The following is a 70,265-nucleotide window of genomic DNA, read 5'->3' as shown; positions in this document are numbered from 1 at the left end:
GATGTTGATAGACTGAAGAGGGTTCAGACAAGAGGCAGAAGAGTAAGGAAAAGATTAGTAAACCGGCCTTACAGCGATAGACTCAAGGAGCTCAAGGGTGAAAGGGCGCCTTGATCACAGTCTGTAAATACCTATACCGGGGGTAGGCAACCTGTGCCAAAGGCGGCACGTGAGCTGATTTTCAGTGGCACTCACACTGCCCAGGTCCTGGCCACCGGTCCAGGGGGCTCTGCATTTTAATTTAATTTTAAATTAAGCTTCTTAAACATTTTAAAAACCTTATTTACTTTACACACAACAATAGTTTAGTTACATATTATAGACTTATAGAAAGAGACCTACTAAAAATGTTACAATGTAAGACTGGCACGTGAAACCTTAAATCAGAGTGAATAAATGAAGACTTGGCCCAGCACTTCTGAAATGTTGCCGACCCCTGACCTGTACAAACAACTGTTGGATAATTGGCTTTTCAGTTCAGCAGTTCAGCCAGTTGCTGGAATTTGAAGCTAGACAAATTCAGCCTGGAAATTAGGGGTACATTTTTAACAGTGAGAGTAATTAACTTATCAAGGGTCCTGGAGGATTCTCCATCATTCACAATTTTTAAATCAAGACAAGATCTTTTTCTAAAACTTCTGCCCTAGGAATTCTTTTGGGGAAGGTCTCTGGCCTGTGCGATACAGGAGGTCAGACTAGCTAATCACTCTGGTCCCCTCTGACCTTGGAATCAATGAGTGGATAAAATGTGTTCCCCCATCGGTTGGAGGGCTACCCCAAAGCAACACTCTGCATCTGTGGTTGCAGCTAGAAACCCAGCCTTTGATAGACCCAATCCAGAAACTCTGAGAAGGAGAAACTGAGATCCAGATTGTGAGCCTCCAAGGCTTATCTATCTATCTATCCTCATTCACACCCTCAATCTATCCATCTGTCCCCACAGAGACCTCTCAATCCATCCAGACATCCATCTATCCACCCATCCATCCATTACCATACAGATCCCTCAATCCATTCCATCCATCCATCTTTCTCACCCCATACAGACCTCTCAGTCCATCCCTCCCCATATAGACCCCTCAATCTCTCCCTCCCTCCATCCATCACTTAAAGACCCCCTCAATCCATCCCTCCATTTATCTCCATACAGACCCCTTCAATTCATCCATCCATCCATCCACCCATCCCCATACAGAACCCCTCAATCCATACATCCATCCATCCACCCACCTGTCCCCATTCAGACCCCTTCAATCCATCCATCCATCCATCCACCCGTCCCCATACAGACTCCTCAATCCATCTATCCATCCCCATCCTGAGCCCTCTGCCTATCTATCTTTCATGCAGAGATGGGATGCAGATTGGATCCAGTTGGGCTCAAGAGTTGCGGCCCAGGCCCAACTGGGCAGAGACCTTCCCCAAGCTCATGACTACCAGGCAACCATCCAACAGGAAGGCCCTTTGGCTGCTCCTGCCCTGGGCAAAGTCTTCCAAATGTCATTCCTGACCCCACAACTGACTCCTCCCACCCCCTCCGTCACATTCACTCACGTCCTTAAATCTTCCAAAATTCCCAACCCTCGGCCCTTACTCTGAAATGAAGAAACCTCCCTCCACCTGCCCCCCATCCCACTGCCAACCGACGCGACTCCGAGCCCACCTCCGGCTCTTTGCCGCCCGAGCTGAGTCAGCGGACAGCGCCGCCTGGGAGGCACTGGGCTTTGCCATGGGGCTGGCTGGCGCCGGCTGCAGCACACACCGTGCTTCCCGCAGCCATAACTCTTGGAAATATTGTGTGTCTTTTGTGGAGGGGGCTGACAAAGTGTGAAGAAATATTTAATTGATTTGTTTATAAATTTATTTTGTATCTGGTGAGAAATCCCAGGCTGTAAATAAAGGGTCAGAGAAGGAATAAACAAAATTTATAAGGCAATAGAAAAGCACCATCAAACAGTGAATCATGTAATTCAATCTAACAAGGATGACTCTACCAAGCTTGCAATAAAAAGGAGGCAGCGGCAGCCTATAAGACACAAGACAAATGTGCTCAGATTGCAGCCGCTGGCAAGGCACAAAAAGTTCACCCGGCGCTATGGAGAGGGGGCACGCGCTCCACTTTGCAGGAAGGTGATAACGCTGGGGGTGGGGTGTGTGTGTGCCGGACCAGGCTATATGGGGCAGAGAAGAAACTGGGGGGGGGGGGGGGGGGGCGTCTGTGCCAGGGAAGAGGTAGCTCTGCTTCGATCCAGCCCTGCTGAGAAATAAAACCTTTCCTTAAGAAGGAAATAAATAAATAAACTCTGCAGGCATAGAGAACCACTGGTGGCGGGGGGAGAACAACCTGGCCTTATTATCGCTCGGCTCCTCGTAAACGTCAGGTCGGTAACTCTTGGATGCTCCATCTCAGGAGCAAATAAAGTTCCCCTCGTTAACGGGGGGCTCGTTTGTGTCGTTCTTTTGTTGGGCTCTTGCTTGCCATTTTGCTGGCTCTTGGGGTAAAGCCGCAGCACAGCCCCCTCCCACCCCCACTGTCCTCACATCCCTCCAGAATCAACAGGCCAGGATGGGCCCCATGCACCCTCACTGGCCTCTCTGTAAGTGCCAGGAGTGGGTGGCCCCAGGTTTGGAAGTTGTGCATCAGGCCGTTTAGCTCTGTTTCCCTCCCGATTCCTAGCATCTTTGGGTTCAGTCTCTAAAGCAGGTGTGGCCAATCTGAGCCTGAGAAGGAGCCAGAATTTGCCAATGTACATTGCCAAAGAGCCACAGCAATACATCAGCAGCCCCCCATCATCTCCCCCCACCTCGCTCCCAGTGCCTCCTGCTCTCTGGCAGCCCCACTGATCAGCACCACCCCCTCCTCCCTGCACTTCCTAATCAGCTGTTTCGTGGCGTGCAGGAGGCTCTAGGGGGGAGGAGGGAGAAGTGAGGGCACAGAAGGCTCAGGGGAGGGGTGGGGAAGGAGTGGAGAGGGGGCAGGGCCTGTGGCAGAGCCAGGGGTTGAGCAGTGAGCCCCCCACCCCCCAGCACATTGGAAAGTTGGCACCTGTAGCTCCAGCCCCGGAGTCGGTGCCTATACAAGGACCCGCATATTAACTTGTGAAGAGCCACAGGTTGGTCACCCCTGCTCTAAAGGGCTGGATCCAGCCAGGCTGTATGGCCTCAGGAGCAGGGCAGGAGACAGTGACCATCCCGGCTTCCCCCTTCCTCCATGGGGAAAGGTACCTCCACTAGCCCTTTATATCAGCCTGGGTTGAGTCCTCCTCTGCACCAACCCACCCTGCCTGACCATCTGTGTGCATGGGGGGCTGGGCAGGGGGCTATAGCAACCCCATGGTAGTTGATCCCTACAGCTGCAGAGGCTCTAGATGCAAGTACCTCACACAGAGGCCTCCTTTCATCCCTTCACGGGTGTGTGCCCGAGATCACAACTGAGCTCACGGTGCTTCACAACTATTAATGGAGCCTCATGCCCAGCTTGGTGGGCCGATCGCACTACTCCCATTTTACTGATGGTGAAATTGAGGCACAGAGAGGGGAAGTGAATCATTCAAGCAGTAAGTAGCAGAGCCAAGAGTCAAACCCAGGAGTCCTGGCTCCCAGGCCTATTCTGTGGCCACCCGATCATACTCCCTCCTTTTACCAGCAACGGGAGGGGCCTGGGATCTGGCTAAACTGGTTTCATGCAACAAAACACAAGGGCCCAGTGGGATCCTGCAGGCCCCAGGTAACCAGGGTCTGGAGCACCAGGCGACTGGGCTTTATTGGTAGGAGCCCATCGTGTGATCAGGACGACACAGCCACATGACCAGGATTGGTATCAATGAGTCCAGCAGCTCATACAGAACCTTCTCCTGCTGCATTTGAAGAAAGTCCCACTCAGTCACGAGCCTGGTTGCTTGCCATAATCTCAGAAATGTGACCTGAGTGTAACTGACACAGCAGTATCTGCCTGAGCGTGCAGAGTGCCTGAGCCAATTGCTCTGAGAGAGAGGAGCTGTCCCAAGTGTAACCAAATGCAGTGCAAGCTTGAGACATTAGCTTTGACATAGGAGATGCAGTACAGCTCAGAAGCCAGGCCCATAGATGAGAATGAGCAGTGATGAGCTGCCAAAATCTTAACAACCGGTTCCCCATAAAAAGTTCTGATTTAAGGGGGGGGGGGGAAGTGGGGGAGGGGTCGGGGTGGGGAGAGACATACTCATGGGGCCGGGGGCCCCTGCAGGGCCTGGTTCAATTGCCCCACTTGCCCCCTCCCCTCTGGCCAGCCCTGGAGCTTGTAGCAGCCCCACCACCACCACCTTGCCGGGCCACTCAAAAAGCAGCAGCAGGACAACTCCTGAGCTCAGCTGAGCTGCCCAGCTGGTGCTGGCGGCTGGCCACGCTGCAGCAGGGGGGAAGCAGGGGAGGGGCCCCGGGGAGCCGCAGCCTCCCCAGCTGGGAATCCTGGGAGCAACAGGATGATCCGGCCTGCGGACTGGAGTTCTTTGCCCACCTCCTGGCCCTTTAACAACCAGTTCTCCACAGAGGTCTAATTTTAGCAACGGCTCCAGCTCACCACTGAGAATGAGGTCACAAGGTACCTGAATTACAAACTCCATGATGGCTGAGCAAGAGGGAACACCTTGGAGCATCATGGGAGATGTAATCTGGCCAGGGAGCCAGGCCCATAGAGGAGAATGGGAGCATGAGGTGCTTGAACTACAAATCCCATGGGACACTGTGGTGCACTATGGGAGATTTAGTCCACCCAGAGAGCCTACCTATAGAGACGGAAGACACCCAAACTACAAATCCCATGGGACACTGTGGTGCACCATGGGAGATGTAGTCCACCCAGAGAGCCTACCTATAGAGACGGAAGGCACCCAAACTACAACTCCCACGATGCACCACAGCGTCATTTCCAAATCTGACTGTTCAGTTTTCTATTTTTTGCTGACAAATCAACATTTTCCATGGGGCAAAGCTTGGGAGGTCGGTTGGGATAAGGGCAGACACTGATAGGACTGGGGGAGGGGTCAGAGGTTGCGGTAAAATGGAAGGGGTGGTAAATCAGATGCCCAGAACCAGTGGGAGACAGGAGCTGTAGGCCCTCAGATGGGGGAGTGTGTGTGTGTCATTCTAGGGGAGCCTAGAACTTTAACAAAGGGGGTGTGGGGAGAGGGCTGGCCATAGGCACAGCAGCAAGGGGACCCACAGATTCTTGGGTTGTTCCCATCTCCACCTGACACTGGGGCTGATGGGGAAGGCAGCTCTCGGACGGCCCCCCCCTCTTGCTCCCCCCCCAGCACCAGGAGGCAGTTTCCAGTCTGACCGCCCCCTGCCCCCCAGCCGCAGGACCAGAGGGTGTCTAGGGCCCAGATACCAGGGTGATGGGCGTATCAGAAATGCAGGCAGACAGCTCCTGGCCTTATTCCCATGCCGCAGCAGTTGGGGGCACTGTGCTCCCAAAATCAGCCCCAGGGCAGGGGTGGGGGGGGCCAGGGTTCCCTACACGTGGCAATCCGATCTCTTGCCCTGGCCCAGTGCCCAGCCCCGTGGACAGCCCTAATTGCGAGTTATGTCCCGCTGAGTTATGAGTGACATTTGCGAGCTGGGAGCCCTCCCAGCAGGTTGTGGCCAGAACACGCTCAGCTGCAACTCACCAGCCTGGTCAATGGACTGTCAGTCCCGGGTGTGTAAACCCCCCACCCCTGGCAGGGAGTGGCCCAGAGTGGGGCGGAGGGGGGAAGGGAGGTGGTCTCAGCACCCAGGTCCCCTGCACCTGGCTCCAGCCTCCCCTGCCAGGATTCACCCCCTACACCCCAGGGTCAGTGTCTGAGCTCATGGAGATCCATGTAGCCAGCTGCCCTGGCCAGGAGGGCCTGCCACATAATGCCCTGCCAGACTGACTCATATACCCCATGATGGTCTATTGATTTAAGGCTGTACTGGGGGGCTTGAACTCAGAACCTGTGTGTGTGGAAGGAGCCTTCGAAATCCAGGGGAGTCTCTGTCTCTCAGCTCAGAATCCCTGGAAATTGTCCTTCCCCCACACCAGGACCTGATGCTGAACGACCTCTGTGTGTGCGTGTGTGTGTGTGAGTGTGTGCGCGTGTGCGTGCGTGCGCGTGCGCACGCACGCTCCGCTGCCTGCTTCTCTGCCCTATGTGTGCCAAACTCCAGCCCTGCTGGAGCACTGGGGTGCCACCTTGGAGGACCAGTGGAACTGCCCGCTCAAAGACATTCTGATGGTCAATGGCTCGTTCAGGCGAGGGAGCGTGGTGTCTGCCATGCCCCTGATCCGCCGGGCTCAGGGCACCATTTCCCTTTAAGGTGCAGATGATGGGAAGAGAATTTGGCTCCGTCTGATCTTTGCCCGCGCAAGGAGCAGGCAGCCAGCAGCATTGTGATTCTTATTTCTAGTCCAGGGGCAGCAAAAGGCCCGGTTAACCTTTGACCCATGACCTGAGTGCAGGGTACAGGGTATAGAATCATTTGTATCTTAGATAGCGTCACAATGTTTGTTAAATGGGTGCAAATGAAACTAAAGCTACAATGCAAACAGGAATAAACAAAGAAACCTTCAAGTTTACTTTAAAATGGGCTTTGCAGGGAGTCTAAGTATTTAGCCTGAGGTTTAGCTGTAATAGTCATTAGCATAAAGCAACATTAGGCTCAATATAAATTAGTAACCTTGGGTCGGAAGATGTGGCAATATGTATCTTGCAATAGACGGTGAGCAACTAGCTTAGGCTTAATTTAATTAGCCCGATTTTGGGACTTCTCTACTCACAGTGCACGGTAACATGCAATCTGTTGCGAATGCAGCCAACAGCTGGATTTCACGGAACGGGCAGCAGGAATGAGAGAGATGGACAAGAGGCCAGGATGTTATCAAAGAGGGTCTCCGAGATAGGCAGGCCTAAGGAATAGGTACATGAAAGGGAATCAAACCTGACCCTTAGCGGGATCCTGGGATGGCAGGACGGGGGCAACCCTAATGCTTCTCTCACCTAACGGGGAACCCACAGCCCTGCTGTGCCCCCGCTGATCCATATCCGTGATGCGGATGCTGCTGTCGTCCCGAGCCTGTTTTTTCAGTGCTGTGATTTTTGCTATATATTGAGTGTGGGTGTGAATAAAACTCACCGGTCGTCTTCTCCAGAATCGGTCTCCAAGCAGCTGCCCAAGAACGAACCTCTTCTTAGCAGCAAGTGCAGAGTGCACCCCAAATTAGTCATAAAGCAACCGTCCCAGCCGAGCTCAGGACCCTGTTGTGTTTGGGGCTGCACAGACCCGGGGAGGTGGTCTTTGACCCAAAGATAGCATTGACTAAATAGACAGGGAGTGGGGAGAGAAACAGAGATACAGCGAGAGGGAGGGTTGCCCCGAGCTGGGAGCCAGGTGTTCTGAGTCCCAGCCCAATGGCTGGGGCTCTGCATGTTACTAGGAGTGGAGCTGCAGGCTGTGGGGGTGCTGTATTGGAGGGTCTTGGCATTTGTGATCAAAGCCAGGGCGGTTCCCAGCTGCTCCCATGCTGTGGGGAGCTGTTCTGCCACCCCGCATCCCCTATACCTCTTGTAGTTTTCACAGGGCGCAAAGAGGCCTGCTTCCTCAAACCAGTGCAAAGTGGGGTGACAGCCATTTCCTCCCTGTCTAGGGCACGGCAGAGTGGCAGGAGATGGGGGAGCCAGTCCTCCCAGCTCTCCCTGAGACTTGAGCTGGGCCTGGTGGCCAGGAGTCCCAGCATGTCTCCCATGTCATTAATTAAACCCTGGGACATCAAGTGATCACCCTGGAGCCATTGGCCAGGCCCCTCTAGCAGAGTCACCCAGGGAGAAGCTGCGTCTCCCCAACTCAGCACTGATCAAACAGCTGGAGGAAGATCCTAGGCCTGGTTCCACTCTCCAGGTTTCCTGGGGAAGGGGAGTGTCATACCCGCCCCCCATGATCCAAGGAGGGGACTCAGATTGGGGAGCGATTCACACCCACCAATATACAAGGCATGGGAGATTCGGACCCATCTGGGCAGCATCTCCTTCACCCCAGCAGGGTGAGGTGGTGTGTGGGAGGGTGGATGACCCTTGTTCCAGCCCATGTTTCCCCATGGCACCCTGATCCTGCCTGTCTGAGCTCCGCCCTCCCCATGGCAACAGTTAATATCAAATGATAATTCACGGGGCTGCTTTTTGTAATGCTTGGGAATCATAGAAATGCAGGACTGGGAGGGAGCTTGAGAAGTTGTCTAGTCCAGTTCCTGGCACTGAGGCAGGGCCAAGTCAACCTAGACCAGCCCTGACAGGTATTTGTCTGACCTGGTTTTAAAAACCCCCAGTGACGGAGATTCTACAACCTCCCCAGGTTGGTTCTGTAAGACAGTGGCCCATTTGACGAACACAAACTCAGTCTATACGGAGCCAGTTGAGGGAAGTTGGCCACCAAGGAGCAGTTCCATAACCTGGGTGCACTTGCCGTTGGTTGGTCTCTGAAATTTGTATGTCCAAGCGGAACTGTTGGTAAAACACGTGGCTAATGCCACTCCTCTGCTGAATGGCAACAGGAGTCAGGGCCTGGCTGCTTGGTTCCCATCAGAGGACCCCTCAGTAACAGTGCCTGGGTATTAGTGGAAGTTGTTTATCCACACTACATACACCAGTCCTGGGACAGAGATGGTCACAAACAGCAGGCCAGCTAACACCTCTTTTTGAACTGTCAGCCCAAAAAACAGTGTTTCCAATTCTTGCTATTTTTAATGTATTTTTAAAGGCCTCCCAAAGTTTCCAGAAACCCTCAGAATTTCAGCATTCATTTTTAAAATAAAAGTAAGTTGCTAGCCTTTCTGGTTGTGTTGCGAGGCTGGGAGAATGGAAGCTCCTGATCTCTCTTTTCTAGGTCAATCATTATTTTATAGATATTTGTCGTGTCCAACTCCCCTCTAAGGTAACAAGCTTCATCTTTTCAATCTCCCTGGCATGGACTCTGCAAATCTGTAAATTGCGCTGATCACCCACCTTCCCTGCTCATTCATAAATCTGCTAAAGAACACGGGACCTAGTACAGGATCTTGAGGACCCTGCTGTTAGCCTTTGGCCATGATGGAAATGGACCGAAACACCTTAGCCCCGTCCCTTCCCTGAGATCCCCCTGCTCACTACATCCCCCCTCCCTCAGTGGCTCACTCTCCCCCACCCTCACTCACTTTCGCTAGGCTGGGGCAGAGGGTTGGGGCTCAGGAGGGAGTGAGGGCTCTAACTGGGAGTGTGGGCTCTGGGGTGGGGCCAGAAATGAGGAGTTCAGGGTGTGGGAGGGGGCTCCAGACTGGGGCAGGGGGTTGTGGTGAAGGCTCTGGCTGGGGGTGTGGGTTCTGGGGAGGTCCTGTGGATGAGAGGTTTGGGGTGCAGGAGGGGGTTCCAAAAGGCCTTCGACCAGGTCCCACACAAGAGGCTGACGATGAGGCTCAGGCATCAATGGGGTGAGAGGCAAAGTGTTGCCCTGGACGGAGGCCCAGCCAGAATTTTACTAAGGAAGGCCCTCGGGTCAAGTGTTTCTCCGGGTTCCCTGACACCGTGGCGGCCATTCCAGCCCCTCTGTGTCCCATTCTCACCTCCTTGCTCCCCTCCCCAGCTTCCAGGGTGACAGAAACATTGATCGACTCCCACGATATTTCCTCAACCCGCCCAAGCCTGGCAGCACGCAGAGCGCAGACCAGGCTGTCGGTGCAGAGCACAGGCCTCCCTCAGGGCCTTGAGCCTGGCTCGGGTTGCCACCCGTCTGGGTTTTACCTGGACCCTCCGGTGTGCTTCCGCCCAGGACAACACTTTGCCTCTCACCCCATTGATGCCTGAGCCTCATCATCAGCCTATTGTGTGGGACCTGGTCGAAGGCCTTTTGGAAGTCTAAATAAATGACATCACGTTAAGTTTGTCCACTTCTTTACTGACACGTACGAAGGCTTTGAAGAGATCGGCAAGACGCCGTTTTCCTTAGCAGAATCCCTGCTGCTCATCTTCCACTTGCTTTGCTGTTTTATTTTTAAGGATCATTCCAAGCTATTGCCAGGCACAGATGTACAGCTCACGGCTCTGTAATCGCCCAGATCCGCTCTAGAAGTTTTCTTGAAGCCAGGCATGACATTCGCAACCCTCGCAGACTCTCGAACGGCGACGGCTTGTAACGAGAGATTCCGTGGATGCAGCTTAGCTACTTTGTACTCGAGCTCCGTCAGGAGCCTTGGCTGGATCCTCTGGGTCTGACGACGTACCGCGTTTTAAATGGCCTCAGCACTTCCTCACCTCTATCTCTGAGGGACCCTCACCTTCACGAGCTCGAAGGAGCAGATCCCGGGAAGGACAGTGGCTCTGGAACAGGGGAGGCCATGCCCCCCCTCCCGTTTTTTACCAGTCATAAGAGCTAGTGACAGGGGAGGGAGCAGAGATTAGCGAGTGGGGGGTGGGGTCATGGGGGGGAGAGGCAGTGAAGGGACAGTATCTGAGGGGAATGGGCAGTGCAGAGGTAGGGTCTTGAGGAAGGGGTGGTGTGAGGGTGGGAGTTGGGGGGAATGGGTAGTGTGAGGGCAGGGCCTCATGGAGAAGGGGCGGAGTGGGGGAGTAGGGCCACGGTTTGGGCGCCCGTGCCCTCCTCCCCATTTTTAGGGTGCTTCCACCACTCCTGAGGGAGGAATCTCCCCAGCATTGTCCATGGTGAAGACTGATGCAATGAAGTCATTGAGGTTCTCACAGTGTCCTCATTTTCCTTAACTGTTCCCTTTAAACCCTGGTGATCCACACACGCATTTGTGTGTGCGGTGGGTGAGTAGGTAGCCTTGCTGTACAGAAAAGCTGCAAGGATCAAGCATGGGTGAGCGGTTAGATTGCTTGTCTGGCTTTTGGCCAAGTGGGGATTCAGTCCCCTACTCTGCCACCAACTCCCTGTGTGACCCTCGGCAACTCACTTAGACCAGATCTGCAATTGTAAATCAATGAGAGTTACGTGCCTACATACCTTGGAGGAGCTGGGCCTTAATCTCGCTTTGCCTCTGTTCCTCACTGATAATACTTGGTGGCATGTATGTGAGGCACTCAGATGCGATGGCCTTGGAGGCCACAGAGAGCTGCATGCGGGGAAACCACTCCGATGCCAAACTCCAGATGTTAAAGGGGAGGACGAAAGCTGGGCCCCAGGAGTGCAGGGCCTAGCAAATGAGACAGGTCTGTGCCCAGAGGGGCAGGGCACGACCCTCAGCCAGCAGTGCAGTGGTGGGACAGCCCTGTGGATAGGGTGGGAGCCTGCCACAGGGGTGGAATCCAGGAAACAAGGGAACATATGCTAATCAGTGCTGGACTTGCTGGGAGACCAGTGGTGCTGCAGGAAGTTGTGCTGGGGACTCACCTTGGGGGTGCCTGACAGTGTCAGAATTTAATCAAAGCCCCCCCAGCTTGATTATCATTTATATTCCAGTAAGGTCTGCAGACGCCAACCGAGGCCAGGGCCCCCTTGGGCCAGGCACTGCACAGACACAGCGCGAGAGACAGTCCCTGCCCCAAGGAGCTCACAGGCTAATCGACAAAGGGTGGGAGGGGAAACTGAGGCACAGAGTGGCGGAGTAACTCACATAAGGGCATTAGCAGATGCCCATTAGGACTCACCCTCCTCCGACTTCCACCCTCCATCACCCACCGAGAAGTGAGCCCTCTGCAGTGAGCTGCCTGACTGTCACCACTGTTGTTTGGAGTGTCTGGGGTTCGGGGTGGAGGGAAGCTTCCCCTGGGCCTAGTGGTTCCCCCACAAGCTCTGGTCCTTGTGAACCGGTGCAATCTTCACTTCCAGCAATGGGACTGTCCCACTAGGAGCCCAATCTCTCCCCTCTGGCAGCAGGACCAGAGGAGCGAGGCACGTTGTCACCACACGGGGAACTGAGTCCCATTCCATGGGTGGTGGGACCCTGACCCCACTCCCTCATCACTGCCTGAGACCAGGCCTGCACGAAGCGAAGGGCTCAAGCTAGCAGCGTGTCTTCCTCAGCCCAATGGTCACCAAACTTTTCATAGTTGTGCCCCCGCTTACCCCTGTTTGTGCCCCCCCGGGAGCTGGGGCTGGGAGCGGGGCCATGGCTGGGGGTGGGGCACGGCCAGGGGTCAGGGGGATGAGGCTGGGGCTGTAACTGGGGGTGGGCCTCTGGCCAGGAATGGAGCTGCGGCCAGTGACCGTGGCTGGGAGGAGGGAACAGAGCCTCGGCTGGGGGCCAAGGTGGGTGTGGGGGGCCAGTGCCAGGAGCAGAGCCGTGGCTGGGGGAGGCTGAGTCTGGGGCTCGGGGATTGAGCCGGGGCCGGGAGTCAGGGCAGTGGTTGGGGCCAGAGCAGAGCTGGTGGTGTAGCGGGGCTGGGCTGCCCTGCATCAAGTGAGGGGTTGTCCCAGGCCCTGCTACACCCCTCTGAATGGTCCTCCCCCTTTCACTCCCAAGGGGGGTGCACCCCACAGTTTGAGGACCTCTGCCCTAGCCTGATTGGTGACAGGAGCAGCCTTGAGCTGGGCATCCCTGACTGGACCCGCAGTCCATCCCTTGCCAATCTCTCACCCACAGCTCCTTGCTGGCGCAGGAGAGACAGGAAGAGGAGAGGGGTCCTCGGAGAAGGGAGCTGTGCCGTCCTCCCGAGGTTAAACGACTGCAGACTCCTGCCATATTTCCCCAGCTCCTTGGAGCACTGATTTACGGGCCTGTTTATTTAAGCCAAGAGCAGAGGCTCTGTCCCTAATGGAACCAGCGCCGGCGTGGGCTCTGGGCACATCAATCTCGTGCCCCTTCTCCTTCGGGTTGATGATCTTATTGGGGTTTTCTCCTGACGCACCCAGGAGGAATTATGCATGAATCCCCCACACCACCTCCCCCGAGCAAGTATTTCTAAGGACGCACTGGCACAAAAAGGCCCCTGATGGATGTCTCGGCGTAAGCGATATCGATCGGCCCTCATTAGAAAAGCTTTTCCGTTGCCTGGGCAAAATATTTCTCGGCTCCCCTGACAAACAGGGGTGTCACGAGGGCTTGACGACATCATATATTTTACTGCTTAGATCCCATTTCCAGCTGGATCCACCTCCCTGCCCCGATGCAATTATTGGGGATGTGACCAAAGAACACACGGGTTGTCTACCAGCTGGAGGGCTAAGGAGCCAGACCTGCTGGGGTGAGGAGAGGGGTTTCCAGGGATGCGCCTGCGGGGTGGGGAGGGACGTTGGGGTGGGGTCTGGGTGAGGGGGTGTTAATGTATGTGCAGGAAGGGGAGAGAGCTAGCAGCGTTGGGCAAAGTTAGAGGAGCGGTAGTGGGGTAGAGGTGGGAGAGGTGGGGTGGAGTCATGGCTGGGGGTGGAATTCGGGGTGGGGTAGGGTTATGGCAGGGGGTGAAGTTGGGGGCTAGGGTTGCCAGGTCTCCAGTTTTCAACCAGAATGCCTAGTTGAAAAGGGACCCTGGCGCTCCTTGTCTGCCCTAGCTCCGCGTGACTCCCGGAAACAGCCGCCAGGTCCCTGCAACCCCTAGATGCATGGGCGGCCAGGGAGGCTCTGCGTGCTGCCCCCACCCCGAGGGCTGGCTCCGCCGCTGCCATTGACTGGGAACCGTGACCAATGGGAACTGTGGGGGTGCCTGCGGGCATGAGGGCAGCGTGCGGAGCCTCCCTGATTGCCCATGTATCTAGGGGTGGGGGCCACGGTAAGCGCCATCGGGACCCTGCCCCCTGAACCCCCTCCAGCACCCCAACCCCCTGTCCCAGCCAGGTAGTACCCTCCCACACCCAAACTCCCTCCTGCAGCTCGCACCCAGCACCACTCCAACATCCTTCCCTAGTTCGGAGCCCTCTCCTGTACCCTGAACCCCTCATTTCTGGCCCCACTTAGAGCCTGCCCCCCCAGCCCAGCACCCATATCCCCCCCACTCCAACCCCTTGCCCCAGCCCGGAGCTCTCTCCCACATCCCAAACCCCTCATCCCTAGCCCCACCCCAGAGCCCATCCCCCTAGCTGGAGCCCTCACCCCCCCCCAACTCCCTGCTTGGTTAAAGTAAGTGTGGGTGGGGGAAAGCGAGCAACGGAGGGAGGGGGATGGAGTGAGCAAGGGCCTGGCCTCTGGGAAGGCACGGGGGGGCGGGGCATGGGTGTTCGGTTTTGTGCAATTAGAAAGTTGGCAACCTGATTGGGGGTTATGGGGGTGGAGTCATGGCAGGGGGTGGGGCTGAGGGAGGTGGGGGTGGAGTCATGGCAGGGGGTGGAGCTGGGGGAGGTGGGGGATGGGGTTATGGCAGTGGGGGCTGGGGGGTGGAATGTCAGAGATCTATAGGTTCCAAGGCCCAAACGGACCAATGTAATAATCTAGTCTGACCTTCTGAACAACATAGGCCAGAGAACTGCCCCCAGATAATTCCTAGGACAGATCTCCTGGAGAAACATCCCCCCTGGATTTAAAAATGGTCAGTGAGGGAGAATCCACCACGACTCTCGGTAGCTGTTCCAAAGCTTATTTACTCTCGTCATTAAAAACGTGTGCCTTATTCCCAGTCTGGATTTGTCTAGCTTCCACCCCCAGGCATTGCATCATGTTAGGCCTTTCTCTGCTAGCAGGGCCGGCTCCAAGCACCAGCAGAGGAAGCAGGTTCTTGGGGCGGCCAATACAAAGGGGTGGCACATCCAGGTCTGCGGGAATTCGGCGGAGGGTCCCTCTCTTCCTCTTTGAGCTGCCGCTGAAGTGCCACCGATCGGCTTTTTTTTTTTTCAACGCTTGGGGCGGAAAAAACCTGGGGCCCGCCCTATCTGCTAGATTGAAGAACCCATTATCAAATATTTGTTCCCCCTTGTAGGTACCTGTAGACAGTAATCAAGTCACCTCTTAAATCTTTTCTTTGTTAAACTAGATTGAGCTCCTTGAGTCTATCGCTATAAAGCATCTAATCCTTTAACCATTCTCATGGCTCTTCCCAGAACTAGAGTGCACGGGACTGTTTTTTTAACCCCACAAAACCCACTCCTATTCTCACCCGCTCCTGCATTGTTTTGTGCATTATTGTACTTCCCCCAGCCGCAAAAACCTTAGATCCTGCAAATCCCGTGAGAGAGACAGATTCCCCCGTGCTATGGAAAAAGAAAAAACCCACCACAAAAAAGGTTGGTTAATATATTATATATATAAATGGAACAGACACAATTTTTATCACTGAAAGAAGAAAACAAATCTCGCTTAAAGCACATAAAATATTTTAACTCCAGTTACAATAGACATCAAATCTCGTTTGATCCCTCGCTTACATTTAAGAATTAAAACCTTTGTTTAAAATAAAAAGATTTAGTGGTTTCCCTCAAATTACTGCAGTCTGGTTTTTTGCCCACCCAATTCCACCTGCAGCTAAGTACATTACACTCATTCCCGCCAGGGCTTAAATTTTCAGAGTATTTCCCGGAGCCCCCCCCATGCCTGCTCCCCCATTCGGGGCTCCGGGCTTGAGCTGTTGGGCAGGAGGGTCTTGGGGCTTTAGCTCCACAGGGTGGGCCACCAGGGCTCAGGACTTTAGCCCTGAGGGATGCACCAGGGTTCAGGGTTTCAGCCCCGTGGGAGGTGCCGGGGTTCCCACAGGTTGGAAAACAGTTACAGGAGCTCTGCTCCTGATGGCTCTGGCTGAATTTAAGCCCTGACACCTGCTTTTATGGCAGCTGGTCCTGCAGGACCCGTGGGATCCCAGTGCTGCTGCCAGGCTCTGCTCTGAACCCTCTCCAATGTATCAACATCCTTCTTGAACTGTGGGCACCAGAACTGGACACAATATTCCAGTAGCCAGCACATCAGTGCCAAATACAGAGGTTAAATAACCTCTCTACTCCCACACCATAGTCCCCTCTTTATGTATCAAAGGATTGCATTAACCCAACCATCCCCAACCTTTTTGTGACCAGTAGCACATTCATGTTTTCAGAAGAGTGTGGCGGGTGCCAACAATTTTACAACGCTTTTTTTGTATTTGTACATTAAATAATAATAAAAAATATTTAATATTACATAATATATGAATCCAGAGAGAAGAGAGAAGCCGGAGAAAAGCCATGAGGACAGAGAACACTGGTGGTTGCAGTACTGGAGTACTCTGTCCCCAGCAGGCACGGGGCCCCCGATTCTCTTCTCTGCTGGGCACTAGGTGGGCCCCGCACCTGCTGGGCACCAAGAACACCAGCGCCTGCAGCCCCAGAGTTCTCTGACCCTGGAAGGCGTGGGGCCACGGCTTCTCTCTGGCTTAAGCTGTGGCCCCGCATCTGCCGGGGACCGAGAACACCGGAGCCCGCAGCGTGCAGCCCCAGAGTTCTCTGTCTCTGGCAGGCGTGGGGCTGCAGCTTCTCTCCCCTGCTGGGAACTAGGCAGGTCCTGCACCTGCCGGGAACAGAGAACAGGCTACGAAAGCCTGAGTTCTCTGTCCCCAGCAGGTCCCCTGCTGGGCACTAGGCGGGTACACATAAATGCCCCAGCTGGCGCCATGGTGCCCGCGGGCACCACGTTGGGGACCATTGCATTAGCCCTTTTAGCCACAATGTTGCACTGGGAGATCATGTTTAGCTGATTATGACCACAATCCCCAAATCTTTTTCACTGCTTCCCAGGATAGAGTCCCCCATTGTGTAAGTGTGTCTAGATAAATACATTTCTATTTAGCCACATTAATACGCATATTGTTTGTATGCACCCAGCTTACCAAGCGAGCCAGGTTGCGCTGTATTGGTGACCCGTCTTCTTCATTATTTACCACTCCCCCAGTTTTTGTGTCATCTCCAAACTTTATCAGAGATGATTTTAAGTTTTCTTCCAGGGCATTAATAAAAATGTTATATACTGTAAGGCCATGAACTCATCTCTGCTGGACTCCACTGGAAGCATATCTGCTCGATGATGATTCCTAGTTACTGTTACATTTGGAGATCTATCAGTTAGCCAATGGATCATTTAATCCATTTAATGTGTGCCATGTTAATTTTATATCTTTTTGTTTTTTTAAACAAAGTGGCATGGGGGTACCTAGTCAAATGCCTTACAGAAGTCTAAATATATTAAATCAACGCTTACCTTTATCAGCCAAACTTGCTATCTCATCCAAAAAAGATATCAAGTTAGTTTGACAGGATCCAGTTCCCACAAAGTTTAACCCATGCTGATTGGCATTAATTACATTACCTTCCTTTAATTTTTAATTAATTGAATCTCGTAACAGTCACTCCATTGTCTTAGGATCAATGTCAGACTGATACACCTATAATTACCTGGGTCATCCCATTTACCCTTTTAAATATTGGCACACCATTAGCTTTTTCCCCAGACTTCTGGAACTTTTCTGGTGTTCCAAGACATTGAAAAGCAACATTAACAGTCCAGCAAGCTCCTCAGAAAACTCTCTTAAATCTCTTGGATGCAAGTTTCCTGGACCTGCTGATTTAAAAATGTCTAACTTTACTAGCTGCTGTTTAACATCCTCCTGAGACACTAGTGGACTGTAAAGCATGTTATATGATATGACGACATCATATGTTTTCCCCCAAATACAGAACAAAAATATTTATTGAACTCTTCAGCTTTTTCTGTGTTGTTATGGATAATGCAACCATTTCAATCTATTAATGCACCAATACCATTGTTAGGATTCTTTTTGTTCCTAATATATTTTTAAAAATCCTTATTGTCCTTAATTCTGCTGGCCACAGATTTCTCCTTGTGTCCCTTTGCTTCTCTTATCAATTTTCTACAATTCCTAACTTCTGATTTATATTCACTACTATCAACTTCCCCTTTCTTCCATTTGTAATATATATAAAATGTAATAGCTGCCTTTACTTCCCCTCTAAACTAGGTCATTTTTTAACCAATATGACCTTCTTCCTTTATTGTGGGATTGTGGCTTTTTGGTCATCTAGTAAAGTGTTCTTAACCAATTCTCAGTTATCATTCACATTTTTTCTGATTACATTCTTCCTCTCAGCTGATTCGACTCATAATTGTTTTTGGCTTTGTGAAACTAGCCCCTTTAAAGCATCAAATTGGTATATCACTGGTCTGGACTTCATTCTGTTTGCACGCTATAAATGTGGTCACATCATGATCATCTGTACCTAAGCTCTCATAATTTTTGATTCTGTGATCAGTTCTTCTTTATCTGTTAGAATAAGGTTTAATATAGAATCCCCCTGTGCTGGCTGTAACCCTTTTTGAGTTAGGAAATTGCCATCTAGAATATTTAGAAATTCCAAGAATGTTTTAGTACTGGCAGCATGAGACGTCCAACATATGTCACTCAGATTGAAGTCCCCCCATAAACAGGAAGCTTTTCCCCCTACATATTACAGATAGGTGCGTAAGGAGGCGGTCAGCCTGTTCCCCAGTGTGATTTGATAGCCTGTAGAAGGCACCAACTATACTCCATTCTGTGCTTTATCACTTAGGACATTGATACATCCACATTCAAGATCATTTTCTTCCAAGTTATCAATGACTCGGAAACAGATAATGCCATTTATGACAGAGAGTGCCACTCCCCCCACTGCTTTTGTCCACTCGAGCCTTCTTAAATAGGTTATAAACCATTGATTTGAGCATTGCACTCACGACAATCATCCCACCAGGTTCACTAATACTGACTAGATCAAATTTATGCTCATCAATGAGCAATTCCAGTTTCTCTTGTTTGTCACCCAGATTCCTAGCACTGGTGTACAGGCAGTGAAAGAATTTCTTCCGGTCGTCTCCTTTGGGTCCTTGATTAGTTTTGTTCACAACATCTCGATTTTGCCCTGAGGGCTTGGAGTCTCCCTCTTTTTACTCTTCACTTTTGTTATCAGTTTAATACCTCCTGGCTACTCTAGCCAGCCTGTCCCAGAGAAGATTGGTCTCCCTTCTACTGAGGCAGAAGCCATGCCCCCCGCCCCCACTTTTTACCGGCTGTAAGGTTGAGTGGTGGGGAGGAAGTGGCCAGAGAGGCATGAGTGGGTGACGGGGTCTTGGGGGAAGGGGTGATGCGAGGGTGAGGTTGCAGGGGATGGGTGGTGCAAAGGCAGGGCCTTGGGGAAATGGGTGGGGCAGGGGCGAGGCCTCAAGGGGAAGGGGTGATGCGGGGGGTACAGTTCGGGTTATGGCAGGGGGTGCTGGGATGGAGTTGGGGGCAAGGCTGTGGTATTGGTCTGGAGTGCTGGGGTGGAGTTGGGGGAGGTGGGGTGGGGTTATGGCAGAGGTGCTGGGGTGGAGTTGGGGGGGTGGGGGTGGGGTTACAGCAGGGGGTGCTAGGGTGGAGCTGGGGGATGTGGGAGGTTAGGGCAGGGGTGCTTGGGTGGAGTTGGGGAGGTGGGGTTACAGCAGGGGGTGCTAGGGTGGAGTTGGGGGAGGTGAGGGTGGGGTTAGGGCTGTGGGTGCTGGCGTGGAGTTGGGGGAGGCGGGGGCAGCGTTAGGGCAGGAGGTGCTAGGGGTGGAGCTGGGGGAAGTGCGGGTGGGGTTAGGGCAGGGGTGCTGGGGTGGAACTGGGGGAGGTGATGGTGGGATTAGGGCACGGGGTGCTGTGCTGGGGTGGCAGTGGGGGCAGGGTTATGGCAGGGGGCACTGTGTGAAATTGGGGAAGCGTGGGGGGGGGCTATGGCAGGGGTGCTGAGTGAAATTGGGGAGGTGGGATAGGCTATGGGAGGGAGTTCTGGGGTGGACTTGGGGGAAGGGTAGGGTCACAGAATACAATTTTCTAGAATACACCTGATCTCATCTATCTAATCTATCTATCTACAGAAACGTGCAGCTTAAGTGACCTCAAGCATTTCAAATGCATGAGTGACTCAGGCCTTCAAAAATCATGAGACCTGCTGAAAAATCAGGATATATATATATATACACACACACACACACACAAGTGTTGGGTTCTTTTCTGCAGTTCTACTGTCATCACCTGGCTCCAGGAGGTGGTACCTGAAGAAAAACCACCAAATACCATGAGACACACAGCAAAATGGGAGTGTTGGCAACACCGTAGATGCGTGCAGACTCCCCAAAACAGGAGACCCCCCCCCACCCAAGTACAGTGGGGTTTGGGACATTATGCTCAGAATGGGCAGCAGCTGTTTCTCATGGGGGGTGAGGGGAGGTCCTGCCAGGTCTGGAGATGAGCCAAGCTCTGTCTCCTGGGCTCTGGATGGGTCGCTGCAGGGGGTCTGAGGCCATGGAGATCCGGGGCATTTTGTACTTTCCCTGATTCAGTGATTGCTCGGCTTTAAAAACCCCTTTGCTTCCGTCACTGCCCCTCATTTCCTGTGTCCCCTCACTCAGGGCATCCTCTAGCACCAACCCCCCCCTCCCATGGCATCCTAGCACCAGCCAGTCTCCCTCAGGGCTGAGCCCTCCTACCCCTCATCCTTTGAGCCGGGTACCATTTAAGCTTGCCGTGTCTCCTCCGTCCTGCTGGCGCCATCGTTGCCATGTTTTCCGTCTCCCTCCCACTAGATAATTTCTGCAGCCGCGGCTCAGGGAGTATTAATGATCTATATATCCCAGGTCAGCCATTGTGCTTAAGACTTGGATTGTAACACTCCATTACTATTGGTTATACAAGGGCAAACCCTCCATCTGCGCCACTGTAAATCAGGCCCTTGTTGGGCTATTACTCAGCCCGCAGGCTGCTGCTGACCCCCCCCCCCCGCCGCTGCTGCCCTCTCCCCCCTACCCGGGTCCCGCCTCACCTGCCCGCTGGGCCTTTGTATTTTACATTTCTAATTAAATAAAATCACACACACACACACACACACACACACGGCTAAAAAAAAAAGAGCGAAGAAAAGAAAAGCAGGGGCCGAGGGAGGGTTGTGCGTGGGGCTAATGAATTCCTCAATGATTTGCTGTTATATTTTAAAGGGACCATAAAAGCCAAGGGGTGATAAAAATGGATTTTGTCGTTATCTGCACCAGTGCTGGGAGAGCCGAGCCCTGCGGCAGACGCTCCCTGGCCCTGCACCCATTGAATCCCCTTTTGGTATTTGTGGGGGTGGGGAGGGGTCCGAGGAACAGCTGGGTTCAAACATAGGAGGTGAATTGGCAGAAGGAGCAAACCAGAGTTGCCCCTAAGCCCCGAGGAAGGTTCTGGGCAGGATTGGGGCTTCCCCCCAAGGAGGCACCTCTGGGGCAGGGACTGTCTCTTGCTCTGTGTCTGTGCCAGGTTAGCACAATGGGATCCTGATCTTAGCTGGGACCTCTACATGTTTCCATAATAGTAATAAATCCATGCTAGGCAGGCTGGGATCTATGAGGCTGGGAGTCATGACTCCTGGCCTTCAGACCTGTCTCCTGAGGATCAGTCCTTGCAGCTTCCTCTCATGCATCTGGTCCTGGCTGGTCACAGAGACACAAGCATGGAATCACTGGTTAGAGCTGACACCAACAATGCCTGGGGTCATGCAGCTGCAGACCCCAGACATCGCGAGTCTCTGCCCCAAGTTCACTCCACAACAGTCTGTAGCAGCTGGGCAGAGGGTCCAAACCCAGTTGGCACCATCTGAGTATTGATTCCCTCCCTGTGATCAGCAGAACTGCATTCTTACACTGCAATGTGCAGATTGGCAATCTACTGCAGGCAACAATTCTGCTCAGTTGCCTGCAGACCGGCCTCCCCATGGGGGTCAGGGGGGATATGGAAGGAGAGCTCCGGAGGCAAAGCCTGCACCGGCCAAGGGAGGGGGACAGATCTTTGTTTCTAAAACTCGCCGTTGCGTTTATCCCGCCCTGCTCGGCTCCACCACGGCACCCAGCAGCATCAAACGTCGCGGCAAGAGGAACGTTTCCAATCCCAGGTGCTTCGGCTGCCTATCCAGCCTCGATCTCTGCCCAGGCATCAGCCTTACCCCACTGCAGTTCTGGTGGCTTTTACTCCCATGAGTAAAAACCAGCCCGACTATCCTGGCAGAGCGTGGGAGGGCAGCGATCTCCCTGAGCCGGCGGAGCGGCGCAAGGTTTTACAGTGCCCAAGAAACCATAAATCAGGCAAAGCTTTGAAGAGACCGGATTTTATTAGAATAGCCAAGACATGTAATATAAATATATATACACACTATACATGGGCCGCGCGCGTGTGTGTGTGTGTGTGTGTACGCACTGGTTTTTATTGCTCTGACGTTCGGGGACCTTAGCTGTCTTTTTTTTTTTTGCGGGGGGGGGGACAACATTTAAAAAAAAACAAAACCAAAACAGGCCAGGGATGAGATTGGGGAGAAGCAGGGACCAGCTGGACACATCAGAATCACCAACCACGGTTAGTTACAAAATCAAGAGCAGAGCGTCTATAAACCAGTGATCAGAGCAGCAGCCTCATCTCCTGCATTCAAAAGGCATAGTCATGAACTCTCATCCCACCCAGCCGACTGACCGAGAATTCGGGGGCCAGCCGAACGCCTGGCTTCTTTCTCCCTGCCCCTCAAGCGGAGGAGGGGGCAAATGGACAGTCACAACAGTATTATATTAAAAAAAAATTAAAACAAAAGGAAATGCAATCGTGAATACGAAAAGCAAGTGCATGAGAATAATCCAAGGGGGGGGCTTATGTACAAGGGGGTGGGGGGGGGGGCTGAACTGCCCCCCTGCCCCCGAAATCAAGCAAACCAACTGCAAATCAACACTAATTACTGAGCATGCTACAGCGAGCGGCTATGAGACGCAGAGACCCGGCGGAGGGGCACCCTGAATCATGAGAATTGTAACAGTAATAATGGACAAGTCAGTTTTAAAAAAACAAAGTGAAAACAAAACAAAACCATTTCAGGGGTAGTGTCAGGGCTCTGCCCTGCCTGCTGCCCCATCCAGGGGTCATGCCAGGGCTTGTGACCCTCCCCGCGTTGTCTCCCCAGTCAGGCTAGTGTTCCCCCCCTGCTGCTCCTAGGGGTCATGTGAGGTCTGTGCATCTCCCCCTCCCCGCACTGTCATGTCAGGGCTGGTGCACACCCCCATGTCCCAGGGACCCTGTCAGCTCTCAAGTTGGCCAGGTGGGTCTTTGGACCTCTCCTCCCCATCCCGTCACACTGCACCAGGTGCCCAGAGGTTACAGGGGGGAGGGAGGGGCAGATTGCAACAGAGAGCCAGGCCCTGGTTCTGCCCCGGGAAATGCTGGCACAGAGGTTGGAGGATGCCATGGCAGTCATTCCTGATTGACACCCATGTGGCTGGGATCCCTGGGGTGCCCCACAGGGCAGACGACTTTAGGATCAGGCCCGGGGCTGGAAGCGGCGCAGTTCCAGGCCAAGGGAATGCTGGGGCTAGGAGGCCGCTTGGCAGAAAAGGCAGCTGGTGAAACCCAGCCCCCAAGCTGGGCTGGGACAGGACTGATACCCTGGTGTACACTGCTCACCCCCATGTACACACACCTTTCCCCCCAGGTCATATATATCCACACACAGAGAGCTCTGGGCTCAGGCCCCTTTGCACCCTCATACCCTGGGCGCTGCCCTATGCCCTCCACCCAGTGCCCGGCTCAGCCCCACCTCCCCATTTCCACTCCCTACCTGAGATCGCCGGGAAGGGAATGGTTTCAGTGTTTGGGACTCTGGATCCTGGGGGCCCTCTTGGGCCGCTAACCCGCGTGGGAGGCAGTGGTGGCAAACAGCAGGAGCCAATGGAAGGCCTGTTGTGCCAAATACATATGCAGTTGACATTCTAACAAATAGTGGTCATTGGCGGCACGCTCCCAGCATTACCGGCTGGCTCTTGGTGCATGCCAGCATCCTGCAGGGCTGAGCAGAGGCAGGCTCTGCCTGGTGTCCATGGATGGGGAGGCTGGGGTGGGGGCTGGGTCTCCTTGCCTCGCAGTCAGGGAAACTGAGTCCCGTGGGGGAACAGACCCTTATGGCAGCGGCGAAATTCCCTAGCCCAGACATGGAAACCAGTAGCCCAGCCAGAGGCCCAAAGGTTAGTTGACTGGGCCCAGGGGAGTGGAGCTGGGGGTGGGGCCAGGACCCCGCATAGACAGGGAGCAGCACAGGGCAGCTGCCTTTGGGATCGGGAGAGCGGGGAAATTCAGGCCCCTTTTAGCCTGAACTATGGGGAAGTCTAACCCCACTCAGCCCCCTCCCCAGAGCCCTGAGGGACCCAGGAAATCTGCCTACTCTCACCTGGGGAGGTGAGAGGGGACCACCTGCCCTTGCCTTCTCTGAACTGCCCCTCCACTCCCTGTACCTTCCAAAATCTGGTGCCCAGCAGTTCCCAACACCATGTGTCTGGAGCCTAAGGGGAAACATTGGGGGGTGGGGGAGGAGAGTGTGTCCCTACAGCAGCCCCCCAGCTCCAACCTCCCACCCCAGTGAGCCTTCCCCAGCTCTAAGCAATAGTCCCAGGTTCTAGGAGGCAGATGGGAGTTGGGGCACCCCCTCCGGGGATTCCTATTGCCCTGACACAGAGCCCCCTAGCCAAGGGGTGTGTGAGCCTGCCCCCCCTCCAACTGATGAGTGCTCAGCATCTGCACTGGCTGAACCCCATATTTGGAAGGTGGGAGCAACTCGCCCTATTTCACCCTAAGGCAGCAGGGTGGGGGCTGGAGACCTCAGGCCTACAGACTTGCCTGGGAATAGCCACTAGGGGACGCTAGTGCCCAACCCCCCATTCACTCCCTGCTCTCGGATGCCATGGAGGGCAGGAGAGGGGGTAAATTGCCCCCCAAGGATCAGGGGAACTCCTAGAGGGTGTGCCGGGCTGGCAGTGCCTGACAGGATTTCCGGGGAGAGGCAGGGGGGCGTGACCCGAGGCTCAGGGCGAGGTGGGGGCGACGGGGGCGTCACTCGAAGGCGAAGGGGTCGTGGGCGCTGAAGAAGAAGTGGCTGTCGACATGCTCCTCCAGCGCCTCCTTGTCGCACTCCAGGGGGAAGCGCTCCTTGCAGATGGGGCACTCCTTCCACAGGCCGGGGGACGCGGGCAGGTCCAGCGGGGAGGCGCCCATCCTGCAAGGGCCCGGATCTGACGGCTGGCGGCCTGTGATGCCGCTGCACGGGGGCGACAGAGACAGAGGGTCGGCACCGCTAGAGCTTGCCCCCCCCATGAGCGGGGCCCTGGCACCGTTCCCCCGGCCACCGGCCCTGCACTGAGGGCACGGCCGGGCTGGGGGCCAGGGTTATTATGGGTTCCCCGCCTCCCGCTATTCCAGCTCTCCCCCCTCCTGATTTCCCCGTCTCTCTTTTTGCTCCTTCCTTCCCCGTTAGACTCTGCAGAAAACAGAGCAGAGGACCCTGCACAGGACTGGCCCCCCACCCCCACAGCACAGCAGCCCCTCTCCCTTCTCAAAGGGGAGCAGTGGCCCCCTCAATCCAGAATTCCTTTTATTTTTCAGACACCCCCGGCTCATTGCTTCTGCATATGGCACCCTGCGCCCACCCTGCCCTTCCCCCGACATCAGCATCCAACCCTGCCTCCCCCCAACACGTCATCCCACCGCACACCCTGCCCTCTCCTGACATCCCCATCCCATCCCCAGCATCCCTTCTGCCCTTCCCCCGACACCAGCATCCAACCCTGCCTCCCCCCAACATGTCATCCCACCGCACCCCCATCCCTTCCCTCATGCCCCCATCCCATCCCCCGCATCCCTTCTGCCCTTCCCCCGACACCTGCATCCAACCCCGCCTCCCCACAACACGTCATCCCACCGCACCCCCAGCCCTCCCCTTATGCCCCCATCCCATCCCCCGCATCCCTTCTGCCCTTCCCCCGACACCAGCATCCAATCTTGCCCCCCAACACGTCATCCCACCACACCCCCTGCCCTCTCCTGACACCCCCATCCCATCCCCCGCATCCCTTCTGCCCTTCCCGACACCAGCATCCGACCCTGCCTCCCCCCAACATGTCATCCCACCGCACCCACCATGCCCTTCCCTGACACTGCCATCCCTTCCCTTCTGCATCCCCCTGCCCTCCTCCGACACCCCATCCCATTCCACTGCCCTGCCCTGACACTCCATCCCATCCCCTCTGCTCTCCCCCAACACCCCAGCCCATTCCCCCCCACACCCACTCTGCCAATCCCCCAATACTGGCTTCCCTCTCCACCCTCCCACCATATCTTGATCCCATCCCCTCTGTATCCACCTGCCCTCCCACAACACGCCGTCCCAGCCCCCTTGCCCTTCCCTGCTGCCACCACCTCATCCCACCCCACCCTTCCCGTGATGTCTCCATCCCATGCCACCCTTCCCCCGATGTCCTCATCTCATCCCACCTGCAACCACTCTGCCCTCCCCTGCTGCCCCCATCCCACCTCTCTGCACTCAGCACCCTGCACCCAACCTGCCTTTCCTACTCCTGACACCCCCATTGCAGCCCATCTCCCCCGCACGGGGGGCTGGGTGCACAGACCGCACCTTGCCTTGCAGCTGGGTGATTCTATCTATTTCACTTGCAAATAGCCTCCCTCCTCCCCCGCCCGCCTCTGTCTGCAGGAGAAAGGAATCTAATGATGCTGAAAATTGATTCAGAAATGCCCTGACACGGCCGTACATCTCCCGGCTCCGCACCTGCCACTTTTATGGCCACTGGCTGTAAAAGTCATCGGCTCCCTGCGCCCACAGGGAAATTTATATATTTTTACTAACTAAGAGGAGGCTTGGAAAGCTGCCCCCATCCCCCACTTCCCCTACTCCCCCGGCCCCCAACCCTGGTCCCCTCCATCCTCCCCCCCCAGCTCCCCACTCTGCTCCCCTCCATCCTCCTCCCCAGCCCCCAATTCTGGTCCCCTGCATCCTCCTCCCCATCCCCTACTTTGCTGCCCTCCCCCTCCCCTGCTCCCTTCCATCCCCTTCCCCACCCTGCTCCCCTCCATCCTCCTCCCCAGCCCCCAACTCTGCTCCCCTCCCCCCACTCTGCTCCCCTCCATCTTCCTCCCCATCTCCTCACTCTGCTCCCCTTCATCCTCCTCCCCATCTCCTCACTCTGCTCCCCTTCATCCTCTTCTCCATCCTCCTCTTTATGGGCAGGGCGAAGGAACAGCCCCTTGCTCTGCTGACGGGCCCCAGTGCGGCCAATCCCCCCCTCACCTGGCCATCTCATAGAAGACACTGCCCAATTCGGGCAACAGCAGACTGGCCTCTTCCCCTCCGCTCCGCACAGCCGCCATCAGCACGGCCTTCTCGTCCTCCGCCTCCTGCAGTGAAAGTGGGGGTGAGAGCGCCGGGGACCAGAGTCCAGCCCCCACCCCCCAGCACTGGGGTGCCCCTTGCACATAGGCATAGTGATTGTGCCCCCCCCCAACTAATCAGGCTCCCCAGAAGAACAGCCCTGCTATGTGTCATAGGCCCTACACTGCTGAGAATGGATGGAGATTCTCCAGTGGCAGTGGGCTGTGCCCTGACAGCCCAGGGGAGTGAGTTTTATTCCTGTTGCTGCAAGGTCCCCAGCTGCGCCGCTAGGGTGTGGGCTACCTGACGGGGCTCTGCAAGTTTCCTGCTCCCTGGCTGTGTGGAGGAATCACGGAGCCATGCACGCGGCGGGGGGAGGGGGGGAAATGGGTCAGCAGCCTGCTCCCCCTTGCAGCAGGGGTGCTGGGATTGATCCTCGGACCTGCTGGGCTGCCCCTGAGGGATCTCTGAACCGAGCTGTGTCCCGCCCCGAGCGGGGCAGCGTGTTGTGATGTCGCTGCCACCCGGCCCCCTGCCCGCGATCCCTCGTTTCGTGGGGCTGCCATGGGCCACGCGGGCCAGCCCCACTCACACGGAGATCCTGCAACAGACACCATGGAAATGGACCAAGTGCAGGGACGTTCTGGTCCTAGCAGCCGGGCAACCTCCCTAGCCCCAGCATAGCTCCCCTTCAGGAACCCCAGGGAACCCCAAATGCCTGGTGACCAGCTGACTGCCACATCCGGATCTCACCAGCCCAGAAGCCCCAGGGGGTTCGGAGCTGGAGCTCTGGCTTCGGCCTGCGGGGGGAGCCACTGTGTTGTAACCAGACTCCCCCATCCTGCTGCTCTCGCTGCCTCCCTGGGGATGGAGATGGGGGCTCCCCCAGCACTGACGCCATGAGGCTGGCAGGGAGAAGTCCCCACTCTCCCAGCTGACCCCCCCCCTCCCCACTTTCCCCGGCGAGAGGCGCTGGAGAGACTCCCCGGCACCCCCCTTTTCTCCCAGCCGTTAATGTTACTGCACGTTTTATCGTGCCAATTATCAGAGGTTTGTAAAGTTTTACAGGGGCGGGTCTAAAAAGCCCCTCCCCACACTCACGGCTGGAGGGGCGAGGGAGGAAGAAGCTGCCCCGTGAACGAACAGCGACTGCAGTGGGACACAGAGAGATTTCAAACGTGGGCCTGTTCCCCAACCTGGCATGGACGCCCCTTCGCCCCTGTCCCAGGAGGAGAGCCGTCCCTAGTCCTGCAGCTCCAGTGACCTTCCAGTTACTCCTGACAGGGATGTGGTAGAGGGGAATGCAGGAGGGTTTGGGGGGCTGGCAGATAACCCCTCCTCCCGGGTGAAGCAGGCTCAGATGCACCCTCAAAGCTGGGCTTTCTGTTCCCCAGGAAGATGGGGGGCCCAGCCCCTCCTGCCAACCAATACCCCACCCCATCCACCTCTGGGCTTTAAGGTTCCAGGGATCAGAAGCTTGAAGCCCATCGGATGAGACAGGGAGCTAGTGTGCACTACCACGCATGGTGGGTCCCTGGGCACAGCCACGAGAAACGGGATAGACAATAACTGGGCTCAATTCAGGGGCTCGGCATGAGATGCCGCGGGGGCTACTGCTCACAGGAGGGTGAACTGAGTGGACTGGGGCCGGGGGGAGGGGGGGACTGCAACTTTCTGGGGTCCCTGCCTCAATCTAGGGTTGATGTTCTGCATGGGCCAGGGGGCCACTGTTGGCAAGAAAGAAATGGTCACAAGATGGGGATGAAAGTCAGGACTCCTGGGTTCGATCCTTAGCTCCGAGAGCAAGTGTGGAATAGCGGGGTAGAGGAAGCAACTGGCAGCCAGGATGCCAGGGTTTATTTCTGCCCCGCCCCTGCTCGCTGTGTGACCGAGGGCAAGTCCCTGTGCCTCAGTTTCCCCCTCCACGCTGCGTGGTGCCTGGGGGTCCTTTATCCCCGGGGACTCACTGAGTCGGAGCTGTTGTCCTCGGTGGGCTGCTTGATCTGGGTGGTGATGGGGGCAGGCTGGCTGATCACCACCTTGTGCATGGGCTCCCGCAGGCACGGCGGGGTCTTGGTGCCGGCCCGGTTGTCGCACAGGCTATAGGGGCTGAGCTGGGTGTGGATCCTCATGTCCTCGGGGGACTCGTCCTCCGAGTCCGAGAGTGGGGAGTCCAGGGAGCCTGGGGGGAGGGGAGGCCACAGGGTCACTTGGGTAGCCGTGTCCCCCGCTGAGCAGGGAAGGGTAAAAGGGGGGAACGCTGCTAGGGGGAGAAGCCTGGGAAGAGCCAGCCCAGGGGCTGTGGAGGTGGTTCTTGGGGGAGGAGCCAAGGGACAGCTGGCACTGGCAGAGTGTTGGTAGCTCCGGGGGGCAGCACTACTCTTCTGGGTGCAGGGGAGCAGCACAGGGTGATGTCGGGGAGGGAGAGAGGGGGCGAGTAGAGAGTGCACATAGCAGTGAGAGCGGGGCAGGGGGGTCCCGGGGCAGAGAGGAGGTAGTTGGGGGCAGAGCAGGGGGGGATGAACAGGGGTTACAGTGAAGGGGTAACCAACAGGGGTGCCGGGGCATGGTGTGAGGCAGTGAAGGGGTAGGGAGGTAACGGGGGTGGGAAGATGGGCGGAATGGGGATGGGGAGGTAACATGGGTGGGGTGAGGAGGTAACAGAGGTGGGAGGATGGGGTAACAGGGATGAGGGGGATGGAGGTGATGGGGTGGAGGGACTGGGGTAATTGGGGCAGGGGTGTAATGGGTGGGAGGATGGGGAAGGGAGGACGGGGGTAATGGGTGGGAGGATGGGGGGATGGGGAGGTAACAGGGTGGGGGGACAGAGGCAGGGATCAAAGTAACTTAAAGGATATACTGGTACACATGGCCTCAACCAGAAGGGGCGGGGCCTCAACCAAAAGGGGCAGGGCCTCAACCAGAAGGGGTGTGGACTTACAAGATTTAAAGGCCCTGGGGCTCCGGCTGTGGAGCCCCAGGGCCTTTCAATCATCCCAGAGCTCCCAGTTACAGAGGCGGCTGGGAGCCCCGGGGCAAAGGGTCGAATTAAAGGGCCTGAGACTCCGGTCGCCGCGAAACTCCGAGCCCTTAAAATCCTCACCTGAGCCCCATTGCCAAAACTCTGTTGGTGCTTTAAAGGGCCCGGGGATCCCTGCAGTGGCAGGAGCACCGGGTCCTTTAAATCATAGCCGCGGAAGCCAGTCCAGTCCGGCACAGCGTACTGGCTCTTACCGGTATGCCGGACTGGACCGGCTTACCTTCACCCCTGGACGAGGGTAATGGGTGGCTGGGGAGGTAGCAAGGGTGGGAGGATTGGGTGTGGAGGTAACAGGGGTGGGGTGGGAAGGTAACGGGGTGGGAGGACGGGGGGGGATGGGGTTGGGGAGGTAACAGGGGTGGGGTGGGAAGGTAACGGGGTGGGAGGACGGGGGGATGGGGTTGGGGAGGTAACAGGGGTGGGGTGGGAAGGTAACGGGGTGGGAGGACGGAGGGATGGGGTTGGGGAGGTAACAGGGGTGGGGTGGGAAGGTAACCGGGTGGGAGGAAGGGGGGGATGGGGTTGGGGAGGTAACAGGGGTGGGGTGGGAAGGTAACGGGGTGGGAGGACGGGGGGATGGGGTTGGGGAGGTAACAGGGGTGGGGTGGGAAGGTAACGGGGTGGGAGGACGGGGGGATGGGGTTGGGGAGGTAACAGGGGTGGGGTGGGAAGGTAACAGGGTGGGAGGACGGGGGGGATGGGGTTGGGGAGGTAACAGGGGTGGGGTGGGAAGGTAACCGGGTGGGAGGAAGGGGGGGATGGGGTTGGGGAGGTAACAGGGGTGGGGTGGGAAGGTAATAGGGTAGGAGGACGAGGGGGATGGGGTTGGGGAGGTAACAGGGGTGGGGTGGGAAGGTAACAGGGTGGGAGGATGGGGGGGATGGGGTTGGGGAGGTAACGGGTGGGGTGGGAAGGTAACGGGGTGCGAGGACGGGGGGGATGGGGTTGGGGAGGTAACAGGGGTGGGGTGGGAAGGTAATTGGGTAGGAGGACGGGGGGGATGGGGTTGGGGAGGTAATGGTTGTGGTGACAGGGGTGAGAGGACGGGGTGTTACGCACTCAGCACCGTCGCTGCTGCCTCCTCCTCCTCGGCCGCCGTCACCTCGCTCCACTTCTCGTCGGCCACCTTCTCCAGCCGCTCCTCCAGCTTGCGGGCGTACTCCAGCAGCTCCTGGGGAGGGGAAGCCGCCGGGGTCAGGATCGGCCCCACCTGCGCCCCAGGCACCAGGCCAGCGGGAGATTGGGTGGGGACCTGGGGGGTGGGGGGCAGGGTCTTTGCCTGCCCCCACCCACTGCCCAGGCTGCAGGGCCCTTGCCTGACCCCAGGGCACCGCCCAGTCCCTATGCAAGGAAGGCCCTGATGGGGGCAGGGAATGTGGCTCATGTCACCCCCTCCTGGCAGTTTCTTGGCTCCCACTGGAGCCTGGGCCAAGAGCTGTTACCCGCCCAGCTCCGGTGTTCAGCCCCCTTTGACCTCTGATCCCAGCTGGCACCAACCTGTTTCTCCTCCTGGAGCTGCTCCTTCTCCTTCTCAGCCACCTTCAGGGCCGCGCGCAGCTCCTTGAGCTCCCGCTTGCTCTCTGACAGCTGCACCTGGGGTGGGGGGGAAGGGGGCACAGGACCGTGAGAACTGCCCCCTGCATCAGCCTCGGGAGCAAACCTCCATACCCCAGGCACCTGATCCTCCAGGCCCATGAGTGCCCCAATCCCTTCTCCTATGGGGCAGGATGCCCCCTAACATCCATGTGCGGCTTTCGGGGTAGGGCCTCCCCATCCCAGCTCTGATTCCTTCCCCTTAGGGCAGGGACCTCCCCTCCCGCATGGCATGGCCTCCCCATCACAGCTCTGATTCCTCTCCCTTAGTGCAGGGACCTCCCCTCCCGCATGGCAGGGCGTCCCCATCACAGCTCTGATCCCACCCCTTATATGGCAGACAGTGGGGTTCCCCTCTGTCCCAGGGGCAGTGCCCAACCCCCTTACTGGCCTTACCAGGCTGGAGTCTCTCTCGTGGGACAGTTCAGATTTCAGCGCCTGCTTCTGGGCGCGCTCCTCCTGCAGGTTCTTCTCCAGCTTCAGCACCTCGGCACTCAGCTTCAGGATCTTGTCCTTCTCCGCCTGCAAACGGCATAGGGGGCGCTCATGGGGGCCGACCCTTGCCTGCCGTGGGGAGCCCAGCACGTCTCCCTAGCTAGGCTGGGATGGAAGGACTACAAATACCTAGTGCAGTGCTAGGGGGCGCTGCGCTGCAGGGAGCAGGGTGAGAGGATCAACAGGGGGCGCCCTCACCTCGCAGCTAGTGCTGGCCCCAATGTGGTGCTAGGGGGGAGCTGTGCTGCAGGGAACGGGGCAGGGGGCTCAGTAGGGGGCACTCTCCTCTCTGATAAGAGGTTTAGGGGGTTCTGGGCTGCAGGGAGCAGGGGGATTAGCACAGGATATTCTCTCCTCATGCTGGGCTTCAAGTAGCTCAGTAGGGGGCGCTCTCCCCTCAGCCAGTGCCCACCCCAATGCAGCTCTAGGGGGCACTGTGCTCAGACATAAACCAAGTTCTGAGCATTGTGTGGGTCACGACAGGGGGACTTTTCCCACGGCCTGGACATGCTCGTCCCTGCTCCCTGTCCACCGGTCACTGAGACAAGCCCACCTAGGGGATGCGCCTTCATTTCCTATCCTAAACTGTTGAGCACTGCCAGTACCCTATCCCAGAGGTGGCTGCACCCCGGCAGTGGATGCAGCCATTCAAGTGAGAGGCCCAGCGGGGTGGGGGTTGGCACCTCTATGCTCTGCAGCAGGTTGCTCTTCTCCTTCCACCACTGGCCTTTCCCCTCCTTCCATTTCAGGGTCATGTCCGCCAGCTTGATGTTGGTTTCGGCTGACTCCAGCCGGCTCTTGTGCAGGTCCGAGATGGTCCGGTCCCGGATGGAGGAGGCGCTAGCCAACTCCTCCCCAAGCAGCACCACTTTCTGCTGGCTGGCGGCAAGGAGGTCCTGGGTGGAGCGGAGCTGCTCACACAGCGCTTCCAGCTGGGCCTGGGGGGGGAAGGTAATGGGGGGAGAGGGAGGGTCAGAAATAATGAACGAGATGGAAGAGGCCAACTGGGCTCTGCCCCTGCATCCCACCCCCAAACACAGCGACAAGGGAGCAGCTGATGGCATTTAAGAGACTGTTAAAATTCTTTGCTATTAGCACGTGGAACTCCCTGCTACAGGATGTTATCAAGGCAAACTGCTCAGTGAGCTCTGTGAGCTGCAGGGTAGCTCTGAGGTCTGTGCGCCAAAGCCAAGCTGGAAATAGCTGGCCTTCCTCTAAGCCAGGGTCAAATCCCATTGGGGCTGAGGCAGGCCTTCTGAGGAGCCAGGAGATTTCCCTCCCGGCAGAGATCTTCAAAATCCTGCTCCAGGAGGGTGCCAAAGATCCTGTGGTGCTTTTCACGTGAGTGGGGTTTGGGCTGCTGCTTCTTGGTAAAATACTATCCTGTTATTCTCCATACCCCAGAAGTGGCTGCCTTTCAGAAGTCAGTGGGAAAAGAACCCAGGAGTCCTGGCTCCCTGTCCTCACCCCTAGAACACACACAGGCACCTGCAGCAGGGAAAGAGAACCCAGGAGTCCTGGCTCCCATCCCCCTGCTCTAGCAGCGACACCGCCCTAATCCCCTCTTTTCCAGGGAAAGGGCTGGTGAACGCACACACCCAAGCAGAGGGAGGGAGGGAGGAGCGGAGGCTGCGCCATGGCACCGAGGGGGGGGGCCCCCCACCCTGGGCACTTACCGTCCTCTGCTGCGCGGCCGCCAGCTTCTGCTGCAGCTTGCTGATGTCCTCCTGCAGCACCAGGGCCTGCGACACCTTCTCGCTGTGCCGGGTCTTGGCCAGCAGCAGGTCGCAGGCCAGGTTCCGGCTCTCCTGCTCCGAGGCCTGCAGCTTGACCTGGGGGGTGGGGGTGGGGGACATGATCCTCACGTGCCGGCCCAGAGACTCCTAGGGGGCAGGGATGGGACCCACCTCCCTTCCCTCTGGGGGCCCCCTGGGGTGGGGGAATCCTGCTGGTCTCTGTATGTATGGAGCGGGACCCCCACTCCTGTGTGTGTCTGAGGGGGAGGGGAGGGACCCCTGCTCCTCTGCTCACCCCAGCTAGCTCCACCACCAGCAAGTCACCCCTACAAGCCCCGCCCCGGGGCTCCGCAGGGCTCACCTGGTAATGCTCCTTCTCGGCATTCTCCTCCTTGAGCTGGTGGTGGATCTGCTCCTGCTCCCGCACCAGGGACTTCACCGTGTCCTTCATCCTGGGGAAGGGGCGGGGGGGACGACAGACAGGCAAAGTGAGCCCCAGCTCGGCTCAGGGCACAGCTACAGCGGTGGGGGGGCGGGTGAGGCGCAGCGAGGGGGCAGGGCAGACCCACTGCAGCCCGCCAGCCCTTCCGCGATGCTGCCAGGCCAGAACCCCAGGGCAAGTCTGTGTCCTGCAGCCTTGCTAACGGGGCCCCTTTAGTCAGCACGGCCTGGGCCTGTCCCTGTCCTAGCACACGGGACACTGCAAACCCACTCCGACTCCAGAGGCTGCACCCCCATGGCACATGAGAGTCCATGCTGCCGGGGGCGGGGGGGAACAAAGGACAGAGCATCTAGCACTGAGCCCCCACCCTGCTCCCCAGAGCACAGTACAGCGCCCCGTATGACATTAGCCCATTCTCACTCAGGACGAGAGCCCCCCGAACAGCTGGACTCACTCCCTTCCCACAGGATCCTGGGTTCGGACTCGGTGGTCATCCAACTGAGCGTCGACCAGGTCCAACTCTGCTTAGCCGACTGGATGAGATCACAGGCCCGGACCCATCCTGATGAGCCATGGGGGAGGACGCCACCGTCCTTGCCAAGCCAGAGCCCTGTTACTCACCTGCCGCCACCTCCCCCATACCCGCCAGTCCAGCTGGGTCACAGCACTGACCCTAACTCCCGTCCCCCTCCCCAAGCCTGTTGACCCCCCACCCACTGCTGCTCACCTGTCCAACTCCACCTCCTTCTGCAGCACCTTCTCGCTCAGGGCCTGAACGTCCTCCTCCAGCTCCTGGATACGGGCCAGCTGTCCTGCCTGCTGCCGGCTCAGCGCGTCCCGCTCCTCCATCATGGCTGCATGGGAGCTCGAGAGATCCTGGGATAGGCACCGCCAGGCAGGGAGGGCAGGGGTGAGTCAGGATGATGGACATGGGAAGACCCGACCCGTCTCCTGCCTGGGATCAGCACAGAGTCTGGGTGCTCTGGCAAGGGGCAGGGAAGCCCAGGGGCCCCCCAAATCAGAGAGCACCTTTGGAATCTGGGGCTAAGACAGTGGGTAGCAGGGAACATAAGGAGGAATATGGGGGTCCCCTCCTAGGTGGGCATCTCCAGGGAGGCAGCCCAGCACAGTGGCCTGAGCAAGGAGCTGGGAGGTCTAATTCACCTGTCCGTGTGCCTCAGTTTGTTCCCAGTGTGATGGGCAACAGCCCAGTCCATGGGGATGGCACTGGATCCTTATCAATCCAGGAAGCAGGGTGGTGGGGGACTCAACCCAGTGGCTGCTGCCCAATAGGGCCCAGTGCCCGCAGGAGGCACCCCACACACCTTGTACTGCTCCACCAGCTTGGTGTGCTCATCTCGCATGGTGCCCAGAGCCTCCTCCAGCTGCTCGATCCGGGCCTGCAGCTCCTTCACCTCCTCCTCCAGCCGCAGCTTCTCTCGCAGCAGCCTGCTGTGCTCCTGCTGGCTCTCCTCCAACTGGTTCTGGGGGGGAATGGGACCCACAGGGACCGGCACCTTTAGTAGAGACTGAGGGGGCAGACACTACACCCACCCAGGCCCCCAGGACATTGCAGGGCGCACAGGCAGGCAAGGGGTTAACTCAACTGGGCGGAGCAAGAGACAGTTGGTGGGGGCTCTTATCACAATAGGGAGATGTTCTGAAGGGGCAGAGCTGCTGGAGGGCGGGGCCAGGGCTAAGCTCCGCCCCATTTCCCAATGCAGTTGTTACTGCCTGCCCTGCAGGGAGAAAAGCCTGGCAGGAGGGGAGGGGTTTGAGTTGACTGGGACATGGCCAGGTGCTCTCCTGAGCAAAGCAACAGTTGATCCCTCTTGTTGCCCTCCATCTTGTACATTGGGTGAGCTCACAGCCTAACCGGGACCAGGGGAAACTGAGGCACAAATCTGTGAAGTGACTTGCCCAAGGCCACTGGCAGAGCTGGGACCAGAAGCCAGGTCTCCGGGCACCCAATCTGGTGCTCTACCCACTAGGCAATGCTGACACCTCATTACCTGCAGCAAGGTGGCCTTGGGCACCACCAGCAACATGTCCATGTTGCCCTCGTCATCCTCCTCCAGCGTGACGAGCTCGTCCATGGGCCGGGGCTCGCTGAACTGGAAGGGGCTGCTCTGGCCGCGTACCTCACCACGGCGGTCCACGTAGCGGAACTGGTACTGCTGGGCCCCTGGCTTGGGCAGGTAGCTGGCTGCAGCAGGACAGACACGGGCCAGCATCAGATGACTCTGCCCCACCACGGCTAGGGCCTTGCCAGGAAGCCGACTGCCTCCAGGTGGGGGCTTGGATGCCCCATAGTCTGGGGCTCGATCTGATCCCTGGCTCTCCCGTGACCCATCTTGCCCCCAGCTACCGCCCTGAACTCCAGAGTCCTGGCACCAGTGTGGTTGGTACCATGGCCGAGCGACTGGCAAGTGCCTTGTCAGCAGACCACGTTGGTCACAGAGGTGCTGCCCCCCAGCCAGTGTGTTGCCCCCGAGCCTAGTCTGTGTGGCCTGCTCTGGCCTGGCCTCTCTGACAACCAGCGGGTAGCGCCAAAGGCCGACGGTGACCTGGATGCCCGTTCCATCACGGGCTGCTCGGAAACCTGCCATCCCATTTCAGTCCCAGCCTCGCTCCTTCCCCCCGGCTGCCTCCTGCACCCTTTCCTAAGATCCTCTCTGCTTTACCCACTCCCGTCCCAAGCTGCTGACCCTGGGGTCACATAGGAAGCCCCCGTCACAGTCCTCAGCCCCACACGAGATGTCAGGGCCAAGCTGTGTGAGCAGTCCCTCCCCACCCACTGCTGCCTCCTCAATGCCCCCTGTAGTAACTGCACCAGGGGGCTTCAGGGAGCATTTGGCTTGCAGCTGCTCTGGTATGAGGTCATGGCCACACCTGCAGGCCGGACGCCACGCGAGATGGGCCCAGGGACCTCATCCGGTGCAGAGTGTGGGGATACTAGACTGGATCGGCCTGTGGGTCTGATCCAGCAATGCAAGGCGATATTGGGCTAGATGGGCCATCTGGCATGACCACCTCTATCAGGGAGGCCAGGATACTTGGCTAGACGGGCCCTTGGTTTGACAAGCCACAGCAAAGCCTCCGTAATCCAAACCCTTACCCAGGGCTGCCATCCCTTCAGACCGTTGCTCCGGCTGCTCACTGATGGACACCACCCCTCTGATCTCACCCTCCTGCAACCCCCACACATGTAATCTACGCACCGCGCACTCCCCTACCCCCCCACCCCCGGAGCTCCCCTACCTACCATGGAACTGGACACTGGAATGGACGGGCGCCCCTTCGGCACCTCCGTCGGGCACCACGCACCACACGAAGGTGTAGTAATCCCGCACAGACGAGGCCTCCACCTGGACAGACAGACGCAGGCAAGAAGGTGTCTGAGGAACCCCTGGCATTAGCTGAGCGTTTCTCTAGCGCTTATCAAGTGCCAGTGTCTATGTTTGAGCCCAAGCCCTGCTTCCGTCCACACACAGATCGGTCAGACCTGGGTGCTATGACCCTGCTGGTGGTAGGGGTGGGTCAGAGCCAAGGCTTGTCATTTTGCAGTCGGGAGGCAGCAGAAAGCGGCAGACCCGAGTCAAAGGTCCACAGCAAGACCCAGATCTGGCAATTGTAAGACCAGGTTTACCATGCAGCATGGATGCTGAAGTGTTGGCTCGGAACTGCTGAAACCTCAAGCCTGGGTCTGCAGCACAACTCACCCTAAGATGATGATACTTCCTGGCTGTTACACAGCACAGGAAGGCAGTATCATTCCCCTGCCCGCCCCTGTTTTACAGATGGGGAAACTGAGGCGCACAGCAGGGAAGTGACTTGCCCAAGGCTGGCCATCAGGAATAGAACCCTGGTCTCATGAGTCCCAGGCCAGTGCTCTAGCCATTGAGCCACACTGCCTCATTTTGTTTTTGCATGCAGGGAAAAGCAGGAGGCTTGGTCGACTTGTGGGTGAATTTCAAAGTGTCCTGCAGAAGTGGGCCCCTCCTCTCATGTGCATGCTGCGGGCTCAGCGCAATGGAACAGCAGTGAACACAATAGAAGGGGAAGCCTCTACCCCAGGTGATGAGGCCACTCAGACATCCTGCGCCTCTCCATCTCAGCCTAATTCACTGCCTGATGAGAACACTTGCCATGCTGCCCCCCATCCTCCCGGGGCAAAGCTACAGGGGAGATCCCAGCTAACGCATCCAGCTCCCACCCGCCTCTCTCTTCCCAGTACCTTGAATATCCCGATCCAGTCGCGGGCTGATGGCTTCATGCTGGGAGGCAAGGTGTAGTGGCATTCGACCTTGGTGTTGGGCACGTAGGTGCGGGCTACGTTGAGGAAGGCCATGGTAGGGTGGGGCTGTGCCTGCGACTTGCTAGGAGACACCTCCTCCATCCTCTTCATCAGGGTGGAAGGTGAAGAAAGAAGGACAGTGTGATAGTCTGTAACCCAATGTTCACCCTTTCCACAAGACTATGATAAATTCTGTACAAAGTATGCCTTGTGCGGTATCACTCAAAAACTCGTAATCTGCTGACCATTATTGTCCTGGTAAAAAGTGCGTGACAACACTGTATGTAAAATTATACAATTCTACTGTATGACATTGCAGAGACATGTTCCAAGTTTAGAAAGTCAGCCACGGAACAGTTCCAGAAAGACAACAGGCAAACTGACGCCTCAGCTAGGTGTCAACAAAATCAAACGGACCATCACCTGGTTAAGTGGCCATTCTTTGGCAGAAAAAAGGGAGTGAGTGAGAAATCTACATTTTGGCAAAGAAAGCGCTGGAGTTTCCTGTCTCCTGAACCTCAGCTAGAGATGATTCTCAAAGAAAAAGAGAACTGTCAGAAAGGGGAAGAAACTCCCCAAAAGATTTCTCCTTTCGTCTCTACTCATAGCATCAACAACACTTGAAGGACAAAGGAAGGGATCCTGGCAGAAAGGAATTTAGCCAGTGAGGCTGCTAGAACATGTAGGGACAGAGACTTTTGCTTTGAAATCACTTAGTTTGTTAAGTTAGACATTAGTTGTGTTTTATCTTTAATTTCTTTGTAACTAACTCTGACTTTTATGCCCCATTACTTGTAATCATTTAAAATCTATCCTTCTGTAGTTAATAAATTTATTTTATTGTTTTATCTAGACCAGAGTGCTTGGATTGAAGTATTCGGGAAACTCCATTTGAGATACCAGGGTTTGTGCATACCATTTTCTATTAATAAAATGATGGACTTTATGTAAGTTCGTGGTGCCCAGGAGAGAGCTGGGCACTACAAGACACACATTTCTGGGGGAAAGTCTGGGACTGGGAGTTTGTTGGTATTGCTCTGCAGTGTAATTCACGGGTGGGTGGCTGTACCCTTGCAATGTAGTTGTGAGTGATTTACATGTGTGCGAGCAGATGAGGAGCGGTTGCTCTCACAGCAAAGCCGTGTAAAAGGCACCTCAGACTGGAGAATTGAGGAGACAGAGCTGCTCAACAGTCCAGATTGTACCCTGGGGAATGTCACAGGTGGGAGGGAGAAAAGTGCTGGGGAAGGGGCAGGATGGGAAAATCCCACCCTGGACCAGCCTGGGATGCCCTGAAAGTCCCTGCTTCCCTACATGCCATGGGAACTCAGCACTGTGGACACCTCATGGACATGGATGCATTTAGCTTCGCAGCCTGCAGGAGGCAGGGCAGTGCCACTGTCTCTATTTTACAGAGGTTCTTGGGCACACAGCAAGTCCATTTCAGAGCCGGGAATTGAACCCAGGAGTCCGGGCACTCAGGCACCTTTGGGGCTGGACCCCCCAAGACCCCACATATTTCAGACAGAAAGGGATCTTTGTCTAGTCTTTTAACTCTGGTTAGTGTGCCACTAAACTAGGTCTCAGGGCACTTGGGTTCTGTTCCCAGCTCTGCCACTGATCTGCTGTGTGACCGTGGGCAACTCCCTCCCTCTGCGCCTCAGTTTCTCCTTCACCCTGCGAAATCTTTGGTGCAAGGATGGTGGCTTGCACCTAGATAAGTAATCTTGGCCGGGGTCTCTAGGAATTAATGCAAATCCATTGATAAAAACAGTTCAGATTGCCCGGTGGTGCCCCGTGCCCATCCAGCAAAACGCAGACCTCTGACAGCCAGGAAACCTGGAGTCAAGGTACACACCAATGTAACCTTAACTCTGCCCTTTCTAAGTGATGGCCCAGGGTGCCCACAAGACACGTACTTGCACTCTGCCTTTGCAGCTTGTGCCCATCACTCAGGGAAGACGCATGCACCAGCTGCAGCACAGAGTCCAATGCTGTCTCTTAGACAAGGTGAAACTTGTGTCCAGGTGAACTGAACGGTTGCTACCTATGCCCACTCTATGCCCGGATACGGAGCCTCCACCGCAAAAGCAACCCCACACCCGCTGTATTTTACAACCTTTCACCATTGCACACAGGACCCCCTCGAACACAACACTGTCACTCAACCATCAGGCCATGCCCACTCCACCCTCGTACCCCATCTCGCTGCTGACGCCCCCCATGGCAAGAAGAGCCCCGTGCCTTGCTGCTGACACATACTTCCCAGCTCAGCACTGGAGTGAGACAAATGGCATCTCTCAGGATGCACGTGCACCGTTTTCCCATCCTCACCCACGTGGGGTGAGGCGTAGGCAGAGGGGCTCAGAATGTCTGAGGGAAAGGGCACCCTCATATCGCCCCCATCACAATCACAGCTCTGCTCAGCTTCTCTGGCTAATCCCTCCACCATTCCATATAGCTCCAGCTAACAACAGAGAGCACAGCTGGAGAGCACACAGATAATTCCTACTGGCTACCGCCAGCTCTGGAGAGGCAGAGTTAAGGGCGCGTTGGGGCATCCCTTCACACTGCCTTTTCTGGTTCTCCGAGGTTTGAGTTCTGCTGGACGGGCATAAGACCCAACAGGCAACCTCAGCTCTGGGTTAACCAATTTTTTGTCCGTGAATTTCCTTGTTTCCCAACCAGAAAGAGAAACATTTTTAGTAGGAATCAGTGGTCAGGCAGGTCATTATAGCTGTCCCTTAAGCTTGCAGCCAGCTAGCAAGGAGGCTATGTGATCCTAAGAGCTCCTGTCCCCTTTGGCACAGAACCACAGGTTGTATTGTGAAATGTCTAGAGGGGGGAGCTGCTAACAGGGCAGTGAGAGAAATCTCATCCCTGGCCCCAAAACTGACCATTTTATTCCGTGGTGGTTTAGTTACAGTAGCTTTATGCAGTGCAGTCATTCTCCTCCTCACATCAGGTAGCGCCCCCATCCCCATTTCCAGCTTCCCCTCCCTGTCCCGCCCCACGAAGCCATTCAGGACCATTCCTTAGTATGTGAGAAGCCACAAGCATGTAAGAAATTTGTTCTACATGTGTCACAAGCAGCTGCTTATGGGAGGGCCACACATTTCTCAGTTACAGCGGCTGCGCCGGACACCAAACTGGGCCCCTGCCAGGCACCCCTCCAGCTGCTCTCCCTGCTCTGACGAGGCTCCTGGCTCGCCCAGCCTCCAAGCTGGCCCCCTGGCCAGCCCCGCACAAGAGTGCTGTCACCTTAACTTTGAATTGTCTGATTTTCAGAGATTTCAATGTGTGGTGTAGTCAGGGCCCCTCCAGAACCTGGCTCACATTTGGGGGGAGGGAGCAGGGAGAGGGGCTCAGATCCCTTAGTATAGCAGGGCCCCCAAGATCCTGGCACACACACATGGGGGGAGGGCAAGGAAAGGGGCTCGGTCCCCTCATCCAGAGGGACAGGGTTACTGGATCCCGGCACACACATGGGGGGCAGGGGAGGGGCTCAGATCCCTTAGAACAGCAGGATCGCCAAGAACCCAGCACACACAGGGGTAGAAAGAGGGACTCAGACCCACTCAGAGGAGCAAGCTGACACTCACCTCCCAAGATCCTGGTACACACATAGGGGGTAGAAGGTGGGGCTCACATGCTCCCACATCCCTAGTCACCCCATTTACCCTACCACTCCCCCATGTCTCCCCTCCCCATGTCCCACCCCTCCCCGGAGCCTCCAACCCCTCTCCACTCCCTGCTACCCATCCCCATATATCTCATGATTCCCCTTCCCCAGCACTCTCCCAACCTCTGGCCTGGCACAGCAAGCATTCACATGTCATTCCTTTTCCTTTCAGAAAGAGTTTGTGCCCCTTCTCAGGTCTCTGCTGGCCTCGGATTACAGTTCCCAGCAGTAACAGAAACCCTTCGACAGAGGCAGACAGTTGCACCTGGCCTGTAATTCGTCCTCAGATATCTGCCAAGGGTAGCTTTCAAAGCTGCAATACCTGGAGGGTAGCTCAGGGTCACAACCTGTCCCCTTGACCCACCAAGTCCCGTGCAATCACTCTGGCTAGAAACCGTCTTTCTGCACGTCACATTTCAAGAGAATCCAACAGAGCATTTGACTTAGAACAGTCAAACTTTAACCACAGGGGTTCTCAGCTTTAATTGCAGGAGCCAGCTCTTCTATTGTGTCTTTCACCCATGGATCTCAAAGCATCAGTCTCTTCATTTTACAGATGGGGAAACTGAGGCACGGAGCAGGGAAGGGACTTGCCCAAGGTCACCTAGTTGGCCAGGTCTCCGAGTCCCAGTCCGGTGCTCTAGCCATTAGGCCCCAGAAAATGTGGCCCTACGGAACCAGGTGACGTTTGCCGCTGTACCGGGCGAGCAGATGGGTCTACTGCCTTGGCATGGATGCTCTGGCACAAGGGGAACTGCACTGGCTTTAAGAAACGCTGCTGCGCAGTGAGAGGACAAACACGACCCCCCTACCAGCTGGCCTACCAGCAGTATCTGGGTTTCATCCTGCCTCTCCAGCATCAGATCCCGAAGTGCTTTACAAGCAGCGTATACCAGGATCGTTCTGATTGCTGCCCTGGGGCGGAGCCCACAATGGCCACCCCACACGGCAACAGAGAAGTGGAGTCTTCAGTGTTACCCGCTCTCATGGTTTTGTCATGATAATGATTGCTTTCCTTAAAGCCCCAGCTCCTGGAGTGAAGGGGATACATGCTGATTTCAGCCTTTCTTAAAGAAAAAGAAAGTTTTCAGCCCTCGTGGCAGTGGAGAAAGCTTCAAAATATCACCCCAGTGCACCCTAAAGGTTCAAAAAGCAGAAGGCAAATGAAAAGAACCCCAACGCTATTATCTGTACATAATCTCATGATTTTTGGTAAGCCTGACTCATGACGTTTGAACATTCGGGGTTGGCGATACTGAGGCTCGTACCCAGCTGGGGCACACAGGGAGGGGGGATGCATGGACCCAGGTTCAAAGCCCCGGCTCTTGTGAAAGTGGCTGCAGGCATAGGCGACGACTCCGTGGGTGCTCCGGTGCAAAAATTAGTGGGTGCTCTGCACTCACTGGCAGCCAAGCTCCCCTCATCCCCCATCTGCCTCTCCTCCTCCTCCTCCGCCCCCGAGCATGCCGCGTCCCCACTCCTCCGCCTACCTCCCAATGCTTCCCGCCTGGCTGCCGCCAAACAGCTATCTGGCGATGTTAGCATGCTCTGGAGGGGGCGGGAGGGAGGAGTGGGAATGTGGCATGCAGGTGGGTGTGGGGAAGGAGTTGGAATAGGGGTGGGGGGGAGTTGGGGCAGGGACTTTGGGGAGGGAGTGGAGTGGGGATGGGGCCAGGGGGCTGTCAAGCACCCAGGGGAAAGAGGGGACGTTGGTGCCTATGGCCGCAGGATGCTTAGCGACAGCAAAAGAGCCAGGCCCTTGATTTTACATCTCAGCTGGAAGCTCCAGCACCTGGCTGGGGCATAGGTTCAGGACAGCTTAGAGTACTTTGGGGTCTTTGTATGCTAGTGCAACAGGCTCTTGGGCCATGATTGGGCCTTCTAGGTGCTACCTAGGGTGACCAGATGTCCCGATTTTTGGGTCTTTTTCTTACATAGGCGTCTATTACCTCCCACCCCCGTCCCGATTTTTCACATTTGCTGGCTGGTCACCCTAGTGCTACCACAACACAGAAATAAGAACAGCACCTGTTGCTTTATCACTAGTATCATTTCCCTCAGAAGCCTGGGTTTTCCTGGAGGATCTCCCCTCCAAGCACCATACAGGCCCAATACTGCTTAGCTTGCAAAACACAGCAGGCACAGAACACCACGTCAGGGCAGCAAGTCAGGCATAGGGAGAGACACATGCTGGACCTGTCTACACATCAGCTGCAATGAACTCAGCAGCTAGAATAGCAAATTGTCTAGGAAGCTTCATGGCCAGGGTGAGGTTGCATCTACACTACAAATTAACAATGTGGTAATAGCCAAGAGACTCATATACTGCACTGATTGGGCTGTAGACATCTTCAAAGAGGTTCACTGCAAAGGCAGAGCACAGGGGGGTGACAGGCACCCCAATTTCCTCTCTGGATGAGCCAAAATCCTCGCTCAATGATCCCATGTGACAGAGGCGCCCTGTAACGTGGCGCCTTCCCTGCCATCATTAGACTCTCCCGCACACTGGCGCCCACGTGCAGTGATCATACGTGGTGAGTGTCCCAGTATATCTGAATGAGATCCCCAAAGTGCGCCTGCACCAATTATAATCCCCGGTGCAGACACGCCTGGGTGGAAGATCTGCTGGCAAGCAGCGTGGCCTGGCGGATACAGGACAGGATTAGCACTCCGGGGACCTGGGCTCTAGTGCCAGCTCACACCCTGCTTTGCTAGGTGACCTTGTGTTAGTCACGTCCTCTCTGTGCCTCAGTTTCCGCATCTGTAAAATAGGGATAATGAGGCTGACCTCCTTTGTAAAGCACTGTAAGACCCACTGATGATAAGAGCTAGGTATTAACATTAGCTCCTCTGTAGAGTCCTGCTATTACTAACTTCTTCTGACATAAAATGAATCTCTGAGCATCCTGAGGTTGGCAGGGTGGCACTGTGGCTAGAGTGTGGAATTAAGGCAGGACACCTGGCTTCTACTCCTAGCTCTGCTGTGTGACCTGGGGCAAGACACTTCCCCACCTGGTGCCTCTGTTTCCACTCCCAGCCTTTGCCTATGGAGACTCTGAGCTCTTTGGGGCAGGGACCATCTCTTTGTGACTACAACAGGACCCTGATTTGGCTTAGGGCCTCTCGGCCTTGCTCGCCTGGGAATCCTGCACAATCACCGCTAAAAAGCGCTCATGGCCTGGGCAAGACACCTCCTGATCGGCCCCACAAGCCCAGACAGTGCACGGCTGGCGTGGGACCTCCTGGCCATCATCCAGCCAAGTGCCTGAAGCTACATTCCTTTCCCCTCCCAGGAGTCTGCTGCTCCAGTTGTGCCGAGCCAGCCAAGGAGCAGCCATGTGCGAAACAAATCCCAGCAGCTGCCATCCATCCTCTCCGCTCACCTGGCTGCCAGGAACAGGGGGAGGATTCCTTGAACCTTGCACAAGGCAAGCAGGGCGCACCAGCCTTATGCAAGGCGGCTTCCAGGAAGAGACAAGTAAAAACCACCTCCCAGCTTGGCAAGAGAAGAAAAGACTTACATCCCCAGCGGGTTTCGGGGGAAACTCTTCCCACTTCTCTCCCCGCCGCCCCCGGCCCCTGCCCTTCTCGCCCAGAATAAAAGGCTTTTAAAAAATCAAACGGCTCCAAACCAAAGCGACAAAGGAAACTCATGTTCGGAAACCCAAAGCCACAGGCGTGCTGGGGAAGGAAGCTGCACGGGGGGAACTTGTGCAGGGGGGGAGGGAGTGGTGAAGATTGCCCTGATGCACCAGCCCCAGGTGCAAATACAGGCATGGGAGAGATTCCTTGCTCTTTAATGCCACGGGAGTGGCTAATCTCTGGGTTGCCCGGGCCAGGGGCATGGGGTGGGGGGGTCAGCTCCAACCAGGCAAACAGCACAGCAGGGCAGGTCGCAGGCCTGACCCAGCAGCCAGGGGAGATCAGAGTAAAGCAGTGGAAGGGGGCTTAAGCGGGGGGGAGGAAAAGGGGCTGACAGCTGGGGCTGGGGTTCCATCTCCTGGGCTGCCCCCGTCCAGAGGAGAGGGATGGCCCCACTGCCCTCCCTGCAGCAGGGAGCCCAGCCTCCCAAGGCCTCGAAGCACAGGCCAGGCAAGCCTGAGATCAGGGGGCTCCTGGACTCCAGGGTACCCTGGCTACAGGCACAGCCCTCTCGAAGTGGGGTACTGCGGGGGGGGGAGCACGGATCGCCCCCAGGGAGCCCTTGGCACGAGGCTGCACGGTGCAGAAAGAGAATTGCCCCTCTCCAAAAGCCCAGACCCACCCCCTCCCGCAGGCAGCAGCAGGGGGCAGGGGCCTGAGGGGAGGAGGAAGGCAGAGGCGCCCCATTAGATAAAGAAGGTCTCTTACCCTACAGAGCAATCAGCTGTTCCACTAACCTTTTACCAACAACAAAAACACCACTCAGCCCAGCAGGGGGCGGGGGGAAGGGGAGACCCGGAGGATGCTGGGAGTTGTAGTTCTCTATGGCTGCCTGGCGCTAGGGTGTAGTAGGAGAGGAGACTGCAGCTCCCAGATAGCCCTGGGGCGAGGGAGGCAAAGAGCCTCCTGGCCGTGGAGTCTGGGGAGTGTAGTTTTCCCAGGTAGGAAGTCCAGGCAGTGTATGGGGCAAGGGGACTTCAACTCCCAGGGTGCACCGGGCTCCCAGGGGCCATGGAGGCATTGAGTATTATTCGGAGAGGAGTCAGGTTTCAAGTTGTTCAGGGTAGAGCCATACTGGGCTCGGAGCTCGAGCGGCCCCTGTTCAGCTGGCACGGGCCTGGCTGCTCTTCTGCAGGTTATTGTCCGACACGCTGTCCCTGCCCTAGTGTGATGCAAGAGCAAACAAAAACTGCGCACACACAGAGTGCAAAACAAACTCAGCACACACAGTGCACCCGCAAACGAAATGCACACACCTTGCAAAGTTAAGCAAAATGCACACCCATTGCAACAGCCAACACCAAACAAAAAGTTGCATGCACCAGGCTACACAGTCAATATGCAAAATGCAACACTGAACAACAGTTGTGCAGACAACACAACACCAAATGAAATGTACACACACATTGCAACACGAAACAAAAGCTGCACACATCATGCAACAAAAACAACCCACAAAATGCAATGCAATACAAACTGAACACAATGCAACATCAAACGAGCTGTAGACGCAAATTGAACAGACGCTGCAACACCAAAGAAAAGTTGGACCCACAATGCAACAGCAAGCAAAAGCTACCGTACACAATGTGCACACGTGAACATCACAATGCAGCACAACAGTTGTCTAGTAGTTTAGTAACTATTTTGCCAATGAATCGCAGAGCTAATATGGGTATTTTCTCTACCAGATTCAACAAACAAACTAGACAGTCCCAGAGAAACCACAGTCCCCGGTATTGCTAACCTCAAGAGATCAAAAATCATGAGTGGGGCCCAACAATAATGAGATTTAAAAGAAAACCACTGTGTTTTTCTAGTCTCTCTTTTTTGATTTTTGAACGCCCTATGGCCATCCCCCGCATGTGCGTGGATGTGTGTGCGTGTGTGTGACAATTAGTGTCATTCACTCTCTCCAATTTATCAGGTCAGGAGATGTTGGCCCCTTCTGCAGATGCTCTCACTCCACATCGGCCCCTCCCCTGCCCAGCAATTAATTCTGCCCCAACCTCCAGATCAATCCTGTCCCTCACCCCCACATCTACCCAGCCCCCATCCAGCCTCCCGTCTGTTCCTTCTACAGGCCTTTACCCCCACTCTCCCTAGTTGGGGCCATAGTGGCAGCAGGGTCTCCTTTTCCAGGCTGGGTGTTGCAAGGGAATCATAGAAGATTAGGGTTGGAAGAGACCTCAGGAGGTCATCTAGTCCAACCCCCTGCTCAAAGCAGGACCAACCCCAACTAAATCTGCCACCACTGAGAACAGCCGAGCTCCATCCTCTTTGGAACCCCCCTTCAGGTAGTTGAAGGCTGCTATCAAAGTGGAAGGACAGGAGAGCCATCTTGTTGCTCAGAGGGGAGGAGACAATGGATCTGCCCTGAGCTGCTGGGCTCTTTAGCTGCTTCCCCTCCCACCTCCCCCCAGTTTCTCACCTTCTGGGAGGATGACTTTGGGCTGCTGATGTAAGAGAGAGAGAGAGAGAGAGAGAGAGAGAGAGCTCTTCCTACAGCAACTCTGATTGGTTGCTTCGCCCCAGGAGGCAGGTAAGCGGGTCAGGTAGCCAATCAGAGGGGTCAAGTGTGACTCCGGAGTAGATCTGGATTCACACCAGTTCAAATAAGGTGTGGTGTCCATGCCTAGCTTTATGGAGTTAAACAAAGCTGTGACGGAGATCATAGCAGAGGGAGCGTGAAATGAAAACAGTGCAGGCAAGGGAGCCAAGAAGTGTTTTCCGATTCCCAATGAGGTGGAGAGGCTGAGATGTAGAGGGAGGTTATTCCGGGTTGCAGAGAAGACAGTGGTGAGATTGTACAAGTGGCAACAAGCAGAGAGATAGGGGAGGGTTAGAGACAAACATGGCCTGTGACCACATCGGGACCTTTGTGCACAGAGGGTTGTGCAAATAAGAAGAGGAATCTGCCATTGTTATTGCCTGAGCCAACTGAGGTCTAACACGCAGGTTGACAACATTTCTCTGTCGGAACTTTTGAATGCCGCATCGGAGCCGTTCCACAATTTCAGGGAATGTTCTAGGTATCAGTGGGTAGAACCCTTGTGAGATTGGTAAAAACCAGGAAAACTGGAAGGAGGGGAATGGGGGACACCCGGTGGATTGGCCATGGTATGGGTGGGAGAAAGTGCGGGGGCACATAGAGCCCCTGTCATGCGGTGGAGGGAAAAAGGGGAAGGGGAGGGCACAAAGTCCCTGCAGAAGGCAAATAAAAATCCCAAAGTTGTCATTTTTAAGTTTCATGATTTTTAAGCCAATCTCATGATTTTGAGGGGCCACAAGTGCTTGGGGTTTGCAATACTGCAAACTGCATACTCAATGAAACAGCAAACAGCACAGCAACCTCAGACTACACATACAGCAGCTTCAGACTGTACACAATGCAACACAAACTGTGCACACACGATGCGACACCAACAAACACGCAGTTGCAACACCACCCTGCGTACACAATGCAATGCCAAACAACACACACAATGTAACAGTAAACAGTGCACGCAATGTAACACCAAACACACAGTACGACACCAAAGAATCAGAATATCAGGGTTGCAATGGATCTCAGGAGGTCATCTAGTCCAACCCCCTGCTCAAAGCAAGACCTAATCCCCAACTAAATCATCCCAGCCAGGGCTTTGTCAAGCTTGACCTTAAAAACCTCTAAGGAAAGAGATTCCACCACTTCCCTAGGTAACCCATTCCAGTGCTTCACCACCCTCCTAGTGAAAAAGCTTTTTGTAATATCCAACCTAAACCTCCCCCACTGCAACTTGAGACCATTACTCCTTGTTCTGTCATCTGCTACCACTGAGAACAGTCTAGATCCATCCTCTTTGGAACCCCCTTTCAGGTAGTTGAAAGCAGCTATCAAATCCCCCCTCATTCTTCTCTTCTGCAGACTAAACTATCCCAGTTCCCTCAGCCTCTCCTCATAAGTCATGTGTTCCAGACCCGTAAACACTGTTGGACTCCTTCTAATTTTTCCACATCCTTCTTGTAGCGTGAGACCCAAAACTGGACACAGATGAGTCCTCACCAATGCCGAATAGAGGGGAATGATCACGTCCCTCGATCTGCTAGCAATGCTCCTACTTATACCATTAGCCTCCTTGGCAACAAGGGCACACTGTTGACTCATATCCAGCTTTTCGTCCACCATAACCCCTAGGTCCTTTTCTGCGAAACTGCTGCCTAGCCACTCGGTCCCTAGTCTGCAGCAGTACACAACACAGCACCAAACTGAGCACACAATACACCAAACCGAGCACACAATACAACATCAGACAAAGACAGAATGCAACACCAAATGGAGTACACAATGCAACACCAAACTGCACATATACCACCAAACACGCAATGCAACACCATACTGAATACACAATGCAATACCAAACAAAAGCTGTATGCACAGTGTAACACAAACCAAGCACACAATGCAACACCACAACACATACACAGTGCAACACCAAATCAAACACACTTGGCAGTACCGACCTGCATGTAGATGGTGCTTTACAGACATGCAGGAAAGATGTATTCCCTGGCCCAAATGGCTCACAAGGTCCCTGGACCTTGCAATGAAGGGGACCCAGAGAAGGGGCTGGAACTATGACGGGGGCTGATGTGGTTTTGTGTCTGCACAATTCTGCCCGAGCTGAAGGCTGGCCAGTGTAGTAGGGTGGGTGAGAATGGCGAAAGAAGATCCCATTTCAGGAGATGCCTAGTTCTGTGTGTCACCAGGAATCTCTGGAGAGCAAGCCGGGGGCCAGGCTGCTACCAGACCAATACTGGTCTCTCTGCCGGTGCAGTAAAGATCCCTTTCCTGCAGTTCTGCCCGCCTGCTGCATCCCTTGTTGCTAATGAAGCAGAGAGTGAGGATCCAGGCAGGGCAGAGAGGCTGGCATAGGCACGGAGGGAAGAACTGATGATGGCTGAGGGTTTCAGCCCAGAGGAAGTCAGCGCTGAAACGACATGAGGGAACACTCCCAATATTCGAGTGGGAATATGGTACTAATGCCGCACTTTGCGGCCGTAGATCTCACAGCCCTTTCAAAGGAGGTTAGTATTGTTAGCCCCAGGTGGGGAAACTGAGGCACGGAGCAGTGAAGTGACTTGCGCAAGGCTACCCAGTGGCAGAAATGTCAACAGAGCCTCGAGCTCCTGAGGCCCAGCTTAACGCACCATCCACTAGGCCACGCTGTTGCTTCACTGGCACCCCCGTTGCAGTGATCTTTTGCCCCAAGTTTTAAATGGCCTTGAAATGAGGCTGGGTGCTGAGCTCACCTCAGGGACCGTGCAGGGGAGTCACTCCTGACAGAGGGGCTGTAAGAGAGGCCTTTGATTGACCTGGAGGGAAGAATGGCAGCTTGGGCCGTTGCCCAACTTGAGTTCCTGTCCTGGGTGTGCTTCTGAGTCACCGTGGGAACTTGGATGAGTCACTTCCCAGCTCTGTGCCTCAGTTTCCCCATCTGTAAAACAGGAATGATGCTACTCACCCAGCTACCTTGCAGGTCAGGCTTAATTAGGTAATCCCTGCATGGTGCTCCCATCATGGGAAGTGCTATTATTGTGATCTATGCCAGGTGTCAGGGCATCAGAATCCAGACCCCAAAATGGGGGCTGAAAGCAGCATTGCCAGGCCTAAGCAGTGTTCAAAAGCTGTGAGTCGGCCTTCATGAAAGCCCCAAGATTGGCTTTAACCACATGAGATTTTTTTTAAAAGCCATTTGGGCCTCTTTTTATTCACCTTTTGAACCTCATGCCACGTCTTTGAGCTTTTCTGTGCCACCATTAGGATCAGAACTGGCCTTTCTTTTTTAAGCAAATGCTGAGATTCTCAGGAATTCCCCTGACTCCAGGCTGCTGGGGCTTGGAAAGAAGCAATGAGCATCGCAGAACTCATGATGAAAGCATTAGAGCTGGTGATGCTGTAAAAGCCTGACCCCTGGTTTGCTAGGCAAATGAGCTCATTTGCATCATCCCTACAACGTTGGATTTATGGTCGCCAACCCTAACCCCCCCACACTTGTGAATCAGAGCCGTCATCCTTCCTCCAGGGACTGCCTGCTATTTTTATCATCCTTCCTGAACACGTCTGGCTGGGCTGGGCAGTCCCTGTTTGCTTGGCTGGGATTTTCTCCTCTCTTGATAAAAGGCAGGCCAAGAGGAAGCCGGTTTGATTGGATCCGATTATTTATTATTTCTACAATGCTGTAAATGTGCCTGCCACCTTAAATGCAAATAAAAAACGACTCCGAGTCTGATCTTTTAACCCCATCAAAGGCCCGATCTATCTGCAAGTTTGGTAACGGTTTAACGGTGGTGATGAGGGAGGTTCGAGCTTTAATGCCATTGAATCGCTGCAACCCATAGCAGCTGTACTGTAGAACTGTGTCTTATGCTGTTATAGATTATTCCCTGGGAGCGAAGGGATTTCAGAGGCAGTATGGCCTAGTGGCTAGACCAGGGGTAGGCAACCTATGGCACGCGTGCCGAAGGCAGCACGCGAGCTGATTTTCAGTGGCACTCACACTGTGGGTCCTGGCCATCGGTCCTGGGAGTTCTGCATTTGAATTTAATTTTAAATGATGCTTCTTAAACATTTAAAAACCCTTATTTACTTTACATACAACGGTAGTTTAGTTATATGTTATAGACTTAGAGAAAGAGACCGTCTAAAAATGTTAAAATGTATGACTGGCACGTGAAACCTTAAATCAGAGTGAATAAATGAAGACTCAGCACAGCACTTCTGAAAGGTTGCTGACCCCTGGGCTAGACTATGGGACTGATACATAGAAAATCTGGATTCTATTCCCTGCTTCACTGGCTGACCTCAAGTGACTCTCTTTTGCTTTCTATGCCTGGTTACCCATCAGTGAAATGGAGATAATGATACTTATCCCCTTTGTAAAGTGCTTTGAGATCTGGGGATGAAAAACACTCCATAAGAGCTGGTGATTATTTATATATATATATATATATATATATATATATATATATATATATATATATATATATATATATATATATATAAAAACAGTTTCAAACCAATAAAGCCATATAAAAACCGTGTGTAGAAGTTAGACTCGTCTACAGGGCTAATGGTATGAACAGCAGATGCAGGATTGGGCCCTGAACCAAGGTATAACCCAAGGAGAGTTGCCAATCTGGCAGCAAGAATAACTCCAAGGATGTTATTTAACTCTAAGCAAACCCCAGGCAAACAAACTTCAGAACCAGGAACATACTGGAGGCAAATTTCAGGATAGCAATTCTTCACTGAACTGGTGAGTACTTTGCAGTTACATGAAAGGCAGCCAGGGCCACTGAGCGGGACCGTGGACATCTAGTTCTATTCCAGACTCTGCTACTGTCTTTGCGCAAGTCAGTCCCCCGCCGCCTCCCGCGCCTCAGTTTCCCCTTCTGATCTATTCTGAGTGAGCTCTTCAGGGCTGGAACTAGCTCTCGCTCTGTGTCTGTGCAGCACCCGGCACGATGGGGCCCTGATCTTGGCCGAGGCCAATAATAAAAATGATAGCGAGGCTTAATGCAATGTACAAAGATGAATCAGTGCCATGTTATAGATGGAGGAAGTGAGACACTGCGAAGGGAAGGGCGTTTCCCAAGGTCAATAGATCTCAGATCTCTTGTCTCACAAATTTATTCTTCAGAGGTTTCAAGAGCCGGCCTTCTTGGGAACTTGGCTGCCACCTGCTTGTCCTCAGCTGTCTCTGGCATTGCTGTCTACCGAACCTCCCTCCTAACATGGGTCGGGTCAGGTTAAATGAAGGTGAATGCTCCTGATTTACCTAGCTCACAGCACCACCAGCACCTTTCACAGTCCCTTCATGGGCCAGATCTGTAGCTGGTGACTCCATCGGTGTCAGAGAGGCTCGAGACCCATGACCAGGCACAGATTTCCAAAAGTGTACAGCTCCCAAGGTGCGCCCGAAGTGCTGAGCCCTGGGTATCTTTGTATAATGTTTGGTTCAAGATCAGAGCCAGAAATCTATGCTGTGCAAACCTAAGTATCTGGCGCTCTGTCGTTGCATTTCTATAGAGCCCCTCGTAATCTCTCTCGCTAATGAACTATTGGCTGTTAATTACAGGTTACTGTAGCAATAACTCCCACTTGTCCATAATGATGTCGCTCTCCCCTCGCCTTGGGACAAGCACCAAACAGATCAATCATTAACCCTCTTTGCCAGGGATTTCTCAGGGATCCTGGCAGGAGGCAGGGGACCCCTGCCAGCCCGTTTGTTTCCATCCTCATCTTCCTGCTGCCTAAACTGGGGGGTAGCAGCTGCCCGTGCAGGGCTTGCTGTGCTGGACCAGCGTTGGGAGTGACTGACAGAGCCACATGAGGCTACGGAAGGCAGAAAGGGATGGGGTGGGAAAGAGTTGTTGGAGGGAGGCAGTGGGCCTAGGGGCTGAAGAGATAAACGTTAAGAACCTAGCAGGTTGGATAGAGGGGTGTGCATAGGGATGGATGGACAGATAGATAGATGTGCATGGGGGTGGATGGGTAGATGAGTGTGTATGGGGTTGGACAGATAAATAGGTGTGTTTGGGGGTAGATGGGTGTGCATGGGAATGGACAGACAGATGGGGATGGATGGATAGATGAGTATGTATGGGGATGGACAGATAAATAGGTGTGCATGAGGATGGGTGGATAGATGTGCATGGGGATGCATGGATGTATAGATAAATAGGTGTGCATGTGGATGGATGGATAGATGGGTGTGGATGGGGATTGACAGACAGATGGAGATGGATGGATAAATAGGCGTGCATGGAGCTGGATGGATAGGTAGATAAATGTGCATGGGGATGGATGGATAGACAGGTGTGCATGGGGGTGGATGGGTGTGCATGATGGTAGATAGGTGTGCATGGGGCTGGACAGACAGATGGGGCTGGATGTGCATGGGGCTGGACAGACAGGTGTAGATGGATAGATAAGCGTGCTGAATGAGTGGCTGTGCTGCATTTTGGGGCATTTCTGCAGCAATTGCTGAGCAGCTGATGTTGGAAAATGAGTCTCCTTCACGATTTTGAATCCGTAGCTTGGAGCCTCCCATATCCAACCTCCCAGTTCCTTTGTGCCCTCCCCCTTTCCATCCACCAGGGGGTCACAGACCTCAGAAAGAAGAGGCTTCTCCCGCAGGGTGAGGGCAGCTGCCCTCTGGCTCTGGGGCCACCACACTCAGCGACATCCTGATGTGGCCCTTGAAAGATGGGCTGGTGGGATCTAGGATGCTCTGATTCCTCCCTCCCTCCTGCCCTGCCTCTGGGCAACCTCGGGCTGGCAACATACTGCTGCTATGGCAACAAGTGTGTGTGATGGCTCCCTGATGCATGATCCCCTCTCCTCCCCCTGGCCCCCAGTGAAGCTCTCCCTGCATCACAACATTTACAAAAAGTCAACGAAAAAAATTAATCTCAGGTCGAACTAAACGTTTCGTTTTGATTTGGGACTTTTAAAAACCTTTGATGGTTGTTTTCAGTCATGAAATCAACGCAGCTTTTGAAACAAAAATTGAGACGTTTTAGATTTTGGGGGAATTTTTTAATAGTTTTTTTCCCTTAGAGAAACAATTCGGTGAAACTGGCGTGAAATGGCAAAATCTTTCAGTTGCCCTGAATCTTTATTTTTTGCCAAAAAAGAATTTCGAGTGGAAAATTTCAGCCAGCTCCAGGCAGGAGGGTCTAGTGGTGAGACCCTCTGACGGGGCAGAGCTGGGTTTGAGTACCACAGATTTGCTTTGGGCAAGTCACTTTGTCTCTCTGCGCGTCAGTTCCCCAACTGTGCAGGGGGGTAATTCCTCTGCCTCGCAAGGGGGTTGTGAGCGCTCTTAGATGGACTGAACGAGGCATTTTGTGCCGAGATGTGGACAAACTGGAGCTAGTCCAGAGGAGAGCAACACCCGCGAGTGGCAAGTCAGAAAACCTGACCTATACGTTGAAAGGATTGGACGTGTTTAGTCAAGAGAAGGCTGCAGGGGGACATGAGAGCGGCCTGCACATATGGAATATGTTGTTATAAAGAGGAGAGTGATCAGCTGTTCTTTGTATTCACTGAGGGTCAAGCAAGAAGGAATCAGCTTAGTGAGGTTTAATGGGACATTGGGGGGAACTTTCTGACTCTAAGATAGCGAAGGTCTGGAGCAGGTGCCCTGGGGTGGCTCTGGAGTCCCCGTCACTGGAGGTTTTTAGGGACAGGTTGAACAAACACCAGACAAAGCGATGACCTTCGAGGTCCCTATTTCTGTATGATTCTGTGACAGGCTCTGAGGACCTTTCAGCACTTCCTGTGGGAACTGGGTCCACCGCCTGCTATTTCACTGCTGGGGAGGTTTCCCTGCAGGTCTCCTCCCTGTCCTGGGGGTTTTCGACCTTCCAAGCACCCGCCTCTGAGCAGGGATAACTGGTCTGATAAGCAGGAGCAGAGGGCAGCGCTGGGAGGCAGGGGGATGCCAGGTCATGAGCCTCCAAGGCCTGGCAGCTCATCTCGCTGTGCCTGGAAGAGGGCTGGTAAAGTGAGGAAGGGGGCATTTGCTCATGAGGGTGGGCTCTTGTGAGCCTGCCTGTTTGTTCCCTAGGGCATGTTGTTGTGTGGGTGGGAGTGTGACCCTACGATAACAAACCAGCATGGGCAACCAGACACTGGCAAAGGACTCTACAGTAAGAATACTGTCTGACACTCACAGCCAAACGCACAGCCCAGCAACCCTACAATAACAAACCGTGTGCACAGCTCAGCAACCCTACAATAACAAACCGTGTGCACAGCCCAGCTACCCTACAATAACAAACCCATCTGCAAAACACATACCCCTTCAACAACTCACGAGCCTCCGCAGCTCAGAGCTTGCAAGTAACCCTACAATAAACAACCCAGCAGGCTTGGATCCTGCTGCGGAGTGAGGCTGCAGTAAGCCTCCAGAGCTCCTGAGTTTTAACCAAACCCACCGGGGCAGGCCAAGGGCTCCAAACGAACCCAACAATAACGAAGCAGCGTCTGCAGGGGACGCGGGAAGGAAAATGGCCTGCGATGACAGCATTGGCTTTAAAGCTACCTGGGATGTTCGATAGTAAAGAACAATGTGAGGCTTGTTTGAATCATGATATAAAATACCTTGAGAGCGTCCTTTCAAGATCCAGCATTGTCTAGCATCAGCAGGATTCTTATTAGCCTGGGGGGGCGTGTGTGCATGAGAGCGGGGAACGGGGGAGAGGGAGGACATCATTAGCTCGGCATAAAAGTCTCCGGGCCCCTGGCAGGCCAGGCGCGGCGGCTTGTGCTGCAGTTTGGAGGGTGGTTGGTGGCTGCGATGCCGCATCCGCCACAGGGTGCTAAAAATCACAGACCACCGCTTGAGAGGGACCTAATTAAGCCCGACGCGTCTGCCTTTCATTAGCACATCAGATGCTGGGCCCTGGCATTAAAGTGAACAGAAGGAGCTGTTGTATCAGCAATCTCTGACCAACATTCACTGCACTGTGCCAGCCTGGCTCGCCGCGCCAGCCCCGTTTCGCTCTCAGCCCCCATCTCGCTGATTGGGGTACCCTGCACTGGGGGTAGCAGTCCTTCGCAGCCTTCTGCAGGAAGGGAGAGAGAACAGGGAGCCAGGTCTTTCTGACCCCTTCAGTTCCAGCTGTGGACACCCGAATGGGGAACATCTGGTTTTGATGCTCTTTCTTTCCTTATGATTATTTATTAGGTGTATTACGGTAGCGCCTAGAAGCCCCATTCGTTGACCAGGACCTCATGGTGCTAGGTGCTGTACATTATTTATTAGGTGTATTATGGTAGTGCCAACTAGCCCTCGTTATGAAGCAGGACTCCATGGTGCTATGTGCTGTATGCTATTTATTAGGTATATTATGGTAGCTCCTAGGTGCCCTGGTCACGGACCTGGACCCCATGGTGCTAGGTGCTGTCTGTTGTTTATTAAGTGTATTACGGTAGCTCCTAGGAGCGCTGGTCATGTACCTGGACCCCATCGCGCTAGGTGCTGTACAGACACAGACCAAAAAGGCAGTCGTGCCCCATAGAACTTTATCTTGGAAATATCCGGAGTATCCTGTCTCCCCTGAGTTAGATGGAGGTCTCCTTGGATGGCTCTGGGATGTGGATTGGGATTCCCTCCAGTCTTTAGCAGAGGGGGATGCGGTGCTGTAGCACGGTAACAAGCCATGGAAGAGGGGCCCTTCCTCTCCCCGGGGGCTGCCTCCACAGCACCCTTACCACATATGCCTCCTTGGGCCCACCTGCTCCTTGCCTGCTGCACCCTCTTCTCTTCCCTTGACCTTGCCATGGATGGCCCACGGAGCTCCTGGCGAGGCCCTGTGCCAGGCAGGTCTCTGCTTTCCCATAGGCTTCCTTTATCTGCAGGTGGCCCCGGAGCTTGAGAAGGGGGCGGAGAAGCATTTCAAATCTTTTCAAATCCAGCCCAGGGCAGCAGCGATTCCCAGCCAGGCGGGAGAAATCCCAGACCTTTTCTTTCTGGGAGAGACATCCACCCTGTGGCCCCAGGACTGGCGCTATCCAGCCCCCTGGGCAGGGAGCCCCAGGACTGGGCAGGGCACAGAGACTGGGGTTCCCCCGGGGTGTGGGGTGGTAGCACAGAGCAGAGATGCATTGGCAAAAAGGTAGTGGAGTGTGTTGATCTAAACCAGCTCAACAGGGTGGGGTATCTTATACCCACTTCCTACCCCCTGCGTGGGTATAGGGCAGAGCTCAGAGCAGCTGGTGGGGGCAGGAGTTTGGGGCTGGGACCCCTACATAGCAGCACCATGGCTCCATTGCCTGCTGCCCGTGCCTCAGTTTCCCTTCCACCCAGGAAGCCCTTCTCCTGGCTAGGCCCGAGAGCTCTGCGTGGGGGACAAGAAGCCAGAATTTACAAGCCAGGATCTGTCTGGTAATGAAGCAAATTCAATTTAATGCTGCCATGCTGGTCAATATGTTAAATACGAGCGGGCCGGGCGCTGACAGCTCAATGGAAAAATCAGTGGGGTGCCACTGTGCGCCGGATCGCTTCATTGGCCCCCCCAGAGAGCAACAGGGCTAGGAACAGGGGAACCCCCCAGCAGCAATGGGGGGCTCTGGGCTCCTGGGCTGGGATTAACTTTCTGTGCTCCCCCCTCGTCTCGCTGCTGCTTCTCCCCACCTCCTCAGTTCACTTCCTTGGCTTCTCCCCCCCACTCCATCTCACCACCACTCCTTTCCCCTCTGCCCCCACACTGTCCTGCCTATTCTACCCTTCCTGTGCCCCTCCTGCCACCCCTCCCCTGCTCCATCCTCTCCCCCGTGCTCCCCAGGGATTGCCCCCCCTCTGTCCCTCATGAAGCTGGTTGGGGGGCTTCTGCCTTCCTCAGGGCTCTGCCTTGGTCTTCTGGGGGCAGCAGGGCAACCCTCCCCCTCTCCCCCCGCAAACCCAGAGCATCCTGCACCAGGGCTCCAGGCTTTCTGACAGTGTCTGTTACCGGGCCAGGCCCACCAGAACCACGCTGCTGCCCAGGGACCACGCTGGATCCTGGCTCTGTGTGCGTGTGTCCATCCCACCGTAAGGATGACGACCAGCTGCCCGGACCCCAGGTCTGGTCTCAGACAGAGATGGGGACCATCTCCCTGCATTTTTCAGTGCTGTGACCCCCTGCCCCCTTGCCCCCCTCCCGGTCACATCCCTGTGAGCCCCTATGCCCCTGACCACCTGCTTATGAGCTCCTGCCCCCCCCAGCCATGTCCTCGTGAGTCCACGTCTGCCTGGCCACATCCTCATGAGCCCCTGCCACGTCCTCGTGAGCCCTGGCCATGTCTCTGATGTGCCAGCTTATGCCAAGTTGCCCAGGCCTCACTTGGGTACTGACAAATACCCGGCTGGAATCAGTCTGGGTGTTAGTGTTGTTAAAATAGGTATCACGGTTAGACCCGTGTCATGTGCTTCGTGGTTTGACTTCACCGAATGCTTGTAAGCTCCTGCCTCAGCTCACTGGCAGCTCAGAGGAGGAGCTTCCCTCGACAAGGAGAAACTGTAGCTTTGTGCCTCTGGGAGGCTCGAGGGCAGGATTGCTCAGGATAAGCAAGAGATCCCCAGTGCTGGGGCTGGATTAGTCCTTAAGGACATATAGAGCTTGCTGATTATAGCAGCATCTATCCCCTTGTGAAGCGTCAGACTGTAACTCATTTGTGTGGGTACGTTCACCGGCTTTAACCTTGTAACTAACTCTCTTGCTTCCGTTTCCTATAGAATAAATCTTTCGCTGGTTCAGTATAGGACTGACTCCAAGCCTTGTCTTTCGTGCGAGAGCCAAGTTACAATGGACCGGGGTAAGTGACTGGTGCTTTGGGACTGGGAATAACCTGAGTATTGCTGTGATCTTTGGAGGAAGGGACCAGCTATCACAAAGGTCGGCTTGCCTGGGTGGCGAGACAGATCCGAGCACCCAAGGAGGCTGTCGGTGAATCCAGGCTAAAGTTGGTCTAGTGCCTGAGGAGTTCACACTGGGTAAGTGGCTGATGAAATGTAAGTATCGCTGGTGCAATGTAAGTATCACACTCACAGCCAATATGGGGTTTGTGCCCTGGTTTCGCACACTCTGCTGTAAGGTTGGCACTCGCCCTCTTGAGCCGTTGTAGGACAGCTTGACACCCATGACACCAGGCCAGGTTCCTGTGCACCCCAGCCACCCCCCCTGCAAGTCCTGCCACCTCCCAGGAAGTCGCCGTCCCGCCCGGACTCCGTGGTGCTGCCATTCCATGCATGTCCATCTGTCTGGAGGCAGCTGCGAATTCAAAAGCTTTCATTAGGCAGCGCGATTTGCTGGCCTGTTCCCGGCTGGTGCTGGCGCCGGGTCCACCCGCGGCAGCTGGGCCGAGCAGACGGCTCCGCATCCCGGCTTGGCTGGGCCGAGCATGCCTGGGTCTATTTCCCAGCCCCGAGGCCCTGCCAGATGGGGACGGTGCCACGGGCTCGGATTGGCTTGCGCAGCCCCTGCCAGGAGCTGCCAGGCCCTCAGACCACGGCAGGTGCTGGGGTCATGGCTCTCAGCTTTCTTTTATTAGGGGGGTCCGTTCTGTTTGCTCCAACCTCCAGCTCCATCTGGCTGCACTGGGCCTGGCTCTGCTGCTCTTCCTTGCCACATGCTTTCTCTGCCATCCCTGCTCCTGCCTCTCACCAGCCTTCACTGCGCCTTTTGCCCGCAGTATGCGCTGGGAGCTGGCGGGTGCCGATCGCTCAGGAAAGGGAGCCCAGGGACACGCAGGGAGTCAGTGCCAGAGCCATGAAATGAGCCTAGGCCTCCCTACATCCTTAGGCACGAGGCCACTGAGAGGGGCCATCGTTGAGACCCATGCACCATCCTCTCAGCACCCTAGGCGGGCACAGAGCAGGTGGAATGCCCCTGGCACGGGGCCCCTGCGCCCAGCTGGCTCCTTCCAACCAATGCTGCCCCTGGTGCAGAGTTGAGGGGCTAGAGGAGGGAGGGGGCGCGGGCAGGGCTGAGGCAGTTCTATGTCCTTGCAGAGTGTCCCAGGGGCTGCATCTCTGTGCCGTGTGTGCTGGGCACCACCTGTGTCCCAGTTACAGGGCTCCAAAAGGCACTAGTGCCGGAGAAAACCTGTCCCTGTGCACATGACCTCTGCTGCCTTCGGGGACGAGCTCCCCCCACACACCCCAGGGCCCACATTCCCCACAACACCGCAGTAGAGTCTCAACTGGCCAGCTGACAACTGAGACAGCGGGGATAGGACTCATCTCCTCCAGGGCCAAACATCCACTCTCCAAGATCCACAAGAGCTGTTGGAGAATCCCCATCGGGGCTAGGGATATAGGGTCTATGTCACCCAGCTGAATAGTTCCAATTCCATCCACTGGAGGGCAACGGTACACACCCACTCTAGCCCACATATTATACCCATAGCTCAGCAGCCTGCAAGACCTTTTCCTTGTTTCTCTGGGAGGTTGGGGGGAGGAAAGGCTCCAGAAATATACCCTCCCAGGTCAGAAGTAGCTCAGCAGGGCTGCATGGTTCCAATCCAGATCAAGGCGTCATTGTGCTGGGTGCTGCACAAACACAGCCCCTGCCCCATAGTGCTCACAGTCTGACCAAACAAGGGTGGGAGAGGAAACTGAGTCACAGGGGGACTCAGTCAAGGCCCCATAGCATAGCTCCTGGTTACTGATGCTTGCTGCTTATCTATAGGGCCAGCTCCCTGGCCAGTGCTCTTAGCCCAAGTAGCATGAATGGGGGCGAGTTTCACCCATCCTTCCCCTGCCATTGTCACCCCAGCCTCCCTTGGGGACACATTGATGGGTAGCTGCCTTGCGCTGCGATGCCAGGGGACGGTGGTGGTGTCCCCGGCGCTGCCCTGGCAGCCGGCGATTAGGCGAGCCACTGGCTGGATAATTGCTGAGTGTGTGCGCTGGCTGCTGCAGCTGGGGTCTGGAGTGTTATTGCAAAATCCCCACGGCGGAAAACGACTCGGCCCGCCGCCTGACTGAGTGCACTAATTAATTAGGGCTCGTCACTGGCGCCGGCAAGGGAGGCACCTGGGCGGAGCCAGCCCAGCCCAACTCCAAGTCCTGGCAGGGTGCTGGGTTGCAGAGAACACCAGCCCTGGGCAGAGGGGCTGGAGGGACAGCCCTGGAGGTTGGTGCCCTCTGCTGAGCCACACGGGAAGCGCTCTTCGAGGCCACCAGGTCTCGCCCGCCACCGCCCATTCAGTGCTCGGCCTGGCTGCTGGGCCGGCCCGCCAGGGGCAGTTAGCAGGACAGTGTGACGGGGCGGGGGGGCGAGAATGGAAGAGCTGGTGTTAACGGCTGTGACAGACAGACAGATGTGTCTGGGGCTGGACAGAGAGTGAGCAGCCCCCCCCACCCTCTGCACAGCCCCCACCACTCAGTTCAACCTCTGCAGCTCTGCATGGGATTTCCAGCTCCCTGGGGCTGCTGGATTGGGGCGGGGAGGGTCTGTTGTTGGCAGGGTTTTACGAGGGCTGGAAGACATATTTCAGGCCCTGTGCTTCCTCCACCCTTGGCCCATCTGCTCATTGATGGCTTGCTGGGAGGCCTGGCTCTTAGCAAAGATCGACTGCCTGATGGGGCTGCCGAGAATGGGTTCAGGCCTCACTGAAAATTTTTTTCGGGCACTCCAGCAAGGGCGGACTGGCTAAACAGGGCCACTGAAGCAGGGGAAGTTGGGCCTCGGGCCCCCTTCCAGACTGCTGGGCCCCGGTAATTTGTACTGGCTTCCCTCCCCCCTTCGTTGGCCCTGCTGCCTGGTCTCCCCAAAGGGTCTTGATTCAAGTCCAACCAGGGCCACTAGCCGTGGAAAGTTGTTGGCAGCTCCTGGCTCCTTGGTGGTTGCCAGGATGCGGGTTGAGTGGGCCTTGCAGTGCTGCCGACTCTCACACTGTTTGCTGCGTTTCTATAAATCTCTGGCTCCTGGAGTCACGAGATTATGAGAGGAACTCAGCGTTTACTGAAAAAAATTTAAAAAATGGTTTCTACTGCTTGTGTCAACAGAGAAAGGCCTGAAAGAACCCCAAATTGCCTTGATTGGAAGCTCTCTGGGGCCAGGACCATCATTCTGTTCTGTGTTTGTACATGCAATGGGGTCCTGACCTGTGACTGACACTCCGAGGTGCTACCATAATACGCCTAATACGTAATAATAAAATTCATTATTTTTACAAACCTCGTGGTTTTTAAGCCAGTTTCACGAATCTGTGGGTGCTGGACTCCTGATTTGCTAATGCTTAGTGTTGGCAGGACTTGACTAGGTGCTATCCATGTGTCCAGAACCAGAGCACAGTGCCTACTGAAATTCTGGGCCGGGGGTGGGCGGACGTCCGGCTTCTCAGGAGAGGGATGGGTCACAGAACCCAGAAAATAGCAACCCTGTGGGACAAAACGTGCCAGGACGGAGCAGGGCCAGGGATAATTAACCATTGGAACCTGTGGTGGAGGGTCCCTCGCTCACAGTGTTTAAGTCACTATTGGATGTTTTTCCTAAGAGATCCAGTGCAAACAGGAATCAGTTCAGGGACACCCTATGCCCTGTGTTACACCGGAGGGCAGACGGGATGGGAACAGTGCTCCCTTCTGGCTTTGGAATCAATGCACTCTGGCAGCGCCCGTTGCTACCTGAGCAAGTCCCAGGTGCTGGTGCCCGCCGCCCAGAGGAGCTCTGCCCGCACACGTGAGATAACCACGCTCAGGTCCCACAGATACAGAGAAGCCTCCTCCGTGATGGATGGCCAGCACAAGGCGAAGGCTGGTGAGACGATCTCGTGCGGCCACGAATGGGATGCACAGGGAGGGAGAGATGCAGGGGAGAACTAGCGCAGGAGGATCTGCAATTTGCATCGTATGTAGCCACGTACCGGGATCTTCCTCTCATCACGCGATGGTCAGGTGTCCTGGGCATGCAAGTGCCGCGCCAGCCATGTCCCTGGGCTGATAGGAGAGCGAAGATGTTGGGAGGGTTTGTTCTTTTTAAAGGGACGGAGGGAGGAGTAACTCAATGATTTGAGCATTGGCCTGCTAAACCCAGGGATGTGAGTTCAGTCCTTGAGGGGGCCATTTAGGGATCTGGGGCAAAAAAATCTGTCTGGGGATTGGTCCTGCTTTGAGCAGGGGGATGGACTAGATGACCTCCTGAGTCCCTTCCAAGCCTGATGTTCTATGATTCTAAGGTGTTGTACGGTAGCACTTGGAGACCCCAGCCAAGATCCTTACATGCCAGAGCCTGCCCAGACACAGCCCACAAAGCTCACAGCCTGAACAAAGGGAGCAGCTTGCCCAAGATCAAAGCCAGGAAGGCAAACCAACAATCCTGAGTACTAGCCCAGCACCCTACCTGCTAGGCCACACTGTGACACCAGCGTAGCCCCTGAGCAGGAATCCCATGGGCAGGGCCAGCTGTCCCCAGAGCAGATCAGAGACTGCAAGAGCCACAGGCACAGTTGCCTTCCGTGCCTTCCACATCTGTGCCCGTGGCCCTTGCAGCCCTTGGCATCTCCGCCAAGACTTCCAGTCAGGGCCCGATTAGTGCCCCTGAAATCCTCACATCTTCCGACACAAGGGCTTCTGAATGGCTTTAGCTGGCAGAGCCAGCACAAGGGCAGAGTGGGACAGATCCGTGCTGCTCTGGGGTAGTGTCGTCGCACAATACCCAGGCTGGGGATGTGCTGAGCTCCTACCGATCTGGGCGCCTGGGACATCGCTCTCTTCTGGATGGTGCTGGACTCTACAGCGGAGTCTGACCCACTGGCCTTTGGCTGGGCAGAGAGCGGCTCCCACACTGGAGATGGAAGCAGTAGGGAGGGGAACAAGGGTTGGCCAAGGCGATAGAATCCGATCTGATGAGGCTTTGTCGACAGGCTGAACTAGGCCAGTGTAAGATAAAGCCAGGCCCCTGGTGGGGGAATGGCAGGGGGAGTCCCCCCAGAGTGGGATCACATCCTACTTGAGGTGTGTTTCCTGATCTGGTGTCAGGCTGCTCCGCAGGCCCCATCTTTCCTCATCGCCCCTCCCTGATCCCCGACAGCTTGCGGGATCTCTCGCATCAGGCAGCGTCAGCGTCTTTCAGTCTCAGCCTCTCCTCTCTCCCCCCAGCCACTCCACTCTGGGCCACCTGCTGCCTCGTACCTCCCCATTTCTGCCTCTCCATTGTGGCTGCAGCTGGTGCAGATGGCAACTTTGGGAGCTATGACCACATCCATTTCTGACTCAGCCGCAAGTCTCTGCACAATTTTTCCTCCACCCCCTTCAAAAATAAACAAATAAATAAATAATGAAAAATCCACACTGGAGAACCAGCAAAGTTTTTGGTCCTTCTACCACCATCTCACTCATGGAGACTTCAAGCAACTGGTGTATCAAACTGCAAAGCAGTGGCCCACAGGCCAGGCGAGAACCCCATGTGACGGTTGTTGCCCTCGACATGGGGCCACGCTGCCTTTTTTGCAGCCTGCTGAAAAAGCAAAATGATCAGCCCTTTCTCAGGCCTGCGCCATGCCCAGTGCAGGCCCTAAGAGGGGGAGTAATTTCTCACTGGAGAGCGGGGATCTGTGAGTGTCTGAGGGCTTCCCAGGTGTTTGGCATGTGGGAGGGGTGCAAAATTACCAGAAGCCCATAAGGCAAGTGTTTCTCAAATGTGGCCATCGTGGCTGCATGCGGCCACCTTTTCTTGTGGCCACAGCCATCTGGGCTGTGTTTGGGGGGGTGCTCAAAGCAGTAGCCCCTCTCCTAGGCCCCACAGCAGCTGTTGGGCCCTAGCCCCCACCGGAGACAGAAATGTTGGAGGTGCAGGTAGCTGGTGAACTCTCCACTTTCCCGGGGGTAGGGGAGGCAGGCTTCGGACACAGGGCTCCCAGGGCTTAATTTGTGTCAGGGTTCGAGTAAGTCTGCTGTGAAAAGTGATCTTAGCAAACATACAAATATTACTTTTCACAGCAGAAGACGTAGCAGCTAGCAAGTCTTAGGGGAAAAAAAAATAAAATAAAGCACAGTTTAAAAAGCAAAAGAAACAACAACAAAAAGACAAGAACATAGCGCCTTATCTGTGGTCCAAAGAATAGAGACAACTGTACATTATTTTTATTACTGAGTCTGAACCCGCCCCCTACATAAATGGATGACAATGATTTGGGTGTGTCCATGTGCATATTTATTTGTTTTTCCTAAAGTTCATTAAGTATTTTTGGACAAATTGTCAGTGGGACCACCAGCAATAGTTGGTGGCTGCACTTTGAGGCCACCAAAATTTTTGTTGTGAGAACCCCTGGCCTCGGGCTTAGCAGCCCCCACAGCTTCTGCACAGGCCCACCACTGTCTAGTGCCTTTCGTTACTGAGTATGGGGCATGTCCGGGGCTAGGTGCATCAGCTGGAGTTTGGCTGTGGGTTTTGTCTTCCTTTACACTCCCAGTGCACCACGTTTAACCTCTTCCTGACGCATCAAGGCTCTTGTGAGGCCGCCGGCCTGAGGACATCCCCCTCCGTGTTTCTGGACAAGGCTTTGCAGCATCCGGAACCAGAAACAGGAGGGGCGGATTGACCCAAATAGCCCCCCAGGAATCTCCCCCAAACTGATCCCTATTTCCCCACCTTGCACCTAAGACATCCCCCTGGAGACTTGGAAAATGAGCCAGGTCTGATGTGTCCTGCTGGAAGGTAGGGTGGGGGCACCAGGACTCCGGGGTTCTCAGCGCTGCCTTCCTGGTTGGACCCGTGCTTAGCACAAAGCCTTACGTGCGGCCAGGCCAGCCGGTGTCTAGCTGGGGCATGATGGGTACCGATAACGGAGGCTTCACTCCCAGTGAGGCACAAACTGAAATAAAGCAGAGGCTGGACTGCCAGGTGGTCAGCCCCCAGCACCTCCCATGGTGACAGTGATAATCAGATCGTCCAATCCGCCCACGGGCTGATCCCTTCAGAGAATCCAGCCTCTGATTTAGGGGGCTAAATGGGGAGCTGAGCCCTTGGAAATCTGGCCCCGAGGCCTGTCCTGGATGGGCCGGAAGTGCCTAAGAACTGGTAAAAGGCGACTGGTTCTGGCTGCCTCCCGTGATGTGGGGGCTGGAGAGAAGCAATGGCTGCTTTGCTCTCTGCTGTGCCTTGGAAACCTTTCTCCTTGTCTAACGAGAGTGAAACTCTGCAGTGCTCAACCCCCACCCGCAGCCCCCCCTGGAAATCCAGCCCTGAGCACCCCCACAGCTCTCCTAGTGCCCCTCAATCCTGACCCACAGCCCCCTGCTAGGCTGGTCCTGGGCTCCCTACATCCGCCGATCCCCCCTCAATCCTGACCTTTAGTATTTCCAGCCCTAGGCATCCTGTGAGCAGCCACAGCTACAGCAAACACAAGCGGCTCTCGCCTGGCACCTCACTTTTCCTGCTCGCCCCCCCAGTTTTGGAGTCCTGGAGAGGGGTTCAAAGGCAGCCACATGAGACACCTCCCATTTCCGTTGCTGGAACCAAAAATCCCGTCCATCTTCCACTTACTAAACAACCCATACAAGCAGCAGACAATGCTGTGCCCCTTCCAACCCCCACCGCAGGAGTTAAGCTGAGACCCAGCAGACTCATTCCACGAGTGACCTTCCCGAGGATCTGAACCCAGTTTTCCTGAGACAGCTAGTGGCTTGCGTTCCCCTCCCCCCACCACAAAAGTGCCGCTGATTTGTAATGGGCACAACATTTTGGAGAAAGCTTTATGCTTGGCAATTATTTTTTACGATTACACCTTTAACGTGACTTATCCTTAAGGACAAATTGCAAAGGGAAGGAGAACCCCTCCACCCCCAGCCCCACAGCCCCCAAATTCCAACAGCCCCGATTGCTCACTGGGACAAACGGACAATACCCCCTGGATGGATTTGAACCAGGCCAGGGAGAATTGGCCTGACAGCAGGAGAGAGAGAAGCGAAATGGACAGGAATTGTTCCGAAAAGAAAAAAAAGGTGACACAATTAGGAATAATAAAATTCTTCATAAAGCCGAGATATACATGTTCTAACACCCAGTAATTGCTAAATTGCTGAGCCATCTGCTGGCTTGTTTTACGTAAATTACCAGTCATATATAAGCCTCTGTGTATAGCATCTTTGAGTCGGAGAAGACCCGATGACTTTTAATGGGGTCTGGGGAACCATTGGACTCTTTTAATTACTTAAAAAAAATTCCTTTGCCTTTCGGGGGGAGTGGGGGTGATGCAAGATTCCCCCTCACACCTGCCCATTTTAAAGCAATTGGTATGGGTTGTTTCACTGTGAAGGGGGGTGAGGTGAGGCCGGTATCACAGTAACCTTTCTGCAGCCCCTCAGGGGAGCTCAAGGTGTTTTGTGGACAAGAGTGGAGGGAGATGCACAGCCAGGCTTTCAATAAGGGTGGGTGTTTGATTGCCTTGTTTTGTGGCTGGGGAAACTGAGGCACTGAATGTTGATTCACTCAACGCTCACAGAGAACCAGTGATGGAAGCCAGCCACCTTCCATCCCATTAGATGCCCTCCACACCCTCCCAGAGCTGGGGATGGGACCCAGGAGTCCTGACTCTCATACCTTTGCTCAAATCCTCACACTTCCTTTCCCAAATGGAGAAATGCCTGCTAGGGTCACAAGCCCTCTCCCACTTCCCCCGGCAGCTGCATAGGGTGCCCAGAGGATGTCCCATGTACTTTCTGCCCTGCAGGGCTGGGCTTCAGATTTCAAAGTAATCTGCGATGCTGGAGATTGGTCTGGTCCCTTCGACCTCGAAACATTCCCTGGAGTGCCCAGGGGTCTGTCTGAAGAAGAACCAGGATCTGAACCCCAACTTCCCCGTGATTGGCCCAGCGTGATCTCCCTTGCTTCCCTGGCTTCTGCCCCCTGAGCTGGGATGGGGGTCAGCCGGCCGGCACCGTATCCCATCAGGGACGCCCTTGGCTACTTTAGAATTGGGTGCTGAGCCATGTTGTCATGGTGACAGGATCCCATTGCTATGATACTGGACTTAGGGCAGCACCGGACTGATGCTCTGGAGACCCTGGTGGCTCTAAGACTCAGGGGCCGGTGGTCAGGGCAGGCAGCCCCACTAGCCCCCACTGGCTAACTCTATCCTGCCACACTGGCCCGGTTGCCATTCGGTTACCTCGGAGCCCCTAGCGGTCAGGGCCCAGTGGTGATGTCTCTCCAGAAGTCAGTGGGACACCCAGAAAGTGTCCCTCTTGGCCCCGCCAAACCCCATGGCATCGTGGCTGGGCCAGAAGTTTGGGGGATCTGCCTCCTCCCAGCAGATTCCGGGTGCTGATCTGACCCCAGCTGCTGAACCCTTGAAAGCTTCTGCCATGGCTGGTCAGGTCCCCCTCCCCTCCCCAGGTTCAGAGGTGCCCACGATCTCCAGGATCGGGCCCTGTTGGGGATCCCAACCGTTGCTTCCCTAAGCCCCCTCCCCAACATGCCTCCACCTCCCCTCGGAAGCTGCTAGCTCCCAGTCGGAAGTGGTCTTTACCATGGGGGAGGGCGGAAAGGGGGGGGGGGTCAGTGCCGAAAGGGAGGTGAAGGGGCAAGGGAAGGGGGAATGGGGGATGGGAGAGAAATCCGGCAGAGGGGAAAGGGGGAACGAGACACAGCCAGCAGGGTGGTGAATCAGACACTGTACGATTCCAAACTGCCGGCCGTCCCCCAAGCCCAGAGACGGAGGCCTAGCCCCAATGCTCCCCCCAACCCCCGCT

The 70,265-nt window shown here is 55.4% G+C and overlaps 1 protein-coding gene across 4 annotated transcripts; it reads right to left on the bottom strand.

The window, feature by feature from the left end:
• Positions 1–22,168: 22,168 nt before the first annotated feature.
• CALCOCO1 (calcium binding and coiled-coil domain 1) lies at positions 22,169–46,834 on the bottom strand. 4 transcript variants are annotated; one of them, XM_050925844.1, is made up of 15 exons: positions 46,744–46,834; positions 38,652–38,816; positions 37,680–37,782; positions 36,427–36,620; positions 35,740–35,898; positions 35,142–35,290; positions 34,334–34,424; positions 33,913–34,068; positions 32,920–33,174; positions 32,138–32,263; positions 31,646–31,741; positions 31,208–31,319; positions 29,076–29,290; positions 27,028–27,134; positions 22,169–24,981 (listed from the first exon to the last, which is right to left on the bottom strand). In XM_050925844.1, exons 2-15 carry the CDS (start codon positions 38,811–38,813, stop codon positions 24,777–24,779), a joined length of 2,130 nt encoding a protein of 709 aa, XP_050781801.1. In that variant the 5' UTR covers positions 38,814–38,816; positions 46,744–46,834; the 3' UTR covers positions 22,169–24,776. The 4 variants fall into 4 exon arrangements, with proteins under 4 accessions (XP_050781801.1, XP_050781802.1, XP_050781800.1 ...); XM_050925845.1 differs by having other exon boundaries at positions 46,773–46,793; XM_050925843.1 differs by lacking the exon at positions 46,744–46,834 and having other exon boundaries at positions 38,652–38,822.
• Between the last annotated feature and the right edge of the window lie 23,431 nt (positions 46,835–70,265).

This window comes from Gopherus flavomarginatus, chromosome 16 (genome assembly GCF_025201925.1).
Source record: "Gopherus flavomarginatus isolate rGopFla2 chromosome 16, rGopFla2.mat.asm, whole genome shotgun sequence".
In the NCBI taxonomy this organism is placed as follows: Eukaryota; Metazoa; Chordata; order Testudines; family Testudinidae; genus Gopherus; species Gopherus flavomarginatus.
The sequence above is the reverse complement of the archived record's forward strand: the minus strand, read 5'-3'. Positions and strand labels throughout refer to the sequence as shown.

Bases quoted from the DNA above. Each gene is read 5' to 3' on its own strand.
- CALCOCO1 (XM_050925843.1), bottom strand. From the start codon at position 38,822: ATGAAGAGGATGGAGGAGGTGTCTCCTAGCAAGTCGCAGGCACAGCCC. The intron at 34,425-35,141 runs GTGAGCAGCAGT...CCCCTTCCCCAG, and splicing joins AAGGAGGTGGAGTTGGACAG to GATGAAGGACACGGTGAAGT. The intron at 29,291-31,207 runs GTGCGTAACACC...CCCTCCCCCCAG, and splicing joins GGCAGCAGCGACGGTGCTGA to GCTCCCTGGACTCCCCACTC.